Raw genomic sequence first — 71,764 nt, 5'->3', positions numbered from 1 at the left:
AGGGTCCACCCTGGTATGCATTTAAATAGGAGATTCCATGTGAGCCCTGCAATGTATTCTGGACCACTCTGAGAAGAGCACCTGCCTGCTTGCATGCAGAAGATTCCAAGTTCCCTCTCTGGCATCTCCAAATAGGGCTGAGGGAGACTCCTGCTTGCAACCTTGGAGACAGGGGCAGAGCCACCATTGTGTGAACGGGTTCAAAGAACCCGGCTGCACCCCTCAAGGTCCGTGCCTCGTGCCCCTGCCCCACCCCCTGCATTCGACATCAGACACAGGGAGCGGGGCAGGGGGGCCGTGGCGGCGGGCAAACACAAGCCCCCACTGGCCTCCCTATGGGCCTGCTTGAAAAAGCCTCAGCCAGTCCGGGTAGACAATACTGAGCTGGACAGACCAATGGCAGCTTTGTATGTCACCCTAGCCACAAGTTCTTTACATTTTTCACTACTAGATAAATTAAATGATCAGCTGTATTCAATCCTTGCTGCCATCACCACCCTCTCCAACTTAAAAGGAACCTAAAAGCAGAAGCATTTCACCTAGTTTAGAGCAAGTGATGCACACATATTTGGAGAAGAAGTAAATGCCAATACTATCACTCCACACACACCAGCAGCCCCCAACCTTTTTCATTCTCATGATCAGCACAGACAGCAGGAGTCATAATACAAATTGCATGGGCAGGGGGGGTGGGGGCGGAAGAAAAATTAACTGCTCCAAGAGACTCTCCAAAAGTGTCTGGGTCCCACAAGCAGGAGATCTCCCTCTTCATCCTCGATCATGACAAGAGAAGCAGAGATTTGTTATTCTATGCAAGTAAATCATAGATTCAAATCCCCACTTCAAATATCAGCAAACTAGAAGAGATCCACTCTCGGGCCCCTCTTTTAATACCTTTAGTGTATGGCAGAATGATTACAGTCACAGTGTGAACTAATGACTAAGATAAACTCCCACAATGGTGTGGTATAGTAGCTAATGTCCAACACAACATGGTGTCATAGCTCAGACTTCCGACTCAGAAGAGTCAGAGCAGGAACGGGAGGATTTGCCTGCTAGTGAGGGCTCAGAGACACAGCAACAGGAGTTGGCAGGGAGACCAGACTCTGGAGCTGAGGATTCGCAACAGTTGCCAGACATGATTTCTGATGGGGAGGAGCCTGGGATTTCACCTGTCTTGAGAAGACAGCTCAAGAGGGAGGCTCAGTGGAAGTCACGCAGGCGCCGGAGATCACTAGAGAGGAAGCCGAAGTGCTGACTCAGGGAAGCCTGATTGGCTGCTGGTTCTCTTGAGCCATATATATTTGGTAGTCTCTCAATTGCTCAGGTGCTGTTTGCAACTTTCGCTGATCCACAGACAGTGTGCTATTGAATTCCAAAATTTTGTCCGAGTTCCAGTTTGCCTTGTTTATGCTTTCCTGGTTTGTTCTGTTAATTCCTTGCTTCTGTTGTCCTTCGCTATTTTCATTCCTTGCTCTGTGTTTTCTGTTCACTTATTACTCAGTTATTGTTAGAGGAGGGTACCTAGTTCAGTTCAAGGGACTTAATTCATTTACTGTTTTTTCTTTGTGAGCCTTTTATTTTTCACTCGTGCAGTTCCACAGCCGCTTTCTGTTAACTCACCGGGGAGTGCTGAAGGGGGTTGTAAATCCTGTTGGGTTAGCCGAGCTAACAGATTTACGACACATGCATGCGTCTAACATCAGTGCACATGCAGCAGAAACTGCTCACTGGTCCCTGCGCTTCTGAAGCATGGCCACACTTGCACAAGTGTTCAAATACTTTTGGAGCTCCCCCACACTCCTAAAGCACTCTGTTAGAGCAGAAACATGTCAGAGAAGCTCACATAGCCCTCAGGGACATATTTTCAAGATTCACAGGCAGCTTCAGAAGGAAAGGGAGGTCAACAAAAATTATCCCTCCCTAGTGTGTGCTGCACCATATTTGTGTGTGCTGCACCATGTTTGTTGCACCAGTGCTGTGTTAGACTGGACATCAGCAATAGTAAACTCAGATTGATAGGGCTGACAGAAGGCATCCAAATTAGCTAGACTTTCCAAACTGAATCAGCAATGTCCAAATTAATTCGAAGATTTCCCTCCCCATCTCATAAAATTAGAACCCGGGGTCATCCAACGAAGCTAAACGCTGGGAGATTCAGGACAGGCAAGAAGGAAGTACTTCTTTAGACAACATGTAGTCAAACTATAGAATGTGGTGCCGCCGGATGTGGTGATGGCTATCACTCTATACAGTTTTTGAAGGGTATTAGACAAAAGTATTGACGCTTTTGAACTTTGGTGCTGGAGAAGACTTTTGAGGATACCATGGACAGCCAGGAAAACAAACGAATGGATCATAGAACAAATCAATCCAGAATTTTCACTCAAGGCACAAATGACCAGGCTCAAACTATCATACTTCGGACACATTATGCGAAGACCCAGCTCCCTTGAGAAGTCCATAATGCTGGGGAAAGTTGAAGGAAAAGAACATAGGAAGCTGCCATATACTGAGTCAGACCATTGGTCTACCTAGCTCAGTATTGTCTACCCAGACTGGCAGCGGCTTTTCCAAGGTTGCAGGCAGGACTCTCTCTCAGCCATATCTTGGAGATGCTGCCCAGGAGGGAACTTGGAACCTTCTGCTCTTCCCAGTGCTCACACTTCTAGTCTCCCATTATTTTTGCAACCAGGGTAGACCCTGCTTAGCTAAAGGGACAAGTAATGCTTGCTACCACAAGAGCAAAAGAGGACAACCAGCAGCAAGGTGGATGGACTCGATTACGACAGCAGTGAATGTACCACCGAGACCCCTTAAAGGCCAAGTTGGAGACAGATCATCCTGGAGAGAATCTATCTATGTGGTCGCTAAAAGTCAACACCAACTTGATGGCACTTAATCACTCAATCAATCAGACAAATTCATAAAGAATAGCGCTATCAATGGCTACGAGTCTTGGTAGCTATAGACTTCCAACAGGATCAGAGAGGGTGTGCCCCAGAACACCAGGAGCTAGGGAGCATTAAGGAAGGGGGCAGTTGCCCTTTTTGCTCTGTCTGCAGACTTCCTGAGTGTGCCTGGTTGGCTGCTACATGAGGCACAATGCTGGGCAGGATGGACTTTGGCCTGATCCAGCAGGGCTTTGATGTTCTTATGCCATTAGGAAGCTTTTCTCCTTCTGTTTCTCTCCCCCAACCGCCCAACGCCTCCTAATCACCACTGGCTCTATACAGAGGAACAGCAACTCACAGAAGGCACTGTGGCTGAGAATATTCTTTCCACATCCCTCCTCCAAAGCACTGTGATTGGAAGGGAACAGAAAGGCTAAACAAAGTCATTGGCCAGTTTGAGATGTCCATGTCAAAGGACTCTTTCCCCCAACTTCCAACATTTTTTTTTCTACATATAGAAACTAGGGATATGCAGAACATTTCAATGTAGAAACGTTTCTACTTGAACCAGGCCATTTTGAGTGTTTTGAGCTGGAAACAAAACACCCTTTAAATGAAGGGCCTGTTTCAAGCTCAAACCAAAACAACCTCGTTTTGATCAAAACATTCTGAGCGCCATTTTGGAGGCCGGTTTTTCCCTTGCTGATTGGTTTTCTGGCACCGTCTTCCGACTGGCTTGCAATCTCCTTGCTTCTTGGTTGGCCTGTTATCATACAAATGAAGTGTTGTCATGGGCAACTATGACCCCATTGGCTGGAGGGGGGGAGGGAGGTGGCAATTCCACAGAAGGAGGGAATTTCAAAATGCATTCAAAGGGACTGGGAGGCAGAGAGCCCTTATACTGTGCCTCTCTTGAAGAAGAGGTTACATCAGGAAGGAATCAAGGAAGGTTCGATTTTGGGGTTTTCTTTTCTCAGCACTGAGTATAATATGCTATGCTATTGCTGCTAACACAACCTGGTTTTGCTGGATCTCAGATTGACAAAAGCAGAACTTGGGTGCCTGTCTGACTTGAGTTGTGGTTCATTTGTGTTCCGAGTATCTGTGACTGGGAAATTGTGACAGGTCTCACCAACCATGACCCAAGTATCCACAGTTTGGCAAGACTTCTTGGTAATGGCGGTGGGGGTCATGGTATTTGAGGATTCGGGGGTGATTCCTGGAGGTTGGGAGTGATTCCTGGAGGCTCTCCCTCACTCTTGCTAACTATTGCTGATTTAAAGGGATTATGGGTGTTTTTTGGTGATTTATTCGGTCTTTCGCGACTGCGATTCCCCTAACCCCGTTTCCAATGTATTTCAATTGCTCACCAACTGCAAATTCGCCAACCGTGAGGTTTTCCTGGAATGGAACCCGGTTGCGCTTGGCGATGGATGACTGTAGTGTTGTGGTGAGAAATTGACAGTGGTGTGTATTTCTTGGTGATTGCTGCGATGAGCTCCATGTCTGGCCTTGAGACTAACTTGTGCTTCACGCACTGCTCTGGTCCGCTCTGCAATCTGCATTGGCAGAGCGGTACAGGGTCTGCCCTATCGAAGCTCCGCCCCCTTCCTTAAAATATTGTCTCTTTTTCATCATTAAGGAATCCCTGGGAGATTCAATGATAATGCAACTATGTCACATTGATATAGCTGTTCCAAGAGCTCCAGGCACAACTCTGTTCAGACATCTAGCCCGGATATACTGAATGTGAGAGGGAGAGAACAGGATTGCACCCACTGGCCCCACCCCCATGCATTTGTATTGCATTAGAAAGCTGCCCTGTACAGTCAGACGCTGCTAGCCCATCTAGCCAGTAGCTTTTACACTGACCGGTAGGGGTTCTTTAGGATTTTGGACAGGAGTCTTTCCCAGCCCTATCTGAAGATGCCAGGAATTGAAACTGGGACCTTCTGCATGCAAAGCAGATGTTCTACCACTGACCTACAGCCCCACCGTCGTCATTCGAACATTCACGAGAATGTTCTGAGGAGCCAACATACGTGCAGCTTATAAGGCTCTGGGAATGCTTGTAGGCTGAAACCCAGCAAAATGTAGAGACATAGGAACATAGGAAGCTGCCTTATACTGAGTCAGACCATTAGTCCATCTAGTTCAATACTGCCTTCACAGACTGGCAGTGGCTTCTCCGAATTTGCAGGCCGGAATCTCTCTCAACCCTATTTGGAGATGCCAGGGTGGGAACTTGGAACCTTCTGCCTGCAAGCATGCAGATACTCTTCCCAGAGCGGCCCCATCCCCTTAGGGGGAATATCTTACAGTGCTCACTCATGTGGTCTCCCATTCAAATGCAAACCAGGACAGACCCTGCTTAGCAAAGTGGTCAATTCATGCGTGCTGGCCTTGTGGTAGCAAGCATGCCTTGTCTCCTTAGCTAAGCAGGATCTGCCCTGGTTGCATATAAATGGGAGACTAGAAGTGTGGGCACTGTAAGATATTCCCCTTAGGGGATGGAGCCGCTCTGGGAAGAGCAGAAGCTTCCAAGTTCCCTCCCTGGCAGCATCTCCAAGATAGGGCTGAGAGAGATTCCTGCCTGCAACCTTGGAGAAGCTGCTGCCAGTCTGTGAAGACAATACTGAGCTAGATAGACCAATGGTCTGACTCAGTATATGGCAGCTTCCTATGTTCCTAAGACCCACTCTCTTCACAGGAAGAGCCTGCACACAAACAAGTTGTTCACCTCTAGGCTTTGTTCACAAGTTTGGCTCAACATGCGGAGGTTAAGTTGGGGCCAGTGGGAACAAGCAAATCTCCCACCCTTCACATATAATTAACCGTCCACTGAATAGTAACCTGAAGAGGGCTAGAATTGTCAGTGATTCTAACAACAGTCTTGCAAGATGGGCCAGGACTATTATACATGTGGAGACCGAGGCCAAGGTGCTTCTGGAAGGCCACCAAGGGAATCAATGGCTGGCATGGGATTTGAATTGCAAACCTGCCCCACCCTCTATGCCTCAACAGGACTCCTGCCGACTCAACAACGGCAGCAAACCTCTCTGTTCCGAAATGCAGCCGCCTTATTTCTGTGCAGGTAATTAGCATTCCTTCCTGTGATCTGCAGGCAGGTATGTTTTCCTGACGCTGGATGAATAATGAATGGAGCCAGAGAGGTGGAAGCAGAGTACATTTCACAAGCCCTGAAGCGTAAGTAAGAGGAACCTCGTGCACACCCAACTCCTTCACCTTTCCTCAAGGTGCATGTTCAGAATCACTTCATGCCGATCCGCTGTGCTTTAGCTAGCTTGTCATAATCACGGAGCAAGAGCTGGGATTTTCCCACCGTCGGAATTCTAATCCACGTTAATGAAGGCAAATCACAAACCGGGCACAGCTGCTACTCTGGGCATAAAGAAGTGCAGTTTTATGGGAAGTACGTACTACACGTTTCTTTAGCATAGCTCGTTGCGGTCTTTATGATGCCCACCCTCAAGACAATCCTGTGAATATCCCGTCAGTTTTACAGTCAGGGAACTGAGGGGGAGAGACTGTAACTTGCCCAAAATGAGATCGGCTTGTTCACACTACTCAAAGCAGGGTAGGAGAAGCGCCCAGCTTGCAAAAACCTGGCTAAGAGGAGGAGAGCATGACTGTGTACAAGGCAACAGCTGGGTAGGATAAACATGCCCTACCCAAATTCCATCCCCAGCATTTTAACGAGATAGGAAGAAAAGCTGTCCTACCCAGCACGCGGCAACATAAGAGGAACAGATTGCTATGTGCTGCCCTCCCTCCAGGGGCGTAACTATAATAGGGCAAGGGGAGACAGTTGTCTGGGGGCCCACTGCCTTGCCCCCCCCTGAGACAAGTCACATGACTCACTTCCCCAGCTGTGCACCCGCCCGGGCTTCCTTCAGTTGTATTCATCCTCCGAAATTGATCTGAGTGTTAAGACCTGGAGCTACCAGAACAGCATATCTTTCTCTAGTACCAATAAATGACTTGCATTGTCCACAATTTACAAAACCTTTTTAAAAATAATTTAGGATGATGTTCTATTGTGGCACATAGGCATTAATATATATTTTACTATGCTTTTTGTTACCACTATTCAGCCTCATTTAAGATTTCTCTACTTCATGAGCTGAGCTTCGGCGGGGGGGTGGATTTTAAAAACTTGTCTCTGGGCCCACTCCAACCTTGCTACGCCCCTGCCTCCCTTGTCCACACACCCTCAGGGGACAGATATCAAGCAGCCATAATAAAGCACAACACGGTGTAATCATTTTCAGGTAGCACAGAAAAACAACATACGGGGCTTCCGATGGATCATATGCAAGGGAGGTTCAGAAAAGGGCAACCACGTGATTAGGGGGCTTGACCACCTTCCATATGGGAAAGGTTAAAGCAAGGGTTCTTCCCAACCTTAGGTCCCCAGACGCTGCTGGACTACAATTCCCATCACCCCCAGCCTCCGGCCACTATGGCTGGGGGTGTGAATTTGGCTGCAGACCTTGATGACTATGTGGTTGTCATCCCCTCCTTTCTTCCTGTGAGAATGGTTACACAGGAGAGCTGGTCTTGAGGTAGCAAGCATGACTTGTCCCCTTAGCTAAGCAGGGTCCGCCCTGGTTGCATATGAATGGGAGACTTGATGTGTGAGCACTGTCAGAGATTCCCCTCAGGGGATGGAGCCGCTCTGGGAAGAGCATTTAGATTCTGTTCCCTCCCTGGCATCTCCAAGATAGGACAAGATTTATTTATTTATTTTTAATAGGGCAAGATTTTTTTTATTGAACCAACAAACTACCAAAGCATACAGTACGTTGCCAAAGCACAATTATATACAAAGTGGTTGTTTGTACATGCTATATCTACAAAGATTTACACACAAGGATTTGGAAACCCACAAAGTTATGAAGTATATGCAGGTAGTACTGTAACTGCCTGCAACCTTGGAAAAGCCGCTGCCATTCTAAGTAGACAATACTGGGCTAGATGGACCAGTGGTCCAACTCAGTATATGGCAGCTTCCTATGTTCCTATGACACTGTGAGGGACGTACTGCTCTCCTGTAGCCACATTTGGCTACAGTTCTCTCTAGGATAATTTCCGCCTCTAATCTGTTCCAGCACGTTCACTTCTTGAGCAGCTGGTGTCTTACTACCACAAAGAGCAAAGCAAACCCACCTCCAAAGACGACAACCATCATTACCAGTAATCGCCATTTATTTGCCACAGAAAATGGGAGGTTCTTTCCCATGCACTATGTCCTCCACACAGTGTGCACAGAGCATAATGGGAGGTGTAGTCCAGCACCACCTGGGGACCCAAAGTTGGCAACCTCTAGGCTAAGACATGTGAGGCTTTTTATTTTAGAAAACCACTGACTTGGGGAGGAACTGATGTGATGGGGTTTATAAAAATATCCGTGATTTGGAGAAAGTGGATAGAGGCTGGACACAGGGGAGGTTTTCTCCTTCTTTCATCATACTAGAACAGGGCTGCTCAACTTCCGCCCTCCCCCAGATGTTGGCCTACAACTCCCATGATCCCTGACTATTGGCCACCATGGCTGGGGCTTATGGGAGTTGTAGTCTAAAATCAGCTGGGGGGAGCAAAGTTGAGCAGGCCTGTACTAGAAGCTTGTCGTCATCTAATGAAGGCGAGTGACAGGAGATGCAAGGGGAGACAAAGGAAAGGATTTCTTCACACAGAGCATCATTGATCTATTCCCGAAGGGCAGCAGCAAAACTAACAGAGTGTCTCATGGCATCTTAAAGACCAATATATAGAATTCACTGCCACAGAATGTGGCGATGCAAAAGCTGTCCTTCGAAAAGATGTGGCATGGTGCCAGAGAGTCCCGTGGCTTCAAAAGAGGACCAGAGGTCTCAAACCTGGGTCTCCAGATGTGGATGGACAACAACTCCAAAGGCTATGTGGGCATGAAGGGAATCTCGTTCTTCTTAGGACAGCTTTCCCATGTACTTTTAGGGCTACTTCGTGCAAGCATGTTCATCTCTTGCTATGTGTACAGTTATCTCTCGCCAACAGCAGTTTTCCCCATTGTGGTTTTGAGAATCCGTGACTGGGAAATTGAGACCAGACTGACCTGACTATCTGCGGTTTGGCGAGATTTTTTTTAGTGTGTGGGGGGGTCCACAATTTGGGAGGAGTTCAGAGGTTCAATCTACTCATTCCTCTTGCTGACCCTGCCAACTCCTCACAATTTAAAGTTATTTTGAGTAGTTTTGCGGGGTTCAAAAGTGCCTTTGAACGATTGGGGGGGTTTCAAAATTTCCCAGAGGTTCAATTTGCTCACTCCTCTTGCTTATTCTTGGTGATTTTAAGGGATTCTGAGTGATTTTTGGCAAATCTTTTGCATTTTTTCTTTGATGTTTCGGTCATTTTGCAACCGCAGTTCCCCTAACCCCCTGATTCCCATGGATTTCAATTGCTCACCAAACATGAATTTGCCTACGGCGAGGTTTTGTTAGAACAGAACCCTTGTGGTTGGCAAAGGATGACTGCACATCAAGCCATGACCTCCTGGGTCTGTGAATAAGCCATCTCCGACAGCACTTTCGGATCACCCAACCTCCCCTCAAAAGCAATACTTTTCAGTGGAGGCAACTCATGTTATTGGCTAGTTAAGAGAGGCGTTATGAAATCAAACAGCTGGAGATCACGTGACAGATTCGGACCTGCGAAACAGCCCTGTGCTTGGTGCCAAGGCATGAAGTAAGGATCAGAAGTGCCCGCGTGGGGTTGCCCTTTGGAAAGGCAAACTGAAGCAGCAACGGCTGTGGAACACGAAGCCAGTTTTATGCACAGTTACACTGGCAAGTCCCTGTGGCATCCCGTCCCTCCCTCCTTCTCCAAGCAGCTCATGGGTGGCAATAAATCTTACTACTCCCTGCAAGCAGTCAAGGAGGAGTGGGCGGTGGGGGGGAGCTCACAGTGGAGTTATGTCAGCTGTAATGTTTACCACACGCTGCCTTGACGGACTATTTTCCAAACAAACAAGGCAGCCAAAAATTGATACTAGCATACTTAATGCAGTCAGCAGGGCTTCTGCTCAGGGCCGCCTCACTTCCAGCTTCTGTAAGGCACGGAGTACTGGTGTTAAATAGGAATCGTAATTTTAAAAAAGAATAGGAAGTGTAGCAAGTCCTGCTTGCTCTGACTAAGTACCTCTAGGTTGCTAGCTTCTACTGCAGACCAAACGATTACCAGACAATTTTGTATACAAAAGTATCGACACATGGGAATGTTGTGCATGCCAGACAGAAAGCCAAAGGGAGTCATTTTTAAACCAGATTCCGTTCTGCCCAATGTAAGGTTTCCACGTGCACTGAAGATGCAGGAGAGGCAAGGGGTGCTTGTAGCATCATCTGCTGACCCATCCCTTTTGCTAGGAACATAGGAAACTGCCATATACTGAGTCAGACCCTTGGTCTATCTAGCTCAGTATTGTCTTCACAGACTGGCAGCAGCTTCTCCAAGGTTGCAGGCAGGAATCTCTCTCAGCCCTATCTTGGAGAAACATACTTTGGTAGTTTGTTGGTTCAATAAAAAAAATTTTGTCCTATTAAAAAAAAAAAATCTTGTCCTATCTTGGAGAAGCCAGGGAGGGAACTTGAAACCTTCTGCTCTCCCAGAGTGGCTTCATCCCCTGAGGGGAATACCTTACAGTGCTCACATATCAAGTCTCCCATTCATATGTGACCAGGGCAGACCCTGCTTAGCTATGGGGACAAGTCATGCTTGCTACCACAAGACCAGCTCTCCTCTCAGTACATGCCAGAGCAGCCCAAGGTATTGTGACACCTCAGCAAGGTGCTAAATGCTGCCTTGCCTCACAACCCTCGTGGGGGCCAGCCCCCTTTGAAAGCCGACTTTTGCAAGTTTGGAAAGTGGAACCTAGAAAGCTTCCTTCTACCGAGTCAAGGCATCGGTCCATCTAGCTCAGCACTGTCTGCACTGACTGGCAGCAGCTCTCCAAGGTTTCAGGCAGGAGTCTCTCCCAGCCCTACCTGGAGAGGCTGCCAGAGAGTGAATCTGGGACCTGCTGCAGGCAAGCACACAGATGCTCTTTCACCAAGCCATGCTCTCATCATCTAAGCAGAAGATCTCACAGCATTCACATGTAGTGTCCTCCTATCCAAATGCAAACCAAGGAACACCCTGCTTAGCAAGGGGAACAATTCATGCTCGCTACCACAAGACCAGCTCTCCTCCCAAGTGGCACAGGGAGGAGTGAGGAGGAGGGGAGATTGCCAGCAGCCTCCTCTTCTCTCCTCGTGGTGCTAGCAAGCTTCACAAGCAAGCTTGGTGTGTGAGCACTGGAAGATATGCCCTTGTGGCGATGGAGCCACTCTGGGAAGAGCAGAAGGTTCCAAGTTCCCTCCCTGGCAGCATCTCCAAGACAGGGCTGAGAGAGACTCCTGCCTGCAACCTTGGAGAAGCCGCTGCCAGTCTGTGCAGACAATACTGAGCGAGATGGACCAAGGGTCTGACTCAGTATATGGCAGCTTCCTATGTTCCTAAGGAGTGTGAGGAGAGGAGTTCCTGGAAAAGCTTTGGTTCTTGAGAGCTGCTCCAACGGCAGCAGAGGAGAGCATCTTGCTGGCACTCCAATAATCCACCACTTGAGATGATGACCCCCTCAATGGGAGGACTGCCCCTAAGTACACAGCATGCCACACTCTTAAAATAGTCGCTTTGGGAGTTAGATGAAGTGGTTTGCTCTTTTAATCTGAATGTACACATTTCGGCCATCTAAATGTTGTTGCAAACCCACCCAGAGATGGAGGTTTGTGGCTGTCTACAAATATGATAAATAAATACATGCAGAAGTGCCGTTTGTAGGGAATTATATGCTGCAAAAGCAAGAGCTAAAAGAACTGTCTGGACACACAAGCAGATCCAGTCTAAACACTCTGCACCTGTGCGCTTATTCACTATCATGCTCTGAACAACCTTCCCATTAAAAGCATGCCCGTTTTTCTCCCTCAGAATTAAAGAGAGCGTGCATTAGTTGCCAGGTTGAAGCTATGGGGGCGAGGCAGGCAGCAAGTACCACAGCGCAACATTTTACACCACACAATTAATATAGAACAAGGATGGACAAAAGGTAAAGTCCATGGTCTGCCAGAGGACCACTGGCCAATTTCCAGTAGACCACCTGCCTTTCCAGGTGATCAATAAGGTTGCCAAATTCCATGCAAAAAGATGCTGGACTCAGTAGAACTTGTTTTGATCCTGAAATACACTCTGGATATTTTTAAGCACGAGTTCATACTCCAGGGCTGCAATTCTATGCATAATTTACCTGGGAATGAGTCCTGTTAAATCCAGAGACCGACAACCAGATAAATTCACACAACATTCACTACCCAGAAAGTAGTCTACTTAATTTCAATAGGACTCAAGGTAAAGTTGTGACGTGGAGTCACTGTTGACTCCTGGCGACCACAGAGCCATTTAATCTGGGTCTCAGCCAGTGGAACTTAACTTCTGAGTCACCATTCAGGGGATTGCACTGTCAGAGCCTGCAGGTTTGCCTGGAAGGAAAGCTCACTGTGTCCAGTGGGGCTTACTCCCAAGACAGTGTGCACTTGCTTAGGAGTAAGCCCTATTGAGTTCAATGGGACTTACTTTTGAGTAGACATGCCTAGGATTCCATGCACAGTTGCAACCCCGTGCCCACTGGCTTGGGAGCAAGCCCCACTGAACTCGGTGGGCTTTACTTCCGAGTAGAAATGCACAGGATTCCCACTGCAACACTCACTTGGGAGTAAACCCCACTGAATTCAATGGGACTTATTTCCAAGGAAGCATTCATGCCTTGCAAGTCACTGAACAGATTTAGTTGTGCCTTGAGAGAGAGCCTGAAATGAATATATCTTCTTGCTGGGTAAACTGCAAGACTCACAGCGGGACCACAGGGACAGTAGCCATGTAAAACAAAAAAGGGACTGTAAGACTGGAGTCAGACCACCCTTGACACTAGATCATGAGAAGCAAACGGAAAAGGAGCCCTCCCGGGAAGGGGAACCTTCCTAGGTAGAAACTCATTAGGACGGCGGTTCTCAAACTTGGGTCCCGAGATGTTGTTGGACTCCAACTCCCATCACCCCTGGTGGCGCAGTGGTAAAGCCCCTGGTGGCGCAGTGGTAAAAACTGCTGCCCTGTAACCAGAAGGTTACAAGTTCGATCCTGACCAGGGGCTCAAGGTTGACTCAGCCTTCCATCCTTCCGAGGTCGGTAAAATGAGTACCCAGAATATTGGGGGCAATATGCTAAATCATTGTAAACCGCTTAGAGAGCTCCAGCTATAAAGCGGTATATAAATGTAAGTGCTATTGCTATTGCTAAGTAAGTGCTATCAGCCCCTGCCGCCGCCACGGCCTTTGGCTGTCGTGGCAGGAGATGATGGGAGCTGTAGTCCGCCTGGGGACCCGGAGAAAAAGCCCTGCATTAGGGAGCGCAAGTTCTCCCTTCCAGCTCAACCCAGGCACGAAAGCGCTTGAACCGACCTTCCAGCGGAGCGGGCAATCCAGCCCAGGCGGCCGCGAGTCCCAGCGCAAGGAACCGCATGATGCACCACGCTGCCGGGAAAGCCATCGCGAAGAGAGCGCGGCTGGGAAGCGAAGCGGCGGGCAAAGGGCGCTCTCGCTCTCGCTCTCTCCGCACAGAATCACGGCCAGGAGCCGGGCTGGTCCCCTGTCAGCATCAGAAGGCGGCGGCGGCGAAGGCGGCCAAGCTCTCCTCGCGGGCAGAAGCCGGCAGCGGCAATCCCCTCTTGGCCGGGGAGAGAGTCCGTGGATGCTGATGCTGCGGCTGGCAGCAGGGAAGGAAGGGAGGAGCAGGAGGAAACTCCCTTCGGGTCGGCCGGAGGTGACGCCCCGGCCGCCTGCTGGTCTCGGCGGCGCTGCACGGAGCGGAGCCCCGGACGGTCCGGGCGCGTCGTCGTCGGGCAAAGAGCCGCCGTAAACCAGCCGGCGATGGTCACCTTTGCGCCAGGGGACGGAGGAGGGGCGGACGTCGCCGGGCGCCCTCTTAAAGTTGCCCGCCTCTCGGCAAACTTCCCCTCGCCGCGGCTGGAGGAGGGCGCGCAGGAGCTGCTGCTGCCGGATCCCTCCCCGCCCGCCCCCCACGCCTCCTTTTCAAGTCCACTTTGGGAGCCCGCTGACGCGCCCCGCGCTGACGTCGAGAGCCACCCACCAAGGCGCGGGCTGGCAGCGCCGCTCCGGATCTTGCAGGTCCTCCTCCGGCGGGCGCGCCGCATGCGAGGCGAGGGAAGGGGCTTCGCAGCCCGGGATCGGGCACAGCACACACACACACACACACACACACCCTCCTCTCCTATCTCGCCTTGCAAGCAAGCGCCTGCTGCTGCCCCCACCAGCCAGCGGCGGGTTCCACCTTGTCTCCTCTCAAGGAAACTTTGTTAGGCTGCAGCAGGTCCGTTTCCGAAGCAGCCCCACCCCGCGAATGAAAAAGCTTGCCAAGGCAGCAAGGAGGAGGAGGACCGAGCCAGCCGGTAAGCGCCGGGGTCCCTCCTCCCTGCCCGCCGCCACACTCTCCCTGCCTTGCCTTGCGTGTGTGTGTGGTTGTAAATCCTAGCTCGGCTTCATTGGCTCCCTTCTAGCACAGCACGCCGAGCTCCCTCTGCAATCTGTCCTGAGAGCAAAGCGAGAGGCTGATTGCACTCTGCGGGTTACTTGCAAAGAGGCACCACACACACACACACAGAGGGAATCTTCGAGGCGAGCACCGTGTGAAAAGCAGCTCCCTTTCCAAGACGCTTGCAGGAACTCTCGCTCCTTGGCAGCAAGCAAGCCAGCCAGCCAGCCAGCCCCCACCCCTTCGCCCGGTTTGGGGTTTTTAATTGTTATTATTTTAAGGAGAGCCTCCCTCTCCCTTCTTGCCGCCTCAGTATGAAAATAATGGACCCAGGAAGGGGGCGACGGTAGAGCTGGCAAGGATTCCAGAGAGTCACGTGGGAAAGCGAGCGAGCGCAACCTGATCCTCTTATTCATGCTGCAGAAGTTTATGTACCAGACTTGTCTGCTTTTGTCTGAGTCTGAGATCGGGTCAGAATTGGGCGCGGAGGGGAGGAAGGTTGCTCGGCACAGCTGCAAATATGGCACACCCACCCTCTGCCACCCAAGGAGGAGCTGAAGTTAGTATCATGGCAAGATTTCTCCCAGTTTCTCTGCTGCACAGGCACACACAGAGGCTGAAGCCACACCTGCATTTTCCAGCACTACTAGGACAGTCATTCTGGAATCTTCCCCACTTCAGTTGATGCACATTGCCACCTATTCCCAGGTTATGCTTTCTCCATTTTCAGTGTCTCATATGCTTATTTGTTTCTCTCTCTCACACACACGTTTCCCTACTGGCCTTCCCTTTCCTGCCATGTTTGGATGCAATCCCATCATGGCAGGGTTGGTGCCAGCCAGTGAGTGACAGGCTGGCAATACATATTCAGGCTGCATTATTTCACCTGCATAGCCACTCCCACCTACATTTCATTCATTTAACTTGGGTGAAAGGGATGCAGTTGGAGAAAAACCTGGCCAGTGGCATGCAAGGTTCCCCCTCTCTGAACTGGTGCCAATGACAAAGGCTGGAAGGAAACTGCTCGGTTTGGTATTTATTTATTTATTTATTTATTTATTTATTTATTTATTTATTTATTTTGCTACTGTGTTTATATCCCGCTCTTCCTCCAGGGAGCCCAGAGCAGGGTACGTGGCTATGTTTAGCCTCGCAACAGCCCTGCGAGGTAGGTTAGGCTGGGTTTCATTCGAGTCCTGACCGGAGAAGAGGAGATGAACACTTGTGAAATGGCAAGCCATTTTCCAAACCTTTCAGCTTCACTGGAGACTGATGGGGATGGAGTTTGCGGAGTGGGGGGGATGCTGGAGGAAATGCCTATTACTATTAGCCACAAATCCACCCCACCCCTAACTGAAAAGGAGGAAGAATCTGTTCAGGGAGAAGATGTTAAAACACATTTTTAAAAGCCATTCCCAAATGCATACAACTCTATGGGAGGGGGGGGAATGGGAGGAGAGGGCATACAAATGCATTTCCAGACAGAATAGCTTGGTGGTTGCACAGATGCTTTGCCTGCGGACATCTACAGGTAGAGCTGGGGGGAAGCCCTGCCGGAAACCCTGGAGAGCCCCTGCCAGTCAGTGTAGGTAACACTGAGCTAGATAGGCCAACGGTCTGACTCGGTAGAGGCAGCTTCATATGTACGTCTGCGAACAGGTGGCCCCCAAACGCCGGTTGGTTGACATGTGATTGTTAATCTACCTTCCTACATAGCCAATCAATCACTTAAAAACCGGATACAGGTGCATTTAGAACTGAATTCCTGCATTTCATGCATGCAGCCCCCAGCAGGAGAGCAGCACAAAAGTGCTGGAAGTGGCATGCATGCAATCGGTGACACCCTCCCGTGGCTAACTTCAAAGGAGAAGTGTCCGCATGCAAGCCTGCCTATCGAGATGAAGTTCCCAGATTCCCGATGTGAGTGATGGGCTGGGCGATGGTCATTCCACGGTCAAGGGAAGGCTCACTCCCTGCACATGTGCAGATGCGCTCGCCTCAGTTGTGTCACTGTGTCCTAGCTTCACTGCCCCATGCGGCTGCATCACACAGTCCAAGGGACACCCCCAGGGGCGTAGCAAGGTTGGAGTGAGCCCAGAGACAAGATTTTAAAATGGGCCCCACCACTCACTGAAGCTCAGCTCATGAAGTAAAGAAATCTTAAATGAGGCTGAATAGTGGTAACAAAAAGCAGAGAGAGAGAGAGAGGTTTTGTAAATTGTGGACGCTGCAAGTCATGTAATGGTACTAGAGAAAGACATGCTGTTCTGGTAGCTCCAGGTCTTGACGCTCACATCAATTGTGGAGGATGAATACAACTGAAGGAAGCCCGGGCTGTGGGAGTCAGTCATGTGACTTGCCTTGGAGGGGGGGCCCAAGGCAATGGGCCCCCAGACAACTGTCTCCCCTAACCCTATTATAGTTACGCCCCTGGACACACCCAACAAGAAGGTGCTGTTCTAATCTTAGAGGAGGCTGTTGAGGTGATCGGTTTTCTCTCTCTCCCCAGAATCCTCTACAACATTGCACAAGACCAGAGGATGCCATTTGTGGCTCACACTGTGCTTCATTCCTGGTTTTCTAACTTCTTTGCATTCAGACAACCCTTTCCCCATCAAGTTACCTGCTGAAGAATCCACCCTACCTCTGCCATGGAATCCCTGTTGTGGAGGATTCTGGGGGGCGTGAATCCCTTCACATAGGACACAGCCCCCCCCCCACACACACACATTGAAGCTATTCCCACAATCACTGGGAAGCAGGCTAAGGGTGCCCGCCTAAACCACCCTCCCCTTAAATGAGGTTAACGGAGCGAGCGCTCCATTAACCTTATTCCGTTGCTCGTGTGATGCCGTGGTGCGCGGCGACACACGAGTAGACCCCTGGCCAGAAGGCAGCTCAGGGGTCTCTCCAGGATGCCCTGCACACTCATGTGGAGCATCCTGGAACTTCTGGGGGCTGTGCGGCCCCCGCAGCCCCTGCCGGCTTCGTGACTGAACGGGCGGTCATGTGGGCAGCCAATCCAGCCGCCCAGCTACAAGCGGGTGCTTGTCTGCAGGCTAAGCCCGCTCTCCCTGCAGACAAGGAAGAAGCTCTTCTCACGGACTGTGAGAAGAGCTTCACTGTGAGCAGAGCCCTCCCCTTTATGCATCTCCCATTTGACTGTGTATTGGCTCCTATGCAGAAAGATAGCCAACGTGCCAAAGCCTCTGTTTCTGCTCCCACTGGGGACGAGAGAGTTAAAGGGTCCTTTGCCTCTGCCATGCAGGAAAAGGCTACTCAAGTACACCAGAAGGGTCCTTGGGATCAAGGGATGTGCCAGACCGATTCTGTGGGCCACCAGCTGCCTATCCCTGCCATGCAGAGAGCCAGTGTAGTGTAGTGGTTAGAGTGTTGGACTAGGACCAGGGAGACATGAGTTCAAATCCCCATTCAGGCATATAACTAACAGAGGAACTCTGGGCTACTCACATATATTGCAGCCTCACCGGGTTGTTAGGAACATAGGAAGCTGCCTTATACCAAATCAAACCCTTGGTCCATCTAGCTCAGTATTGTCCACTCTACACTGACTGACAGCGGCTTCTCCAAGGTTGCAGGCAGGAGTCTCTCTCAGCCCTATCTTGGAGATGCTGCCAGCGGGGGAACTTGGAACCTTCTGCATACAAGCAGAAGCATGCTCTTCCCAGACCAGCCCCATCCCTTAAAGGGGAATATCTTACAGTGTCCACACAAGTCTACCATTCAAATGCAAACCAGGGTTGACCCTGCTTAGCAAAGAGGACGATTCATGCTTGCTACCACAAGACCAGCTCTCCTGGGAGGGTGAACAATCATGTATGATTATGAACTCCTTGGAGAAAAAGTAGGACATAAATGTAGTAGAGGCATACTTACTTACAGGGATATGTCTTTCTCTGCCTTATCCTTGCTCAAATGGTTAAATCGGGCAGGCCTCAATCTGCCTCTGAACCATCCCTTGTCCAAGAATCTACACCTGCAAACTGCCCATAGATCTATGGAGAAGAAAAGGGAATGTCATGTGGTCCTAGCAATATGTTACTACTATGCATTTGTCCAAGGTCTGGATAGGAACGTAGGAAGCTACCATCTACTGAGTCAGACCATTGGTCTATCTAGCTCAGTATTGTCTTCACAGACTGGCAGCAGCTTCCCCAAAGTTGCAGGCAGGAATCTCTCTCAGCCCTATCTTGGAGAAGCCAGGGAGGGAACTTGGAACCTTCTGCTCTTCCCAGAGCGGCTCCATCCCCTGAAGGGAATATCTTACAGTGCTCACACTTCTAGTCTCCCATTCATATGCAACCAGGGCAGACCCTGCTTAGCTAAGGGGACAAATCATGCTTGCTGCTACCACAAGACCAGCTCTCCTCTCCGTTAGGTGTTGGGGCCTCCAGGTGCTATGGTAACAGCAGTAATAATTAACTATGCACTGCTCAGTCCTTGAGCATTAAAGGCTTCCAAGGTTGCCTTCCAGCTTTGATCTCCCCCTCCTCAATCCTTCAAGTGTTTTGCTGATATAAACCCTGTTCCAGGGAATGGAACACACCACCAGCAGAACAGCTTTCTTGGTGGTGGGGTGTGTGTGTGTTGCATCATATCAATCTCAATAAACAAATTAATTATTTTCCCTCTTGCAACTGCAGGGCTTTAATATAAAGCTGTTCCACTTGCACGAAAGCTTAAATTTTTGATATTAAGAACATGGTCATTAGCTCTCCAGGGAGAGCGGAGAAGTGAATTTTCATTGCTTTCTCAGATGCATCTCAGCGCTAATGTCAGGGAAATAGAATCGCGTTGTCCGGGCATAATGGTCTCCCAGTGGTGAATGCATGCCGCTTAATGGAAAATAAATGTCAGGGCAAATCCAGGGCATCTATTATCAAGGCAGGAGGTGCTGATCTTGTGCCAGGCTTGAATTCCTAAGACTTACTTTCAATTATGCCAAATGAATGATTGGCAAAGGGGTTGCTAGTTTTCGGCTGGACTCCAGCACCAGGACCCAGAATGGTACCTTAATCTTTCCAGCGGTGCCACTGAAATTAAGAGACCTCCCATACATTCCTCTCCCCACCACCCATGCCCGCAATAAATAGGGAGTGCTGACAGTTCAAACTAACTAACAAGGAAAGCGGAAATAAAGGCAAAAAAAAAAAAAAGCACAAGATTCGTTAAGGCAAAGTGTGACCAGCAGAGAAACAAGAACTACATTGAGTTTCCAAGCTGAGCTCTTTAACATAGCCCTGAGTATCTTTAACACAGCCCTGACAGTAGCCATTTGCCAGGTCACCTATGGAAAGCATTAATATCTCTAAGCAAATAAGTAGGGAAGGGTTTGTAAACGGGAAGAGAAATGGATTCTTTCCCCCTCTTTAAGTCTGCTGATGTGCTACAAGTGAGGTCTGTACAGGCAAATGGATTGGTGCAAATGTTGGTGCAGTGTTCATTGTGAATTTGTTTAAGAACATAGGATCTGCCTTGTACCGAGTCAGACCATTGGTCCATCTAGCTCAGTATTGTCTACCCATACTGGCAGCAGCTTCTCCAAGGGAGTCTCTCTCAGCCTTATCTTGGAGATGCTGTCAGGGAGAGAACTTGGAACCTTCTGCATGCAAGCAGGCAGGTGCTCTGCCCAGAGCATCCCCTAAGGCAGGGGTTCTCAACGTTGGGTCCCCAGCTGTTATTGGACTTCAACTCCCATAATCCCCAGCCCCAGTGACCTTTGGTTGGGGATTATGGGAGTTGAAGTCCAACAACATCTGGGGACCCAAGGTTGAGAACCTCTGCCCTAAGGGGAACATCTGACCGTGCTCACACTTCTAGTCTCCCATTCAAATGCAAACCCAGGGCAGACCCTTCTTAGCAAAGGGGACAATTCATGCTTGCTACCACAAGATCAGCTTCCCTATGAGTTTCTTAGAAGGGAAAATTTCAGCAAGTGCAACTTCTCCTCCTGTCACTGCAGCGCTTTGGTGGTGAAAGCCAGACCCATGGACATTCAAGACCATTTGTGCAAAGGCAAATTCCATGCTGAGGATTATTAGGAAAGGGACTGAAGGAAGGGACTGAAAATAAAACTGCCACTATCATAGTAAAGGTAAAGTGTGCCACTGAGTCACTGTCGACTCCTGGCAACCACAGAGCCCTGTGGTGGTCTTTGGTAGAATACAGGAGGGGTTGACCATTGCCATCTCCTGTGCAGCATGAGATGATGCCTTTCAGCATCTTCCTATATCGCTGCTGCCCGATATAGGTGTTTCCCATAGTCTAGGAAACATACCAGCAGCATGGCAGCCTCTGGCTTGCTAGTCAAGTCATTTCCCACTGCACCATTAGTACCTTTATATTAATCTGAGAGGCAGCAGCATTTAGACAACCGAGTACAGTTCTGGTTGCCCCGTCTGAGAAAAAAACTTTGCAGAAGTAATAAAAGTTGCAGAAGATGGCAACCGAAATGATCAGTGGGTTAGATCATCTTTCCTGTGAGTAAAAGCTGAAACCTGGGGGGTTCTTAATTTAGAATAGGGGTTATAACATAAGAACAGCCCTGTTGAATCAGGCCCAAGGCCTATCTAGTCCAGCATCCTGTTTCCACCTGGTAGGTCGCATGAATGGCCCCCAAGTCTTTCAACAGCTATTAGCCATTATAGCAAAACTGAACCTTCACTTTTGGTGGACCACTGAATCCTAGTCACTGGGAGCAACAGCAGGATTATTGTATTCTAAACTGAGCTAGAGCTTCTGCTGAGGTAAGGAGGGATCCAAGAGCTCCAGGGGCCAGGAATCAGGACCTTGGACAGGACCAAGTGGGTTCACAGGAACCGGGTCTGGCGACATGAATGAGATGTTGTTCCAGCTGTTTCTCAGAGCAGACTGACAGCTTTTAAGGTTGCTGCCCAGGCAGAGGGACTCAGCCCCACCCCTTTATAAGAACAGCCCTGCTGGATCAGGCCCAAGGCCCATCTAGTCCAGCATCCTGTTTCGCACAGTGGCCCACCAGATGCCACTGGGAAGCCTACAGGCAGGCGTTGAGGGCATGCCCTCCCTCCTGCTGTTGCTCCCCTGCAACTTCCCTAGAAAAGGAACTGTTTCTTAAAGGGCCCCTGCCTGATTTCGTAAGCACAGGCTCCAGTGGTGCTAATAGAGGCTCTGCTAATATCGATAGGGGACTCGGAGGGCAAAGGCCAGGGCTGTGCTCCTGAGTTGATGTGGTGGAGGTGCTGACTTGGGTTCTCCTGGCGAGAGGGGTCCCAGCAACACAGGATCGCCTGGGGTCTGGGTCATCGGTTCTGGCCATCCTGTATCGTCCCCTAAACTGTCTGGAGAGGAGAGCTAGTCTCAAGGAGAGGAGAGCTGGTCTTGTGGTAGCAAGCATGACTTGTCCCCTTAGCTAAGCAGGGTCTGCCCTGGTTGCATTTGAATGGGAGACTAGAAGTGTGAACACTGTGAGATATTCCCCTCAGGGGATGGAGCCCATTTAGGAAGAGCATCTACAGGTTCCAAGTTCCCTCCTTTGCAGCATCTTCAAGATAGGGCTGAGAAAGATTCCTGCCTGCAACCTTGGAGAAGCCGCTGCCAGTCTGTGAAGACAATACTGAGCTAGATAGAGCGGTGGTCTGACTCAGTATCTGGCAACTTCCTATGTTCCTATGTCTGCCTCATCCTCCTGGTGGCAGGGGGTTCTGGATCCATGATTTCTCATTGGCCACTATGGAAAACAGGATGCTGGACTAGATGGACTTTTTGTCAGGCCCAGCTCAGTTCTCACATTCTTCAGGGGAACCCTGTGCATGCTGTTTAAGTTGAAAAACATCAGGCCCCAATCATGCAATGGGCATATTGTCTACTTTGGCTTGCACCCAGGTAACTGCAACTAGGACTCACCCACTGGAGAAAGAACTCCCAGGGTCAGTAGGTAGCCTTAAGCCGTTGCCTCTGGAAAGTGGGGAAGAGAGAAATCGACTAGACCACACTAGCAAGGACAGAACCTTGCATCTCAATGGCGCATTCAAGGTCCCCAGCTTTCCCTCCCTCCAAGCTAAGATGCCTCCTAGAAAATCTGTCTTGCTCCAAAGTTGTTGGTTTATGTTGGGGGTGGGATGCACTCCTGTTCATTGTACTCCCCAAAGCAGCACTGGAAACCAGACTTGTAAAATGTGGCACGGAGCCCACATTGCAAATGTCATTTGAGTGTGGTCTTTTTGGTTAATCCATTCCTTGATCCAGGCCAGCTTTTGGGTGGGGCTTTAGTTATATGTATTCCAGTCCAGGAGTAGAGGCGGGGCTAACAAACAACCAGCAGCAAGCGGTCTGAAAAGCAGTCTGCACTTGCCTCTCTGTAAATAATATCTGTTTCAGTAAACCATTAATATTCCTGACTCCACTCCACTGCCTTATCCTTGCCTACCACAACTCTTTCCTCTGGATTCTGCAATGAGTTGTGCTGCTTTAAACCGACTATTACTCATTAGCAACCAGCAGGAGGTGTTCATTGCACCAAGACAAGAGCTGAGACAATTAGAACAGTAATAAAGTGCATTGCACATTTTTAAAGCATTAAACACAATATTTCGTGCACTCGTTTAGAAGACAGTAGGAACAATTAAGGTGAAGGAATGTTGGGAATGGATTTCCTCCCATATATGAGAATATCTGCAATACAAAAGCTCGTTGAAGTTTTTGAATAACTGAACAATTAACGCTAGTTCAGCAAATGTAATAGATTTCCTTTTATGCCTCATCCCTCATTCTGTGGGATCAACTGGCACCCTGATCTGAATTTTTTTTTTAAAAGCCAAATGGGAACTCACTCAATTTCCTGTTTGTTTGGCTGATCAAGGCAATCTCCTGTTTGTTTGGCTGAAGGTCAAAGTGAGTCGGAAACCAAGAAAAAAAAGGCCCTGGGTAACCAGGGGCTCTCGCCTTCTCTCTGTATTATAACTTAGTCAATATCTCAGAGTTCAGAACTCACTGACTTGAGGAGGATGAAATACTGAGGAAGGGGATACAGTCTTCTGCTGAAACCAGAATTGCTGGTTCAGATACCAGTCTAGAATCAATAAACTCTGGCATAAATCACTATGTTCCTGATGGCACTCTGTTTACTCTTTAAGACGAGACAACCCACACCCGGCCCGCTCCCTTCCTCCTATTCCAGCCCTTCAAAACCTCTGCTTTCTATTTACATTTCTGTCCTCCCTCCTTCCATTCCTTCTCGCCCAGGACTGGCTCTCCATCTTCCCACCTGTCTTGCTGGCCATTCTCCTTGCTTCATAGCTTTCTCCCAGCGCACATTTTGCAATTGCGGATGCTTTAACGGCTGTAAAGTGACAGGGCCAGGATCCGTGGCTTGCCCAGGAGTGGAAGACCGATGTCGCTGCTGCTGGCGTCTCCTGCCAATCCCATGCTGCTAGGGAGGCACCTCTCTCAGTGTTGCTAACAAAATAGAGAAAGCGGCAAGGCACAGAGAAGGGCCTTGACCCCCATTATACGACGAAAGGAACAACGCAGCATGTGGGGATTCAATGAAAAGAAGCAGGCCTGTTAGCCATGGGGCCAAGCAAAGAGCAGGCAGCCTGACCCAAAGGGAGTTGGAGCCATACAAATGGCGTGCTCTTCCGTGACCCTCATTCACTTCATGGGGCTTCTGCAGGAGAACTTCCCAGTTGATGGATCCAGTTTGAGGTTGAATTGTATGAAATATTTAACTGCCCATGCATGCAGAGCTTTGATCCTAGGAATCAGTCTGGTGCAGGTTATTAAATGCTGGGGCGGAGCTATCATAGGAACATAGGAAGCTGCCATATACTAAGTCAGACCACTGGTCTATCTAGCTCAATATTGTCTTCACAGACTGGCAGCAGTGGCCTCTCCAAGGTTGCAGGCAGGAATCTCTCTCAACCCTATCTTGGAGATGCTGCCAGGGAGGGAACTTGGAACCTTCTGCTCTTCCCAGAGTGGCTCCATCCCCTAAGAGGAATATCTTGCAGTTCTCACACATCAAGTCTCCCATTCATATGCAACCAGGGCAGACCCTGCTTAGCTAAGGGGACAAGTCGTGCTTGCTACCACAAGACCAGCTCTCCTCTCCTGACTGTGTCTTGATAGGGCAGATGGCTTGAAAGAACCTGAGCTGCCTTGTGGTTGGGAGTCGCCAAGCGTCCAGGAGGAGCCACCAAGCCCACCCCTTCCTCCTCCGGCTGTTTGGGGCTCCTGCCACCAGCCGCCTCCTTTGGCCACTTGCCCAGCAATCAGGCCCACCCTCCTTCCATCAGCTGGGCTCCCAGCCGATGGAAGGAGAGCGTGCATGTTCTCCCAATGGGCCGATGGAAGCGGGGTGGTCCTGGGAGCCCAGAGGTGGAGGCGGCCAGCAGCAGCATTGACAGTGGGGGTGCCAGCCGGGTGGGTAGCTGGTTCAACAGGGGAGGCGGACATGGGGGAGGGTGAGTGGGGGGTGCACATGCATGTGAGTGTGTGGACTGCCGTGTTGGGGGGCACTGCTGCAAGTGAATGTGGATATGGGCTCACTCCTCCCTTGCTACCCCACTGTTAGATGCCTAGACTTATTTAAAGACAGTCGAGCCGAGAGACCAGCGTAGAATTTGCCAGGGACAGACTGGACGAAGTGGGGCTTGGAGTTCCGTCTGGCCCCAGACTGCCTTCTCTCTTCCTGTCTCTGGACTGCTTTGCGTGAGATGCAAGAAGGGCACCACTTCAGAAAGGAGGTGAAGAATCACGTGACGGGATCCGGGCAAATCCAAATCTATTCACCAAACATCATGTTGGCAAATCACAGGGTGGTGGAGAAGATCCAGAACGAATCCCAATACCTGCGTGGGAGAGCCTGCAAGCCCTGGCTGGATTTCTTGGGAGTGGATGGCATCTTACTGTTTCTTGATTTTTTTCACAGAAAGCATCAGGCTGGTGGCAGGAGCAGCAGTGCTTCAAGTACTGCTCTTCTTCCCAGAGGCTGGCTCCGGCCAGCCGCTATTTCTTTCTTCCCCCACAATGAACTGGGGAATGACACTCCTAGGTCATGATGTAGCATCATTCCAGGTGCATTCTCTTGGGGGGGGGGGCGGGGACTGGCAGTCCTCTGTGGTCATGCTTTCTGGTGCATTCCAGTAGGGGGCGGGGGCAACAGCTGTTGGGATTTTTCCAGTTGGGGGGCAACTCACCCTAAGAAATCGATCTTGGCGTTTTCACAGGATATAGTATACTTCTATGGGTGTTTGGGTTGGTGGCGGCATCAGCAGCAGCATAGAACTTAGAAAGCTTCCTTATACTGAGTCGGACCATTAGTCTACCTAGCTCAGTCTTGTCTACACTGACTGGAAGAGTCTCTCCCTGCCTATCTGGAGATGCTGAGGAGTGAACCTGGGAGTCTCTGTCTGCAAAACCGATGCCACCAGATGAGCTGATGGTAGATGTAGGTGGAGCTCTCCGACTCTGGATAATCTTCATGAGTGGTGGGGCTCATTAAGAAGACCATGTTCTCTTAAGTAGCTTGGGCCCAAGCTGTTTATGGACATCGATATGTATGTGTATGTATGTGTGTTTAAAAAATTTTAAACAATATTTTAAAACAGCATTAAAACCATTAAAACAATAAATTAAAGGCCTGGATGAACAGATGCGTCTTTAAAGACTTTTTAAAAGCTATGAGAGATGTGGAGGTTCTTATTTCACTAGGGAGTGCATTCCAAAGCCTCGGGGCAGCAGTGGAGAAGGCCCATCACTGAGTGGCCACCAGACGTGCCGATGGTAAATGTAGATGAAATATATAATTTCTATACCACCCAAAACTTGTGTCTCTGGTCAGTTTACAATGAGAATCCTTTAAAATGTTGAATCAATTAACAATTAAAACCATTACAGGCAACCAAATCTGAATTCCGTTACCTGTTGGACCTGGATGGAGGACCAGAGCACTTTGTGGAGTGGCCGTAGCTCTTTGCTCCGTTGTGGCCGTGTCGTCTTCCACCAAAAGGAACTGGCAGGGCTGGAATCGGCGAACAAAAAGTCTTTGCCGCCGATCGTGTGGGAAGAAGAATGGCCCACACTTGTCACTCCACCGGCAAACGTGTCACTTAAAACGCACCTGACAAACCTTTCAGAGGCCAAGAGATTCAGCCTGAGCAGCAACAGGCAGCTAAACCGGAAGGCAAACAGCAGCTCCTTTGGACATTTCGCCAAACCCTCTTTTGTCTGGGTGTTTTCCTTGGCACGGGGCAGCAATTCAAGATAAGCTTTTTGTCTGCCACAAGCAGCAATTGTGCCTGCGCTAATTCATGGGTTTCTGAAGGAGAGGGAAGCAAACCAGACCGGCATAAAAGGGCACCCCTGTCTTTGAAATGGTTCTCCCAATATATGTCCCCAGGACGCTCGCTCTGGCAGCATCTAATCACAGGTTTGACTACGGTTGGTGTCTGCGTGTTTGTTTTATGGTTAAGAGCGTGTTATCAGGAAGCAGGCTAGATTAGCTATGTCTTTATTTTAAAAGAAAGGAGTTTAATAGGGATTAATCTGTACAGGTGATCACAGTTTACAAGTCAGAGGCCTGATCCCAGGGGCAAAGCTAGGAGAGAGGGGGGCCTATGTTCACCCCTCTTCCCAGTGGCCCCTCGGATTGAGGGAGATGATGAAGGAAATAGGGAGGGGAGGAACTGAGGGGCCCTCAGGAGCTGGGGCCCCAGGTTCTTTGAACCCATCCACTCAATTGTAGCTACACCCCTACCTGACCCTGTTGCATTTCAGATTAAGAAATGTATTACCATGACAACTAATATGTATACACTCTCCAACCAAAGTCCTCAAAGCAGTTTACACAGAAAAATAAATAATACATAAATAAATAAGTATTGTTTTTGACTTGCTATTTTCCAGAGCTATGTCATGTTCCAGAGCAGGGGTTATTAATTTATTATTATTACATTTATATCCCGCTCTTCCTCCAAGGAGCCCAGAAGAGCGGTGTACTACATACTTGAAGTTCTCTTTCACAACAACCCTGTGAAGTAGGTTAGGCTGAGAGAGAAGTGACTGGCCCAGAATCACCCAGCTAGTTTCATGGCTGAATGGGGATTTGAACTCGGGTCTCCCCGGTCCTAGTCCAGCATTCTAACCACTACACCACGCTGGGTTCTCAAACCTGAGTCCTCAGAGGTTGTTAGACTACAACTCCCATCATCCCCAGCCACAATGGCCAAATTTCTATGGCTGCACAAGTATTTGTATTTGTATGGATGCAGATAACAAATTTTGTCCCAGTGTGCAAATTCTGCCTCAATAAAAGCCAAAGACCAATTGTAGCTGGAGATAATGGGTCTTGTAGTCCAACAACCTCTGGGGAACCAAGTTTGAGAATTGCTGTTTAGGGCAACCTTGTAGAAAAAGAGGTTTCATCAAAGTTCTCAAAGTGGTTTACATAGGAAGAAAAGAAAAGAAGGTTCTTCATTGTTTAATTGAAGAAAAGAAGGAAAGAAGAAGGTTCTTCATTGTTTAATTTAATTTATTTATTGTTTTATTTCCATAGCACCTTTCACAAGACACCCCAAGGCAGTTTACAAAAATTAAAATCCAACTAGCTGACCGGGCACAGAGCATCTGCACCCCTAGTTCTCTCTTCCCTCCTACCCACCTGCCAGCCACCTCCAGCTGGCCTGCCACCACCTCGTCCCGCCGGCTGCCTCCTCAGGCTGGTGCGGTTTCGCCCACCCGCCACCTCCTCAGGCTGGCATGGCTTCACCCACCAGCCAGCCTCCTCACACCTCCTCTGCGCCTGGGCTCCACCGCCCGCCCAAAGTCAGGAATTCTCACGAGGGTGCCGCCACCACATTAAAACCAGTAAAAACCATAATACCCCCCCCCCAATACCATTAAAAAGACAAACAGAAGCAGGAGAGCTGAGAAACCTGGCAGCCCCTGGGGTAAAAGCCTTAACAAATAAAAAGGTCTTTCATTGTTTGTTTAAAAGCAGCCACAGATGGCAAGGAGCAGACGCTCACTGGGAGAGCATTCCAGAGCCTGGGGGCAACAACGGAGAAGGCCCTGTCCCACGTGCACGACGATTTAGCCTCCCTCAGCATTGGCACATGGAGGAAAGCCCACTCTGAATGGGCATTAGACAACAGGAGGGCCCGACACAATGTGAGAAGGCAGCTGTGTCCACATGCCTCCCCTATGGATGTGGTGAGCATTTACGTAGGGATGCTCGCAAATGCAAATGCCTCTGCTTGGATGCTCACAAACTGGCTCAGAGCAAACACAGCCCTGAATGAGAGCCTGCTGCGAGCAAGGTGAACAAGGGGGCGTATTTTTGGGAGTCATCGTGGGCTTCGGAGGGAAGGGGAGATGGATGAATACTGCCCCTCCCCTAGAGAGCATGCTGCACATTCACTGCACCAGGGTTTTGTTAGTGTGGAAGTCAACCAGTATATTCTTTCTCTCTGATGTCCTAGTTTACTACATGCAAAGGGGTGCTTTGTTTTTTAAGCAGAGAAGCATTTAAAAATACCGCCCCTAGCCACCTGAAGATGATGCATTGCAGAATTCTACCACCTCTGTCCAGATAATGTGTAGAGTATTGCAGAGTTGTGATTTGTAATATCTGCTTATTACACTTCTAGCAGGTGGGAGGCTGGTGGGAACACCAGTTGGCCATGTTCATTCTAAAGCAGCAGCATTAATAAACTTAGAGTGTCCTTAGCCTAACCTTCAGAAATGCAAGTCAAATGCCCTACACACTTACAGGCGACCTTTGTATTGTGATTTCTAAATCTGAAATGAATCAGCTTCCTCATGAGTAATTACTGGCATTCACTTCATTACCAGGTTATTAGTATGGATTTACTGTATCTGCAGATGAAATTTTATGGCAGGGAGACAGAAGGCCTTTAATGGCCATTTTCTCCCTCCATTTCAACATACATTTCATCATATTTGGCTGGTACTGCAAGCTAACAGAAGACCTAAGACTTCTGCTACTACAAAATATGTGACATTTCAGTGGCACACACATGCATACTTGTTAACTTAGGATCTTATGTGAATCTACGCCTCTGTGGTCAAAACTGGGTGGAGTGCAAATCCATATTACTGAGAAACTGGGCCAATCTAGGCCTTCCATGAGCTGCAACTCAGTGGTAAAAACCTCTGATATGTCCAGCATGTCTCCAGTTTATGTTTTGAGTTTCCAGTTTGGAGTGGCAACAGCAAGGGGGGAAAAATGGAAGGGGTGGCATAGAAGGGCCAAAGTGCATTTATGGATGGGCAAGCTGTTCCCCACATATTAGATATCTGAAATAGAAATGGGGGGGGCAGGTGGGTGCAAGCCGCTTGTCTGGGGGGAGCACTTCTCCCCGGGGGGAAAAACCAGTTTTTTCAGGGACTGCAGGGTGGGGACAGTTCTGGGGGCTCCAGGGAAGAGGCTGGAAAGAAAAAAATGGGCACCTGCTGTTCTGGAGGTTACCCATGGACACATTGATTGTAGCATTACAGTGCCCCCATGAATAACCTTCTGCAACAAACGATGTATAAGATCAACACATATAACCCTCCTGTAATTATTATTTTTAAAACCATCAACTAGGTAGGATATAACCTGCAATGAGCCAGAACTTTGAGTCCCACAAAAGGGCTTTGTTCAGCATTTTAAGACAAGCTGGTCAAAGCCAATCATTCCCTTTTGTCTTCAGTACAATTATTTCCTCGCATTACTATCAGCCATTAATTAATCTGTGAAGTTTCCCTTACTCAGTATTTTTAACTTAATTATTTTGGCACAGGAATCTTCAAAGAAAAGCTGCTCGCTACTGAGATCTGCAAGCTGTATATAAACCCAGCAAAAGCCGGGTGCAAGCTGAAAAACCAGAAATACTCCACATGAGCGCAAATGTTCTGAATGTTCTTTATTAAGCTCTCTTGACATCTTCAGTTGAATTATCTGAGCTTTGAGGCCAAAGGAAAGGAAAGTAAAGTAAAGTGTGCCGTAGAGTTGGTGTCGACTCCTGGCGACCCCAGAGCCCTGTGGTGGTCTTTGGTAGAATACAGGAGGGGTTTTCCATTGCCGTCTCCCACGTAGTATGAGATGATGCCTTTCAGCATCTTCCTATATCGCTGCGGTATCTCCCATAGTCTGGGAAACATACCAGCGGGGATTCGAATGGGCAATCTCTGGCTTGCTAGTCAAGTCATTTCGTGCGGCCCCCACTCAGGAGCTAAACCTGCACCCCCCACATCTGACTTTAGGTGCAGTGGGTATGTCAGGGCCGTGAGGCGCGGCCCCTGATTGGGCACGGCCCGGGTTCTTTGAACCCATTGGCCCAATGGTGGCTCTGCCCCTGATTGAGACGGCCCCACTAAGCCCTAGAAGCATAAGCACTAGAAGCTGGGCCCTCTCACCCAACCACCAGCCCACCTGGGGTGGGTGCTGCAGTTCAGTGGTAGAGTCCATGCTTTCCATGCAGAAGTTCCCAGGTACGGCTGGGAAAGACCCCCCTCCCAAATGAGGTAAATGCAGCATGACTCGCCACGAAACATCCTTCACAGCAATAGGCCAGTGCGGGCCACCATGGCTCCCATAAAACCTTTCCGCTCAGGCTTCCTTCCTCGCCTGAGCAATGAGGGACCTCAGCCACATGCCGTTGATGTGCTTCATGCACAGCTCTCTTGTCATTGCTGCAGGTAAGGACACTTGGGAAAGAAACAGCAACATAAATAAAAGGTTTTTTTTAAGAAAAAGGCACCTCTGTTTTACTGCTGTGGTGCTGCTGGAAACATCTCTTTATCACCCAGTCTCTTGTGCATACAAAATCCTGTCTAGATGGGGAGAGACAATGGAACAGAATCTCAGGAGAGTCGGACATATTCTTTGTCATTGCAGTTTGTGACTGAGAGGAGAACGGGTGGGGAAAGGAACGCGTTGTTTAACCATCCCTTCCCAGCCATTCGTGCACTCACACACGTACACACCCAGCTGCGTTTCTACCAAGATTTTTCCTATCTGGGAGAAAAGCCGCTGGGGGAGCTGTGGTTTCGAAGGGACGAATGGCTGGGAAGGAGGGTCAAACAGTGCCTTCCCTCCCTCTTGATCCTCCGCTAATCTGAAGCTGCCCACAGCTGCTTTTCCTGACAAAAGAGAATCTGATGGTAGAGCACATGCCAGGCACCAAGGAGGTCTCTGGTTCAATATCCAGCATCTCCAATCAAACAGTCCCCAGCAATAGGGGCTGAAAAAGACTCCTCTGCCGGGAGACATTTGAGGCCAGCTCTCAGCTGCCTGGAGCAGCCAGTATTGGGCTTGAGGAACAAAGGGCTCTGATCCAGTATAAGGCAGGTTCATCTGTCCATATGGTGGTTAGGTCTGAAAGCAAGAGGGACCGGGGCTGCAAAAGGGACAATTCATGCTTTAAATGGGAGACGACATGTGTGAGCACTCTCGGATATTCCCCTTAGGGGACGGGGCCAATCTGGGGAGAGCATCTGCCTGCTTGCATGCAGAAGGTCCCAGATTCCCTCCCTGGCATTTCCAAGAGAGGACTGAGAGAGACCCCTGGCTGTAACGTTGGAGAAGCCGCTGCCAGGAACCCCACAATGCACCACGCAAGCAGTGTGGTTGCATGGGGGAAATTCCTGCTGCCAGGTTGCTCCTTCCCCTCAGCTCTATGGTCCAGATGGCTGCCAGTGACCCAAAAAGACCTGCCAGCAGCCCGAGCACCCACACGACCTGGGTGTAAGGTTGGCAGAAGGCAGGTGCATGTCCTCTGACCTCACTTTAAGCCTGGGTAGGAACGTGGGAAGATAGGAAGCTGCCATATACTGAGTCAGACCATTGGTCTATCTAGCTCAGTATTGTCTTCACAGACTGGCAGCATCTTCTCCAAGGTTGCAGGCAGGAATCTCTCTCAGCCCTCTCTTGGAGATGCTGCCAGGGAGGGAACTTGGAACCTAAATGCTCTTCCCAGAGCAGCTCCATCCCCTGAGGGGAATATCTCCCAGTGCTCACACTTCTAGTATCCCATTCATATGCAACCCAGGCAGACTCTGCTTAGCTATGGGGACAAGTCATGCTTGCTACCACAAGGCCAGCTCTCTCCTCTACAGGGTACAGAAGCAGGGGTGAAGTGCCAGGATTGGGAATAATCCTGGCACTGCGCGTGAACAGCCCTACCTGGAGTAGCCCTGTTCTACCCCTGTAGGGCTGGTTGGGTGAATGGCCTCAATATTTCATCTGCTCCCGTTTTCAATTTAGAAATAGAAGCTGTAGGAGCTCCCTGGACCTAGTCAGTTCTGAAGCATAAGCGGTGTGGGTGTGGTGCAGTCTTTATCCATTGCCCTGCCGTGGTTCCAGAGCAACTCCTCACTTTTTGGAGAACAGGGAGGAAAGACTCTCTTGCGGAAAGACTCCTTTGTGTGTTTTGGGGGAATTTAGTCAATGAGGGGATCAAATGCCTAGGGGGGGATCTGCACCCGTCAGCTGCTGTTTGCCCCAAAAGGAACATTGGAAGCTGCCTTGTACCGAGTCAGACCCTTGGTCCTTCTAGCTCAGTTTTGTCTACACTGACTGGCAGCAGCTCTTCGAGGTTTCAGGCAGGAATCTTTCCCAGTCCTACTTGGAGAGGCTGCCTTGGATTGAACCTGGGACCTCCTGAAAGCAAGCAGATGCTCTACCCCTGAGTCCCATCAAGGAAAACTCCCACTGACAAAATGGAGCCCATGGGGAAGATATTCTGATTAAGGCATGGGGCTATACGGAAAGGATCGTGCTTAGTTCTCAGTGGCTCCCATTAAGTTCTATAGGACAAGGTGAACAGGCCATAACTTGGGACATAATGGAGTGAGCTTGAGTTTTCTCTCCTAGGAGTTATTCGCACTTGGCTTCAGGGTAAATGTCAAGTAAAGCCACTTCGAAGGACACTTGTGGCACTGAGGAAAGCAGCCCCTCCCCTCTGCTCTCAGGTTTGCTTTTGAAACAAGTCCACATGGCATGCTCCGCATTTTCCTTCTAGCCAATGGGGGCGGGGTGGGGAGGGAGCTCCCCGCAGAGATAGATCTGCATTTCTGAAGAGAGCATGCCCCTCATCATGCTAATGATTCTACATCAGTGCCTCTCCCCTTTGCTCCGGCGTTTTCAGAAAAAGTAGCTTAAAAACCAGCATTTTAAAAACCCGGACATACGTCGAGATGTGCTAGAATTTGCATCAGAAAGCCCCGCTTGTGTGTGGAGTGGGTCCAAAAATCTCGAAGGGACTTCGGGGTAGGTTTAGCTGGTGTGTGAACGCACACTCTCTCTTCTGAAGTAGATTCAGGGCAGAAGCCGTGTGTGTAAAGCCTCCAGCCCCAGGGCAGGTTTATCCGCATCATGTAGGTAGTGTACCTCTTTGCATTCTCCCATAAAAGTGAACGGCTCCTATGGGGACAAGTAAGGCTCTGAACCTGAGGGTGTTAAGAGTGGGAGCAAAATCTGCACAGTCCCCCTGCAGCATGTGAAGGGACACAGAGAGAGAGAGAGAGAGAGAGAGAGCATATTTGCTCTTATTAGAATACCAACAAAAAGAATTATCAAGGCAAAAGAGCGACCAGTTTGTATTATCCTAGGAAGAAAATGAAAGATGGTTATATTTGGGTATAGACAAGGGGTTGCATCCCTGTGAATGGCCCATCTGAATCAATGTTAATGGTTAACCTCGTATACATTACACTTAAAATAGGTAAGCAGCAGCTGTCGAGGCATTAATCCCAATTGTTTGGAAGTAGGAAAATTAAGCCCTCTTTTTATAGAGGGAGAAAGTGAGCATGCTGCCATGGCCCAAGAGTAGATAATGTTTCCTTCATGAATTCGAGGCATGGAATGTATCACACACATATAGAGTTTTCTTCATACTTTCCTTCCCCTGTTTTCAGTGATGGCTTTAGTGGGTTAATCAGACTGGTCAGGATTTGAAGAAGCACCAAGCATTTTATGACTTGATCCTCAGAGCCACAGCCAGACTGTGTGCTATTGGCTAGCGCTTGTGAAGCCGAATGCAGCCTGCCAGGAATCTCAAACCTGTGACTCCGACAGCCCAGGTGGTTTCTTTCTCTGCTCCTGCGTGGGACTTTAACCAGGAGAGGGAGCTGCTGACTTGTCCTCTCTCTTGCTTTGAGACCACCACCGCTGGTGCCGGCCAGATTATCAGGGCAACAAGCTCTGCAGGTCTCAGGTAGCATTGCTTATCAGTGGAAAAGAAGCAAACAGTCTAAGCTATTAGGTTAGTATTCTGGAATTTAGGATCAAAACCTCCACTGGGGTAGCTGTGTTAGTCTGCGGCAGTAAAAGCAACAAATCATCTTGTGGCATCTTAAAGATGAATACATGTATTGTAGCATCAGGTTTCATGAACTAGAGTCCAACTCATCAGACTCATGAAGTGTTATCCTCCTGAAGTGTTATCCTCAGCATGGCCATAAAATGCTCCTCTGTACCATAAGGCTATAACATGTTAGGAACATAGGAAGCTGCTTTATATCGAGTCAGACCATTAGTCCATCTAGCTCAATATTGTCTACACAGGCTGGCAGCAGCTTCTCCAAAGTTACAGGCCGCAGTCTCTCCCAGCCCCATATCCAGATGCCAGGGAGGGAACTTGGAACCTTCTGCAGGCAAGCACACAGATGCTCTTCTCAGTGCGGCCCCATCCCTAAGAGCAATATCTTACACACCATCATCAATTCAATTGTATTACAGCCATTGGCCAGCAAGAATAGAGGTAGCAAATACGTCCAATACAATGATCAATAATCAATGCTAAAACAGAATAAAACAAAATACAATCATTCATAATAAGTTACTTAAAAACAATACGCAGCTCCTGCAATTAATCGCTTAATTGAGACCTTAACCTAATGGCTATATTAAAAAATTTAGCTACAGTTTTTGTAATCTCAGAGTTTAAATCCACGAGGCAATAATATGTATAAAAAGGCTCACACCTTCCAGGAAATTTAAGTAACAGAGGGAAAATAATTTCTTCTCTGGTGTCCCGATACAAAGAACAATATAACAAAACATGGGTGACAGTTTCCAAGAGGCCAGCGCCACAAGGGCAAAAAACCGTTACAGGATGATCTTTAGCAAACCTCTGTTCCAAAAGAGAAGAGATATCTTAAACAAATGTAGTCTCCCATTCAAATGCAAACCAGGGCTGACCCTGCTTAGCAAAGGGGACAATTCATGCTTGCTACCACAAGACCCAGTCACCTTAAGTGGCGCAGCAAGCGGGAAATGCTTGACTAACAAGCAGAAGGTTGCCGGTTTCGAATGCCCGCTGCTACTATATTGGGCAGCAGCGATATAGGAAGATGCTGAAAGGCATCATCTCATACTGTGCTGGAGGAGGCAATGGTCAACCCCTCCTGTATTCCACCAAAGAAAACTACAGGTCTCTGTGGGCGCCAGGAGTCGAAATCGACTTGACGGTACACTTTACCTTTACCACAAGACCAGCTCTCCTCCCTGTCTCTGTACCATAAGGCCATAAAATACAAGAGGTATGACACACCCTGTTGAGAAGCAATCTAGAGTGTACCTGGATATAGGGTCAGTATGAACATGGTGAGCCCCAGCCCCATACTGGCGCACTCCATAGCCACACATCCCACTCTTCCCAAGTACAGCATTTGTCTGCAGCGGCAAAGAGCACTCGAGATCACAGGGAGAAACTCTCCCTGGCTGCAGTGGTCAGGCTATTTGTCCATCTAGCGCAGTATCAACACTGACTGGCAGCAGCTCTTCGGGGTTTCAGGCAGGAGTCTTCCCCAGCCCTAACTGGAGATGCTGCCAGGGACTGGACCTGGGACCTTCTGCATGCAAAGCAGATGCTCTTCTGCTGAGCTATGGTCCTTCCCCCGGTTTGTTGCTGCCGATGAACGCTGTGCTTGGGAAGAGCAGGGGGAGTGGCTGTGAAGCACACCGGTGCAAGCTTAGCCAGTGTGCTCGCTTAGCCAGGTACCTGGTACAGAACTTGTGGCCCAAAATATGGTCAGTGACTGTCCCATGTAAAGCTTAAAGGTATAAACAGAGTGCCCATTCACACGAGTTCAGATTCTAGCTCTGCTGACGCCTTCACGCTGGAATGCAGTCTCGGTCACAGGGAGAACCAACTCCATCCCCACCCTGGGTCAACCACATGCATAGGAAACATAGGAAACTGCCATATACTGAGTCAGACCCTTGGTCTATCTAGGTCAGTATTGTCTTCACAGACTGGCAGCGGCTTCTCCAAGGTTGCAGGCAGGAATCTCTCTCAGCCCTATCTTGGAGATGCTGCCAGGGAGGGAACTTGGAACCTTCTGCTCTTCCCAGAGCAGCTTCATCCCCTAAGGGGAATATCTGTAGAGGCCTGCCACAGCTGGCAATGCTGCGGAGGTGTGACTAGTTGGTTCAGTACATAGGAAGCTGCCATATACTGAGTCAGACCATTGGTCCATCTAGATCAGTATTGACTACACAGACTGGCAGCGGCTTCTCCAAGGTTGTAGGCAGGAGTCTCTCCCAGCCGTCTTGGAGATGCCAGGGATGGAACGTGGAACCTTCTGCACCCAAGCATGCAGGTGCTCTTCCCAGAGTGGCCCCATCCCCTAAGAGGAATATCTTACTCTGCTCACATGTAGCCTCCCATTCAAATGCAAACCAGGGCAGACCCTGCTTAGCAAAGGGGACAAATCATGCTTGCTACCACAAGACCAACTCTCACCCTTTCACGTCACCCACCCCCTCAACCTCGCTGCTCACGGCTATGGTGGCGATTGTTTGCTTGCAGACATGCTATAACCAGGATGGCCAGCACTATTAGGCATGCGTTATTAGGTGCATTTGCTCTACCTGAAGAGCCTAATGGCCCAACAGGGCTGCTTTATTCTTAGCATGCACAATTTCTCCGTGATGTCAAAACTAGCAAGCTATGTGAAAGTGAAGGAAGGGAGGCAAAAAGAAGAAGAAAAAGGTTGATTTACTGCTACTACCACCACCACCACTTTTATACCGCTTTTCGACAAGGTCTCCAAAGCGTCTACATAGAAAAATAAAAATAAATAAATAAGATGGCTCCTTGTCCCCAAAGGGCTCCCACAATATAAAAAAGAAACATCAGGTAAACACCAACAGCAGCCAAGGAGGGATGCTGTGGCCAGGGCCAGTTGCTCTCTCTCTGCTGAATATGAGCCACCACTTTAAAAGATGCCTTTCGGTTTTTGCTCATTTAGCAGCGGTTTGGTGTTCTCAAAAGAGGCTGCACAAGATCCCCACAGAAAAAACACACTGCGGCTGCAATTCTTGAATACAATGGGACTTAATTCTGAGTAAGTACGTCAAGCTGGAGCAGCCCTAAGAACGTAAGACGAGCCTTGCTGGATCAAAGGTCTAACTAGTCCAGCATCCTGTTTCCCAGTGGCCCACCAGACGCTCACAAGCAGGAGCTGGAAGCATGCCCTCCCTCCTGCTGTTGCTCCCCTGCAACTGATATTCAGAGGCTTCCTGCCTCTGAGCCTGGGAGTAGTCTATAAGCATCAAGACTAGTAGCCACTGAAAGACCTGTCCTCCATGGATTTGTCTAAGCCCCTTTTAAAGGCATCCAAGCTGGTGGCCATGACCACATCCTGTGGCAGAGAATTCCATAGATTAATTATGCACTGTGTGGAAAAAATACTTCCTTTTGTTGGACCTAAATTTCCTGGCTATTCATTGCATGGGATGACCCCTGGTTCAAGCATCGTGAGGAGGGAAACTTCACTCTGTCCACATTCTCCACACACCATGGGTAATTTTATAGATGTCTGTGCTGTGCACGGTGAGCACCGAGAATGGACATAACCTGGTGCCCACAGGGTGTCAGGATTATTCATGGTGCTTTGTCCTTCGTATCCCCTAGAGCTGTTCTTTGGCCATTGCTGTGGGACAGCAGCTCCTACTGAGGCAGAACTGGCTAAGCACCTGGAATTCAGTCCGCTGATGACCAAGACTGAGGCACATCTTCTCTTGCTGGAAGTTGGCAGTCACTGGGAAGCAGTTCACATGGAGACGAGGGAGTGGGACTGGGTGGCTGACATACCCTTCTTTATTTACTTATCAGATTTGTAGACTGCCGCAAACTGCTGTCTCTGGGTGGTTACCCAAATAGAAGACAATACTGAATTTAAGACGACTCTCTTAAAAATACAGGTTGTACTGTATTTACCTAAAAGGAAAAGGAATCTGTATTTAAGATGATCCCTGATTTCTAGCATCTAAGACGTTGGAAAAAACCTAGGATTCAGGTAAATACAGTAATTTGTTTATTGATGACAAACGATTTGTTGAACACAAAAAAGGTCTCTGTGTGTTCTGGAATAAGAAACCAATGATATTCTTAATCCATACTCTTTGTTCTAGTGACTTTTAATAGCATAATACATTTTTTTCATGTGTGCACTCGTTTGGTTAGATTAACTAAATCTATATTAAAAATAAATGGTAATAGCTATGGTTAGTCTGACACAGGAAATAAGCTAGGAAGGGTAAGCCTTATTTACATAAATTCCTTGTGCCCCATTAAAAATAAGAGGCATTCTGCATCTGCTATGCAAAATTTCTCACTCTGATGGATAGCTCAGAACAAGTGTGTGCGCTGTGCAGTTTTAGCTTCAAAGAAAATCCATGACCTTCGCCGTTGTAATCTGATTCGGTCTTTTTTAAAAGCAGTATTAATAGATTTGAAGTCCCAAATGTGGTGTAGCTCGGACAGGCATAAATTTAGAGACTGCTAAACATTTGACAAACAGGGAAAAGAATTCCTTTCACAGCTACAGAGCAAACTCTGTATTATGCTCACAACCACAGGCTGAGCTACAGGTCAGCAGGAGGCCAATTCTAACGTGATACCTGGTGCTCGTGCAGTGGTTTTAAGCAGAAAAAGTTATGCCAGAACAAATTAGCCATGAAACTTTTCTGGGGCTCATCTCACAAGGACTTCAGAGAAATCTATGTTCCTGTTCCAGGCCTGTAACTAGAAGTGTTGAGGTAATGGACCCTGAGGGCAGGAACCAAAGTGTTTGATGAATGGGCTTACAGGGGGAAGCAATTCTGGGGAACACGAGAAGACAACTAAAACCTAGAGCAGCAGCCGCCATTTTTAGATTGTGCTGGTTTTTTGTTTCTTCATTGTTTGTGTGCCCTTTTAGCTACTTTGAGTTTTCTAGTAAGAAGAAAAATGGGATACACATTTTTAAACTAATAAAGCAGTAGTTGAACAAGATGCAGTAATGTTTTGGCTCCCCTATTTTAACTTCTCACTGCATTATTTTACAAAGTTTGCAGAAGCCAATACTATTAAGTGTGTATGGTGCAGTGCAGTCCACACATCCAGCTGTTTGTTAATGAGACTGGCTGACATACAAAGCAAGGATGCACTGGTGCAGCGAGACTGCACCCTAACAGAACTGCACTGGACTGGTGCAGCAGGGAAGCAGAATTTTTCAACACACACACACACCCCTTCTCCAGGAAGCCCTCTCTGACACCTGAAAATATTCCCAGAGTGTTGCACAGACATTGGGAACAGAGACACATTTTCAGGCGGCGCTAAGGACTTCCTGGGGAAGGGAATCAAAAATTGCCACTTCCCCATTATGTGTTGAAATTCTCAGGATGTTATATGTTAGAAGGTAAAGGTAAAGTGTGCCATCAAGTCGATTTCGACTCCTGGGACCCACAGAGCCCTGTGGTTTTCTTGGGTAGAATACAGGAGGGGTTTACCATTGCCTCCTCCCATGCAGTATGAGATGATGCCTTTCAGCATCTTCCTATATCGCTGCTGCCTGATACAGTAGCAGTGGGGATTCGAACTGGCAACCTTCTGCTTTTTCCTTAAGCATTTTCCCACTGCACCACACACTATTAAATTCTGTGCTCTGTAATACAAACGATGCATTAGAGTTTTGCTCAAGTACTCAATTGCTGCCCTCTTTGGCAGAAGCACATAAATCTATAGCCACCATATTGGTTATATTTTTATAACGGCTAATAATAATCAGTTTCATAGTCTCAGTGAATCATATTTGCTTTAAAACAGACAGAACTTGATTGAGCTATGTAGGGGATGAGTGCCACCTGGTGGCAACAGTGTTTCGGGCATCTGTTAAATTTCACGCGGCCACTGTAGAATTACTTTCCATCCAAGAAATAGAATTGCAGAGGAGCTTTTCAAACCTCTAGTCAAAGATGACAGAAAGATACCCTGAGCCACCACAGGATTGGGCATCTGACCTGTCAAATAATGGCCAAATATGTTTAAAGGATTATTTGTAGAATAAGAAAGGAACTTCAATCATCAATAGGGTTGAAATATATACCAATTACAAAACCAAATTGGTTAAATGTTATTGTGAAACAATGGAATAAACGTTGAAAAACTGGAATTATAGCTTTCACCCAATGTGAGGCTACATTTCTATGAATGCAAGTGATTCATGGAGGAGTTCTTTTATTTGGCACTTATTCTGGAATATCATAACAACAACTATTAGAAACAAACTAGCCGACCCCGCACAGAGCATCTGTGAGCTCTTTGGGGCTGGCAATACCCTATTCCCCCACACCTACTCGGCCACCCTCTTCCTGGCAGCCAGACCGCCACCACCTTCTCCTCACCGTGGCTGGACCCGCCTCCTCCTCCTCACTGTGGTCGAGCTGGGTCGCCCCCCGCCACCACTACTGTGGCTAGGCCCGTTGCCGCCGCCTCCCCACCACCGCAGCCGCCTCCATTGCCGCCGCTGCCGGGCCCAGCTGTCATCCTCCAGCGTCTTGCCGCCCAATGCCGGGAACTCTCACAGCGTGTTGCAAGAGTTCCACCGCAAAAGCCAGCCACACATCTCCACGCATGGCTGGCCAAGAGAATTAATTATATAGGTAGATGCCATTTTTAAAAAGCAGTTTTGTTCAGCAGGCAACAGGCCACTTCTTCCAAGTATCAACCACACCTTGGCTTTAGAGAACGTTTGCCAGTACTGTATTTGCCAGTCCTAATCCATTAAGTGAACTCTGCAGGATCAGATGGTGGAGTTGTGCATTATGATGCATCTTTGGTTCCCAATAATTCAACCCTGGTGTATGTGTGGTAATGGATAGTGTGCTGAACCTTGGACTGGAAGGGCTAGGTTCAAATTCCCACTCAGCCATCTAATTCACGGGATTATCTCAGGCCAGTCCCCATCAGCTTAACCTACTTGAAGAAGTAGTGTGAGAACATTGAACTCCTTGGAGAAAGGGCAGGATACAACTATGATAAACCTGCCGTATCCAATGTACATTCTCCATCCAAGACCACTAGGCGTCTGCAGTCCAGTGAAGCTGGAGTTGAATCAGGGTCAGTTGGTATCCTGATTTATTCCGCCTAAACAAACCAGAAGGGGCCTGCATTTGGTGCCAAGTTATGCCAACAAGAGCTAAGTTAAATGCCTAAAAGGACATTGCTTTAAGTGAAGGACTGTAATCCTTAGACACAGTGGCTGACATCCACATCAGTGTTCCAGGGATGCAGCAAGAGGCTACATACTCACTGCTAGAGGCTTCCCAAGCAGCAGAGAGTGGGGTGTGTGTGATCTCCCATAAGTGCTCTTTGCAATCCAGAAATATGTCCCCGAGCTGCTAAATCCCTTTCCCCCAAGCTGAATTACCCCTTCAACTGCTTTCTGACCAAAAAAGGGGTTAAAAGGGTTCCTGGGGAATGCATGCTCCCAGTGGGTGTTCAAACTCACTCAAGTCCAGTTACCAAACTTTTCACCCAACATTCCCCACCCAACTTCAAATGTAGATTATAAGGAGAATGTCTGGCAAATGTTGGACAGAAGACTCAGGAACTGGACTTTGGTGGGTTCAAACAACACATCCGCCACCAGCCCACACTTCCTGGGAACCAACCTCCTGCTGATAGTCCAAGCTTGCCCATAGTCTCATGATGCTAATCTCCACAGGTTCTGTCTCAGGTCAGGATCTTTCCCAGCATCTGCTGGCAAAGATCCTTTTAACTGGAGGTGGTAGGGGTTGAACCTGGGACTTTCTCCATGCAAAGAACATAAGAGCCTTGCAGGATCAGATCTACCACTTATCTAGTCCAGCTTCCTATTTCCCACAGTGGCTCACCAGACACCTCCAGGAAGGCCATGAACAGGAGATAAAGGCATACTCCCTCCTGCCTCTGAACCTAAAGGTAGCCTGTAACCATCAAGACGAGTAGCTGTTGGTAGATCTGCCTTTCATGAGTTTGCCCGATCCTCCAATCCCTGTTTAAAGTCATTCAAGATTAGTCAACAGCACCACCTCCTGTAGCAATAGATTCCATAACTAAATATATGCACTGTGTGATCAAGATTTCCTTTCGTCTGTCCTAAACTTCCTGCCAGTCAAATTCATGGGATTCTAATGTTGGCTCCTATTACCCCAGGTTCTAATGTTGAGAGCAAGGGAGAAAAACTTCTCTACATCCATTCTCTCCACACAATGCATACTTCTTTTAAAAATTCATCGTGACTCCCCTTTGTCACCTTTTCTCTATGCTAAAAAGCTCCAAATACTAGCTTTTATCATAATCACTTGGATGGAAAGAACTTGTCCCCTTTGAGCAAGGTCCAACTCAAAATTGGGTCTGTATCCTGCCCACACAGGTCCTTCCGCAGGCATCCTCTCCACCCTAAAGCAAAAATCCCTTACCTTGGAAAAGTGGGGGAGTGACAGGTGGGGATGGCTCCCTCATGTGGGACTAGATCACCCTTGCTGCCTGTTACTTTGGGGGGAAAGGAGGAGACAGCAAGCTCTGTGTGTGTGGGGGGGGGGGTGACCAGAGAAACTAGAGAAGGTGGGGTGTTTTTCCATCCATTGGGGATTTTCAAGCATTCCCAAGCACCTGCAGAACTCTAAAAGGTCTTTCATGTATCCAACAATGTTAGAAAACTCCAAATGGGTGAGGACTTGCACATCACTGTATGAAAGCAAAAAAACAAACACACACAAAAAAACCCCACCCTGCAGAGAAAGAGAGGTTAGGTACCCCTAGTGCAGTGGGGAAGTAACTTGCCTAGGGAGCAAGAGGTTCCTGGTTCGAATCCCTGCTGGTATGTTTCCAGACTATGAGAAACACCTCTATCAGGCAGCAGCGATATAGGAAGATGCTGAAAGGCATCATCTCATACTGTGTGGGCGATGGCCATGGTAAACCCCTCCTGTATTCTACCAAGGACAACCACAGCGCTCTGTGGTTGCCAGGAGCCGACACCGACTCGACAGCAAACCTTTACCTTTTTACCCCTAGCACAGGCAAACTCAAGGAATGATTTCCATTTACATTCTGCCTCCTGACCCTCCTAGTCAAACAGCAGATGAGGCTGTAGCTCAGTGGCAGAACATCCGCTTGCATGCGGAAGGTCCCCGGTTCACTCCCTGGCATCCACAGATAGGGCTGGGAAAGAACTCCTGCCTGAAACCTTGGACAGTCACTGCCAGTCCATGCAGACACTACTGAGCTAGATGGACCAGTGGCCTGACTCAGTATACAGAAGTTTCCTATGTTCTTGTACCTCACAACTGCCCATACACCTCTATGGTACTCACTTCCATCTTTTAAGGACTATTGCAGAAGAGGAGATGGAGTGGGTTTCCATCACAGCCTGCCTGAGGCCACCGCATCACCCAACACTTCAGCCACCGGCACAGCTGTTTACTAGGGAAAATTCTGCCAAGTTACAACTCATGTTGCCCGGCTCAAAAGAGCTGAAGCTGTTTTAATGGTGAGAGCCAGTCGATGAAACCCGTCTGCATGCAAAAACCACAGACAATCTACCATTACAAAAGTAATGACGACAGCGATAGTTTTTCATGTCTGAAATTGTTGTCAACGTAGGGATCTGGGGGCATCTGCGCAATCGCTCTTCCTTTAATAGGATGTCATGTTAACATTTAAAATAAAAAGATTGCTCCAATTTATACCTCTGATTTAGCACAGCAGAAAGAACGACTAGGCAAAAGGCAGCGTTTCATCATGGCTGTTTCCAGCTGCTGCAATCTACTCGTCCATCACAGCCAGGAGGTTTTGCAGAACGAGCATAGTTCATCCTGTTCTGGACACTAAGAAGCATCACCGGCAACCTTTCGGGGAGAAAAACTTTGCTGCTCAAAGCAAAAGCTGGAATTTCACCATCACCTTGCCTGAAATCCTTGACAAAGAAATTATCTGTTGTGCAGCATTTCAACACTCAAAGGGCATAACCCAGCAGGTACATCTGCAAGAGTGCATCTGTTCATTTCAACAGGCACTGTGAGAGTCCCCCAAGAGCCCCATTCAAAAGAATGGAGGATGCAGAGCAGTGACAGGCACCACAGGCTTTAACTGAAGACCTCTATAAGCCAAATGCTGATTGGAGTAAGGAACTGCATGCGCATTTCAGACCATGCAGCAATGTGGCCAGAATCTGCAAAGGCAGGATGCCTCTGAGTACCAGTTGCAGGGGAGTCACAGCAGGAGAGAGGGCATGCCCTCAACTGCTGCCTGTAGGCTTCCAGCGGCATCTGGTGGGCCACTGTGCAAAACAAGATGCTGGACTAGATGGGCCTTGGGCCTGATCCAGCAGGGCTGTTCTTCTATTCCTGCACTTGATAAGGATGTGCACGGAACCGGTGTTTCTGCCAGTTCAACGGTGGGGGGTGTCTAACTTTAAGAGCAGGGGAAGGTGCACTTACCCCTCCCGCTGCTTTCCCCCCACCAGCGTCCGTTTTTTTAAAAGCCCATGGAGGCGGCAGCATACCTCCCTGACGCCCCGTTGCATGGATATGACTGGAAGTCTCTGGTTGCTGCCTCGATGGGCTTTTTTGAAAAACGGATGCCAGCGGGGGGGAAGCAGCAGGAGGGATAAGTGCACCCTCCCCCACTCTCAAAGTAGCACCTTCGGGCCTCCCCCGCGGTTCCGTGCACATCCCCTAGTGCTTGGAAGTCAGGTGATCCAGAAGAGCCAATCCCACTCCACTTCTTACTATAAAGTGCCAATGTCTACCACACTCCCTCAATATAGGAGAAATTTTGAGTTGCCCAGAGGTGGTCTCTCTTGCCTCTTATTTTGGAATGACTCCGGTGGCCGTCTCCTGTCCCTTGATTGGTAGCTCTGGTTTGTTTGGGTTTCTTTTTTTTGCTTCTCTTGAGTATTATTTTAATAATAATAAATTATTATTATTATTATTATTGAGGCAACTCATTGCTCAGTGTAGCCACAAGATTGTTCTTCTGCCTGCTTCCCAACTGGGGGCTCGCAGATGAGGACTTATGAACAGGCCCCATTACCTAGCAAGGAGCCGAACACGCACCCGAGCCGATGGGGCAGGGATCGGTTCCTTTTAAAAGGAGTGACGCAGGTCCTGACCTGCTGCTTTGCCGCCCCACCACTCATCCGGTGGCCATGTGCATGCCAACGCCACACACAGGCTTTGAGGAACAAGGAAGCAGCCACGCGCAGCCTTTTGCACGCCAGCACCGATCCCGGAGGAGCAGCAGCAGGTCAGGACCTGCTGCACTCCTCCTCGTTAAAAGGAACCAATCCCCGCCCCGCCCCGAGCTTGTGTACATCCCTAGCCAACAGAGCAGAGATAACTCAAACAAGCAAGTCAAGCTCCGCAAGAAACACTTTTTCAAACACGTGCACCTTCCAAGTCCCCACAGTCTAATCAGTGGACAGCTTCCACCGACTCCATGCCTGCCAAGTGCCGCCCAGGGATAATCAAGTTGCCACCACTGCTCTCCAGTTTCATGGGCTGTCTACCCAAGATCAGTTTTTTATATGCTGCAGAGTTTTATACTCCAAGGCAGATTAGAATTTTACCCACTGAAATATATCAGAAGTGGTATTGGGGGCGGGGTGGGAGATCATGGTTTTGTATCTGCAACCACGAGGATGAGATGTTTACCAGCAAGCCAAGTTTAGATGCACAGGAATGCAAAGACCATGTTTTCCCCTAGAGCCTTATAAACTGCAGGACTCCCCCGACCCTGCTGGAGTTTATAACTTCCCCAGCTCACAACTGTCTGCTTCTCACACCTGCTTTCTAATCGGTTCTCCAGCCTAGCTGCAATCTGCTGCCCCTCGGCTCTAGGAGCTGCGACTGACTCTGGCTTCCTCTCTGGGCTACAAACTCTGCTTCATCCACCTGGAGGGCCAAAGCTCAGCGATGGGGCACCTGCTTTGCCGGCAGAAGCTATCAGGTTCAGTCCCCGGCAGCATCTCCAGGTAGAGCTGGGAGAGATTCCTGCCTGAAACCTTGGAGAGCTGCTGCCAGTCAGCGTAGACGATCCTGAGCTGGAGGGACCAATGGCCTGACTCAGTATCAGGCAGCCTCTGTTCCTATGACGAGACAACATTGGAATACAATTAAGTATGTCAAGTGTTAGCTGACTACCCTGTGAAGTGGGGCTCTAGCTCAGTGATAGAGCATCTGCCTTACATGCAGAAGGTCCCTGGTTCACTCCCTGGTAGGATCTCCTGGTAGGGCTGGGAATGACGGAACCTTGGAGAACCCTGGAACCTTGGAGAAGGGGCTGCCAGTCAATAGAGGCAACACTGGATGGACCATTGGTGTGACTCAATGGAAGGCAGCTTCATATTTTCAGGTTATCAGCAGACTTTCCATTCACTGGGACTGGCCCTGGCAAGGACTTGGGTACTGAGCACCCTACAGACAACACTACTCTCCACCTCAAACTCATTCATCTGACTCTATATTTCAATTTTACCCCACACAAGGATCCACAACTGAGAAACAGCAGCTTGTCCAAAGCCATCCAATTTATGGAAGAAGGGTGGGATCGAAGCCCAGGTCATCCAGGGCTAAGATCAGCAGCCCCAAGATTATAATGCCTGTCAGAGAACAGCAGCATCCCAGCAAGCACATCTGTGCTTAAACCACAGGGACTGGAGTCAGCAAGCATAATCCATAAAACTGCAAACTAACAATTTGCTTAATTTCAGAGAGAGAGAGAGAGAGAGGAAGAGGAAGGGAGGGGCAGACCAATGAACCACTGCAGAAGCAGCAGAAGTTGTTTTACCCAACGGTGTGCTTTTCCTCTTAAAACCATGTTTTGGAATGATCAAACCAACCCTTGTGTTGATTGAACAAATACATGGAGACATTAGCGCAAAAACTAAACAAAAGCAGCTACTGTAACTAGGACTTTTGCATTCCCTTGCCACAGGAACCTGGAATCATTCCAAGGCACGGGATGTGGACTGTTCATTTAGAGAAAGAGCTGCATATAATCGAGGGCTGTGCAAGTCCTGTTCTATGAACAGAGAGGTTTTGCATCGCAAGCCATGTTCATAATCAATCGGTGCCTCAAATACTTGGGTGGTTCAGATATTAATGTAATACCTTCTATACATTTTTATAAATTGCTCAGCCTGATTTATAAAACTCTGCCTAGGGGGAGCCTTTGTACGTCCCCCAAATCCTAAGTTTGTTCACAGACCACCTAAGTTGTTAACAGAACTGCTCCTTTAAGCTTTTTGTACAGTGAGAATGATAAAGATATTTACACAACACTAGACTATTTGGACTCTTGCATCGCTCCTTCTTCATCACTATCATCTTCTTTTTCTTCCAACTTCTCTTCCGCTTTTTCTTTCACAGATCCTTTGGGGAGAAAGCGCTCAAACTTTAAATCTAATCCTTCACTGCTTGAACTCTGAATAGTCAAATATGTCACAAATGGGCCTAAAAACAAACAAAAATGAAAAGATGGAGATGAAAATTGTAAGTTACTACTTTGGTGCTCATGGTAATTGCCATGACCAACACTGCAGCACCTAATGCAGGAATACTGGTGCTTACCTTTACTGTGCCACCTCCAGCCTCAGAGGCATGATGCCTCTCAATATCAGCTGCAGGGGAGCAACCGCAGGAAAGAGGGCCTGCCCTCACCCCTTGCCTGTGGACTCCCCAGAGGCATCTGGTGGGCCATTGTGTGAAACAGGATGCTGGACTAGATGGGCCTTGTGCCTGCTCAGCAGGGCTGTTCTTATGTTCTTATAACACAGAAAACCAAAGTAGCCAGCAAAACAAAACAATGTTGTATGGAAGAAAATTCTATGAGAATAAAAGTTAGAACACTGAGAAAAAGAACTGGAAGCAGACTGTTCAGAGCCAAAATCAATATAGAGGTGAAACTCGGAAAATTAGAATATCGTGCAAAAGTCCATTAATTTCAGTAATGCAAATTAAAAGGTGAAACTGATATATGAGACAGACGCATTACATGCAAAGCGAGATAAGTCAAGCCTTAATTTGTTATAATTGTGATGATCATGGGCGTACAGCTCATGAAAACCCCAAATCCACAATCCCAGAAAATTAGAATATTACATGGAACCAAGACGACAAGGATTGAAGAATAGAACAATATCGGACCTCTGAAAAGTATACAGTGTACTGTGCTTGATTGGCCAGCAAACCCGCCTGACCTGACCCCAAAGAGAATCTATGGGGCATTGCCGAGAGAAGGATGAGAGACATGAGACCAAACAATGCAGAAGAGCTGAAGGCCGCTAATGAAGCATCCTGGTCTTCCATAATACCTCATCAGTGCCACAGGCTGATAGCATCCATGCCACGCCGCATTGAGGCAGTAATTGCTGCAAAAGGGGCCCAAACCAAGTACTAAATACATATGCATGCTTATACTTTTCAGAGGTCCGATATTGTTCTATTCTTCAATCCTTGTCTTCTTGGTTCCATGTAATATTCTAATTTTCTGAGATTGTGGATTTGGGGTTTTCATGAGCTGTACGCCATGATCATCACAATTATAACAAATTAAGGCTTGACTTATCTCGCTTTGCATGTAATGCGTCTGTCTCATATATCAGTTTCACCTTTTAATTTGCATTACTGAAATTAATGGACTTTTGCACGGTATTCTAATTTTCCAAGTTTCACCTGTAAAGGTGTGCAATTTCTCCCACATGTATTCAATTTCTATCTTTCTTTAAAACAAAACAAAACAAAAACCCAAACCCAAACCCAAACCTCTTATAAGTACTTACCGAAGGATTGCCTGTCTTCACATGAACCTGCCTGGAGACTAAAGTCACTTGTGGAGTCCCTTCTTCTTTTGAAATTTTTTATTCCTAATTTCTCCCAGTAGTCAGATTTTAGCTATGGGTGTATTGGGTCCTGGCCAGCTGTTTGCCCACGGCCCAGAAAGTGAAACACACACACCAGAAACCAAACGAACATTTTATTTGAGTTACATTAGAAATAGGTTAAAGGAGCTAATCTTAAGAGGTTTAATTAAACACATTAAGGAATTCAGTAGGCATCTCACCCCTCATGCTGAATCAGTCTGTAAATCAGCAAAGCAGGAGAGATGCCTACTGAATTCCTCAATATGTTTAAACTTCTTAAGATTGGAGAGGAGAGCTGGCCTAGTGGTAGCAAGCATGCCTTATCCCCTTAGCTAAGCAGGATCTACCCTGGTTGCATTTGAATGGGAGACTTGATGTGTGAGTATTGTAAGAGATTCCCCTTAGGGGATGAAGCCACTGCTCTGGGAAGAGCAGAAGGTTCCAAGGTTCCCTTGCTGGCAGCATCTCCAAGATAGGGCTGGGAGAGATTCCTGCCTGCAACTTTGGAGAAGCTGCTGCCAGTCTGTGTAGACAATACTGAGCTAGATAGACCAAGGGTCTGACTCAGTATATGGCAGCTTCCTATGTTTCTATGATTGGCTCCTTTAACCTATTTCTAATGTAACTCAAATAAAATGTTAGTTTGATTTCTGGTGCACATGTGTGTGTTTGCACACTGCCCAGAAAGTGAAACAGCTGGCCAGGACCCAATAAACCCATAACTAAAATCTGGCTACTGGGGGAAATCAAGAATAAAACATCCCAACACTTCAGGTGCTGCCACCACCCAAGATCAGTAGTCCATGAGCCAGCCCCACGTATTTTGGCCATGGGTGCCATCTCTGGAGAAGAAAGCTCACAGCGATTTCTGGCAACGTCTACCCCCGCAGAGATGGAGACTAGGTCACGGCCTTGCTGCACCTAACGGCTTCCTCCATGTGATCACCTCTTCTTTACCCTGAACCCCAAACAGTTACGATGAAAACGTTACTGCCGTTTTACAGAGAGGAAGGGGTCAGGGTAACAATGAGCCAGTTGCTGTATTCCCCATTTTCATTTTCATTTCCATTCCTCTGACAACAGGATGACATTTTATAGTAGTTTAGTTTGTGTGTTTCTGAAACATTTTAAAGCTTTTAAAACGCCATTGCCAATTGGGCCGCTGCAGGCCTGATGGTCAGGACAAGAAAAGTCTGGGAACACACTGAGAGTTGGAAGTGTTGCAAGGATGCCACCTGCTTCCCATCTCTAGGGGTATAGATTTTGTCAGAAATCACAATGAGCCTTTGTCCCCCAGCTGGCCCATGTACTAAAGGTGGATGAAGACCAGGTCTTCTTGGTCAAGGCCCCCAACTATGGAATTCCTCTCCAGGAAGGCTCACCTGGAGCCTACTCTGATGTATTTCCAACACCAAGCCTCCTCGCCCCCTCCCCTGGCTTTTTAACTCTTGGAGTTGTTGACTTTATGCAGCTGGGATTTCTGCTGAAACTTTTGCCTGCTGCTACTTTTAATTGTGTAGAGTCTGATGTGGGGCTTTCTATTTCTTTTTGATGATTTTACATTTTCAGTACTGTTAGCTGCTCTGGGAATGCTTTGTACTGAAGAAGAGTATAAGCACATAAGAACAGTCCTGCTGGATCAGGCCCAAGGCCCCTCTAGTCCAGCATCCTGTTTCGCACAGTGGCCCACCAGATGCCTCTGGGGAGCCCACAGGCAAGAGGGATGTGCAGGCCCTCTCTCCTCCTGCTGCTGCTCCCCTATAACTGGTATTGAGAGGCATCGTGCCTCTGAAGCTGGAGATGGCCCACAGCCACCAGACTAGTAGCCATTGATAGACCTGTCCTCCATGAATTTGTCTAAGCCCCTTTTAAAGCCATCACCACAAACAAAAACAAAATAATGCAGCATTGTAACCAAGTGATTGAAAGCAATGTAGAAAATACATCACTTTGAGAACATGAACCAGCCACAGTGAAGCACTTTGAAATCCCTTGCATTTTAATGCGAGAGATTTAAGCATGTACTAAACTCTCCCACAGAAAGTCAATATGATTTAAATGTCCTTAACTTTGGCTGGGTTCTACCCTAAAATTGTAATGACACATAAACAATGGCTCACTCAGTCGTTAAAAGGCAGAAACTGTGATCCAAATCCCTAAATGTGCATGCACAGAGGCCCCATTCACATTTCAATTCACATTTGAAAGAACCCTACAAGCAATGTTGTGTAGAAAGTGACTACCGAAGTTCTTCTTCCTCCCTTGTATACAGGAACTTGGGGTCACCCAGTAAAACTGACAGGCTGTAGATCCAGGAGACAAAGTGTGATTAATTTATGGGACTCATTGCCACAAGATGTAGTGATGGCCACTGGTTTATATGTCTTCAAAAGGAAATTAGATCTTGTAGCTCGATACAAATTTGTCAGAGCGTATCCAAATAACCAGGATTCAACTTTATCAAGGGACCCAAGTTTGAGAACTCTGGCCCTAACCACTCCCTCATACCATCTCGATTGAACAGTATTTTCTAGGGCAAGACACAGACACTTCTATGGCTGACATCTGATAAAACTAAACTGATTTTTTAATTCTAGGGAGTGTGCATATACAGGCATAAAGGGGAAACAGCCCATCCACATTTTGCCTTATGGAAGTTCTCAGATGTTCACCCAACTTCACAGGGATTTGGGGAATGATTATTTTTAATTTTACAAACACTAGATATTCCCCACTATGAACATTTGGGGAAATTGGTATTTTCCGGTTAAACCGAGCCTCACTTTCCAAAAGCTGGCAGCCATGGGTTGGAGGATTGCTGGTCTTGCAGTACTGAGCAAGAATTGTCCCCTTTACTAAACTGGGTCCGCATTAGTTTGTATTTGGATGGGTGATTACTGTACATGTAAGCACTGTCTGAAGAAAGGTATTTCCCTTAGAAGATGGAGCTGTACCTCAGTGGTAGAGCATCTGCATGCTTGCAAGCAGAAGGTCCCAGGTTCACTCCCTGGCAGCATCTCCAGGTAGGGCTGGGAGAGACTACTGCCTAAGGCCTTGGAGAGTTGCTGCCAGTTTGTGCAGACAATACTGAGCTAGATGGACCAACCATCTGACTCAGTAAAAAGCATCCTCTGATGTTCCTAGTAATGTAGGAAGCTGCCCTATACTAAGTCAGACCATTGGTCTATCTAGATCAGTATTGTCTTCACAGACTGGCAGCGGCTTCTTCAAGGTTGCAGGCAGGAATCTCTCTCAGCCCTATCTTGCAGATGCTGCCAGGGAGGGAACTTGGGACCTTCTGCAAGCAAGCAGGCAGATGTCTTCCCAGGGTGGCCCCATCCCTTGAGGGGAATATCTTACAGTGCTCACATGTGTCCCATTCAAAGGCAAACGAGGGCAGACCCTGCTTAGCAAAGCGGACAATTCATGCTTAACTAGTTGGGCTGGGCACAGAGCATCTGTCTCCAGCCAGCCCACCCACCGCTGCTCCCCCCGACCCTGGCAAGCCAGCTTCCTCTCCTCCCACCCCAGGCTTTCTGGCTGGCAGGCTGGCCAGAAAGCCGGTAGGCCACCTCCTCTCGCCCACTCCCGGCAGTGGCCACCTCCTCCGGCCAGGCCAGCCTACTGTCTCCTGCGCCCGCTAACCGGACCGGCCTACCACCACAGTCATTGTGTCCCCGTACCTATCCCCCAGGCAGCTGCTTTCAAACTCTCGCGAGAGCTGCCACACATGGGATTAGCGACGGGTACATTTAGGAGAATTAGATAGATAGATAGATAGATAGATAGATAGATAGATAGATAGATAGATAGATAGATAGATAGATAGATAGATATTGCAAGACCAGCTCTCCTCCCTGTGGAGCTTCATTTGCAAACCTCCCAAACATCCTTCCACAAGATGACAGAAATGTCCCCTCCAAAGGAATGAAGACAGATTAATAGCAAGTTGGCTAATACTAACGATACCCTGTAAATACACCTTGCCTGACATACTACTGTTGCTGTTTCTTTTAGCTGGGAAAGGCAACTTGTGTGGTTCCTATCCAACTTTTTCTTTTTTTAATTTTACTGCTTCACTGTGGAAAGGAGCTCCCTTTATTCATCCGAGTAATATAATTAGCTTTTAGTGTCAATTAAGAGACCGAAAGAAGAGCAGCTTACCATAGCTCAAAGGTTTGTATTTACAAACGTCCTTAATAACCGCATCCAGATTGGCAACTATCTGATCATTAGGCATATCCAGCTGAAAGAAGTTAATGCAAAATTAATGAAGCAGAAAACATTAAACGCTGCCGGATTAATAAAAATGGCAGCGGCTGGGGCAAATATTTAATCAGTGTTCTGGGCTTTTGTTTTGGTTTTGTTTTTTTAATAAAAGGAGAAACATTTTCCTCTCTATTACAGATGCAAAGTGCTATAAGTGCTACTAACATCATTAGTTCAGATACCCTGCTGTGAAAAGAGCAACAAACACAACGGCTGACAGCGGCATGAGCACCACGCAGGCGCAACAGACTAATACTGTGCCATTTCTGAAGGGCGATTTTCACTGATCTCCCCTTGCCTCTGCAAATATGTCCCTGAGGGTTTCGCAGCCCTCAGGGATATAATTTCAGGAGCCACCGAGGGCTTCAGAGGGAAGCGGATATTGGCAAAAATAATCCCTCCCACCTTTGCATGTGGGCACAGCATTCGTCTAGATCAGGGGTGGGCCAAGTTGGCCCTCCAGCTGTTGTTGGACTTCCATCATCCCTAGTCACAATTTATTGTGGGAAATTTCCCCCATTTTCTTCTAGGCCTTCATGTCTTTATGTCAGCTGCTGACTGGTTCAGTATACAATTTGTTACTTATCTTGAACCATTAGAACAGAGCAGGTTACAAAGTAGTTCATTAACGCGTTGTTCCTTGCCAGTATTCTGAACCCCTTGCTTTCTGCTTCATTCGGAAAGGAAACCTCACACGTTTGCAAAGGGTAATCATTTGCCAGACTTCTCCTAACTGACTGTACTACTCTGTCCTGCTGAATGACCCATTTCAAAGTGTTCCTGAAAAGCTACACAGCCAGGAGAGTACTACAGCTGTGTATCTGCACACATTTTCAGTAAATTATTAACAAAAAATTTCACCTAGGCTAGTTGCCAGAATTCCTTATGAAACTTACCGTTGCGATCGGAGTGTGGATCAAGTTCTCATTTTCCACCATATATTCATGGCACAGTTTAAAGAAGCTAAGCATTTGGGGAATGTCGTAACTAAGAGAACCTGGTTCAAAAGAAAACAAAAGGGAAATATTTAACGAATACTGTGGGATCCAGCAAAGCCCTCCAGTGTTTCCAATGCATCAATGGAGCTATGTGTGAATAGAGCTCCCTGGGAAACACAACATGCACTGCAGTAAGGAATAGGGATGTGCAAGAACCGTGGTTCGTGTACTGGTTTGGTGAATCGGTTTGGCCAACCCACGAACCAGTTTGGCAGTTCGAGTGAGACACGATGGGGGTGGGTGGGCAGCGAGTGGCACCTTCAAAAGCAAGTAGTGCAGGTCCTTACCTGTGTGTCCATCGCTCCACGCAGCTTCCTGCTCCCCCCAGCAAGCCACACGTGGCACCAGCACACACATGGCTTCCACACATGCGCAGAAGCCATTCACATGGTCAGCACTGGTGTCGCCTACCATCATCCATCATGATGGTGGAGGCCATTGTGTGGAGGCCATGTGTGTGCTGGGGGAGCGTTGCCACAACAGGAAGCTGCGTGGAGGGGTGGACATGCAGGTGAGGACCTGCGCGACTTGCTTTTAAAGGCGCCACTCACCGCACTTCCCCCTGGTGCCGCACTCAAACTGCTGAACTGGAACGAAACGGTTTGCCGAACCACAAGCCGGTTCATATTTGAACCAGGGCATGAACCACAGTTTGTGCCCATCCCTGGTGAGGAAGATTCCTTGATACGAAAAGAATGGAAGAGTTCTGCATGCACATCAAAGCCTAACAGACAACATTTGCGAGTTTAAGATGACTCTGATCTAGATGACTGCTATTCACATTTACACTCTGTAAAATAATCCAGAGCCTTGTGACAGATCTCAAAGGTGACTCCCACTCCCTTCCGTTCACGCCACACACCTGGAGGACTGAAGAGCAAGGGCTTCAATGGGCCAGTTAAATATAATGCATCCTCTTGCTTCACCTTACAGCAGGGTTTCTTAACCTTGGGCCCCCAGATGTTGTTGGACTACAACTCCCATCATCCTTGGCCACAAAGGCCATGTATGGTGATGATGGAAGTTGTAATCCAACATCATCTGGGGGCCCAAAGTTAAGAAACCCTGCCTTACAGGATTCCCTCTGCTTGTTTTTGCATTCCCCAGTCTCTAGCACCTTCCACCATTCCTGGGTTCAGACTTCTTTCCAGACATGCCCTACTGAGGGCATCTCACTTCCTCTCCCTGGTTACCATCTCTAGGGTTTGGGTGTCATCTGGTGCCTCCAGTCTCCTAGAACCTGCCAGATCTTGCTCAGGCTTTCTCCAGAACAACAGCCTGACCCATAACCCTCACTGCATGTCAATTCCTTGTACTTCGTCTCAATGTCAATTCAACAGTTACACAAATCAAGTACCTTTGGGTTCACTCACTCCCACTTTAACATGCACATTTATTTTAGCAGAGTAACTGTGTTAGTATTTTGTAGCCAACAAAAACATTATTAATATTTTAAAATGAAGACTCCTGTGGGGCTCTGAAGACTAACCCATCTTGGCTTGGATCCAAGAAACGGCATAACTAGTTCTGTGCAATCGAGGGAGGTTTGGACATCAGTTTCTTGAGCAGCCGCTGCCCCATGCCACATGGCAAATCAAACTGAGGGGAATTTTACTAGCAATTTGTGTGACATCATGGAGAAGACACCACACACCTGACATTCAAGGGGAAAAGGTCAAACATAATACTGGATGTGCCCAAGACACTAAGAGAGGAATTACACTCTTCAATGACAGTATTACCAGAGCAGTAATCCATCCACAAAATGGATGATTTCACACCACCTGAGCACTTATGGCCAGCATATGGAAACGGCTAGCCTGGGAGTAGGCAACCTTGACACTCCAGCTGTAGTTGAACTACAACTCCCATCATCCCCAGCCAGAATAAGCTGAGAGCCAAGGTTGCCTACCCCTCTACTAGGTGATGCTAAATGCTTTAGAAATCAGACTCTGGCCATCCAGGAGGTGTTTGGATTGACTGGGCCCCTAGGCTGGCTTCTGGAGAATTCAGAAAATTAGGAGTAGGCTATTGCCTATCTGGAGGAGAGAATACAGCCCCCAGAACATGCCCCCCAGAGCAGGGGATTGCACTAAGAAGTAGGTCTGCTTCCCTACTCTGCAGAGCTGCTGTAATGGGACTCAGCTGCCCTCCTTCCGCTATTATTATTTTTTTCTTGTTTACACAGTCAGACAGGTGTTATTGACTGGTTTGTTTTATCCAGACATCGAGTCCTTCCCAAGGACCTGGGATGCCAGAATTTTATTGTCAATGTTGTTGCTGTTATAGATATCGTCGCAGGATATTGGCTGTTCCCAGTAAAGCTGCTTTTTGTAATTGGCTGATGATTTCTGTGGCCCCTATGGTGTTGAGGTGCTCTCCAAGGTCTTTTGGAACTGCACCCAGGGTGCCAATTACCACTGGGATTATTTGGGTCTTTTTCTGCCACAGCCTTTCAATTTCAATTTGTAGACCTTTGTATTTTATTATTTTTTCTATTTCTTTTTCTTCTGCTATCCCCTAGTATTGCTATGTCGATTATTTTAACTTGTTTTTCTTTCTTCTCAACTACAGTTATATCTGGTGTATTGTGTGGCAGATGTTTGTCTGTTTGTAGTCGGAAGTCCCATAATATTTTTACATCCTCATTTTCTTCTTAACTTTTTCAATTTTATGGTCCCAACAATTTTTGGCTACAGGTAGCTTGTATTTCTTGCAGATGTTCCAGTGTATCATCCCTGCTACCTTGTCATGCCTTTGTTTGTAGTCAGTCTGTGCGATCTTTTTATAACAGCTGATTAGGTGGTCCACTGTTTCATCTGCTTCTTTACAAAGGCAGCACTTGCTGTTTGTTGTGGATTTTTCAACTTTGGCTCTTATTGCATTTGTTCTTAGTGCCTGTTCTTGTGCAGCCAGTATTAAACCCTCTGTTTCTTTCTTCAAGTTGCCATTCTTAAGCCATTGCCAGGTCTAGGTGATGACTGATGTTCCACTTATAATGTGCAAATATTGACCATGCAGGGGCTTCTCTTTCCATTGTTTTGCTCGGTTCTTGACTTGTTCTTTCTTGTAGGCCTGCGTTGTTTCATTGGTGTTGAACAGTTTCGCGTTATTGACCATTTGAAGTGCATCTTCTTCACTGTCCTTGATATATTCTTCAAGGCCTCTTTTCTCCTCTGTTTGATGGGCTTGCAGCATTCCTCTTCCACCTGAGCTGCGAGGGAGGTATAGCCTATCAACATCACTGCAGGGGTGCAGAGCATGATTGATGGTCATTATTTTCCTGGTCTTACAATCTAGCGTCTCTATCTCTGCCTGGGTCCAGTCTATTATTCCTGCATTGTATCTGATAACAGGCATAGCCCAGGTGTTTATGGCTTGTATGGTGTTCCCGCCATTGAGTTTGTTTATTATTATTATTATGAGTTGTTTATTTATTTATTTGTTTGTTTATTTGATTGATTGATTGATTGATTGATTATTGCAGAACCAGCCCCCTGATTACAGAACAAAGTAGATCAGTAGGGAAGCAAGATCTGCAGTAGGAACCTGAACAAAATGGATTTCTTGGTTGTCCATTTTACACCACCTCATGATGTGGATTAACATCTAACAATGTATAACTAAAATGAGGCGCGTTACAATTTTGTGGGGCGTACATAGGAAGCTGCCTTGTCCCAATACAGACCACAGATGCATCTAGCTCAGTACAGTCTACCGACATGAGCTCTTCAGGTTTTCAGACAGGGAACCTTCCCAACCCTAACCAGAGATGCCAGGGACCTTCTTCATGCAAAGCAAATAATCTACCACTGGTCCCTTCCATGGGCAACTTCACTCTTCTGATTTTCCATCATGCAAATGAAATGTGGAAAACACACCTTGAAACGCAATCCCTACATATGTTTACAGGGAAGTGAGTCCCACTGAGTTCAGTGAAGATTTATCTTAAGTATGCCCAGGACTGCAGCCTTCGGTGCTTAAAAAAAAACACACAAAAAAAACAAAAAACTTGGCCCTTACCATTTTTGACATTTGGAAACTTTTTCTTCAGTATGCCCCTTAAAGAACTGATTCTGGGTGCTATCCTGGGCACAGCTACATAAAAGTCTGCTTGGATTTCACCATCCAGAATCTGAAAAGTCCATACAAAAAGGGGACAGATCATGATATATTTATATATTACTTTGCACACATAGGAAACAAATCAAACCAGCCCCATTTCTCCCCTTATTCCCTTCACCTCCAAAGATAAGAAGATAAGGACAAGCAACGACACTAAGACAATATGGCTGAAAATGCATAAATATATATGCATTTATAAATGCATAAATATAGCTTTATTTTATAGCTAGTATATATAGTATATTTTATAGCTATATTTTAGATTGTGAGCCCTTTGGGGACAGAGGTCAATCTTATTTATGTATTTTTTTTCTATGTAAACAGGAAATCTGTGATTTCACAGATGGATTCACACTTCCTCTTCCATATAACCCATCGTGCTTATATAACTGTCTTTCCTGGAGGAGAGGGGAAAAGTGGATTCCCCATCAAATGGCAACCATATTCTGCTCAAAGTTTATTTCAACTGTGGGTCATAAAAAGCAGAAGGGACAAAATCTGCAATAGGTATGAACCCTAGCAACATATTATTTGAGAGTGTCAACAGGTATGTGGATCAAAGTGATCCAGTTGACTTTGTATACTAGGACTTCCAAAAAGCTTTTGGCAGTGTTCCTCATCAAAGACTCTTGAGGAAACTTAGCAATCTTGGGATAAGGGGACAGGTTCATGTGTGGATTGGTAACTGGTTGAAAGACAGGAAACAGAGGGTAGGAATGAATGGACAGTTTTCACAATGGAGAGATCCCCCAGGGATCTGTACTGGGACCAGTGCTTTTTAACTTATTCAAAAATGATCTAGAAGTTAAGGTAAGCAGCGAGGTGGCCAACTTTGCAGATGACAAACTATGTAGGGTAGTGAAATCCAAAACAGATCGTGAGGAGCTCCAAAAGGATCTCTCCATACTGGGGGAGTGGGCAACAAAATGGCAGATGCAGTTAAATGTTAGCAAGTATAAAGTGATGCATATTGGGGCAAAAAACCAACAACACCCAACTTCACATTTACACTGATGGGGCCTGAGCTGTCAGTGACTGACCAAGAGAGAGATCTTCCAGCTCGCTGAAAGTGTCTACTCAGTGTATGGCAGCTGTGAAGGCCATTCCATGCTTGGAATCATTAGGAAGGGGACTGAAAAATAAAACTGCTGATATCATAATGCCCTATGGTTTGGTGCTCACTTAAGCAGCACATATACTAAAATCTATGGTGTGGCCACATTTGGAATATTGTGTACCGTTGTGGTCACCATACATCAAGATGACATTACAGAGAAGGTGCAGAAGAGGGCAACCAAGATGATCAGGAGCCTAGAGCACCTTCCTTACGAGCTAAGGCTACAACATCTGGGACCTTTTAATTTAGAAAAAAGATGGGGAAATATGACAGGTGGTCTATAAAATTAAACATGGTGTGGAGAGAGAGAAAAATTTCTCCCTCTCGCACAACATAACGAGGAGTCATCCTATGAATCTGACTGCCAAGAAATTTAGAACCAACAAAGAGAAGGACTTTTTCACACAACTCATAATTAACCTATGGAATTCTCTGCCACAAGATGTGGTGATAGCCACCAGCCTGGATGGCTTTAAGAAGGGCTTAGATACATTCATGGAGAACAGGTCTATCAAGGGCTATAGACCACCTCCAGACTCAGAGGCAGGATGCCTCTCAATACCAGTTGCAGGGGAGCAACAGCAAGAGCGAGGGCATGCCCTCAGCTCTTGCCTATGGGCTTCCCAGAGGTATCCGGTGGGCCACTGTGTGAAAGAGGATGCTGGACTAGATAGGACTTGGGCCTGATCAGCTTGGCTGTTCTTATTCCATACACATATCATAAGAATTTTGTTAAGTTAATCAGATACTAAACACATAGTTGTCAGCGACCAACAGTTAACACAAAAAAAACCTCACAACCATTTGTTAAGATGGCATACTAACACATAAATGTCAAAACATTCTGACACAGTTTGGCCAATGCCGGTGCAAAAGAAGCTAATCTGCTAGTGTTTGAAAGCAAGAAGTATGTCCCCCCCCCTCCCTTTACAGAGCCAACTGGAGTTCACGTCCTTTCAGCAAATTAGCTAAATATTTACTTTATATGCTCTCAGTTACAGGGAGGGAAAGTAGCATGGAACGTCCTCTATCTCCTTGTCCCCACAGACACAATGACCACATTCAGATGTCTCAACAAAGTGTGAAGTGAATGTGGAAGCACAAGCCCCAATTTCACACATTCCCCTCTGTGTACGCAGGGAGAACAAAAGCTTCCTTATGAAGTTATGAAGAAACTGCAGCTGCCTGTTATGTCTGAATACACAAAATCAAATCTGATATCCTGATATGTGAACTAACTGTGGATTGAACAAACCACACTTCCCTAGATGTGATGGGAAACCACAGTTTGTTCAAATCTGTGAGTGACAGTGTCCAATCTCCTCCTTTTACACTCTGGAAAGGGGAGTCTGTAATCCTGAGGCTTGTGTTAGTGCATCTCTGAAAGCAGCCCCATATAAAGATTGTATGGGAATACTACAGTACTTTCCTTCTACAGCTACAGAAAACATCTGCTGAAATCTTAAAGAGGCAAGAGATCCCTCAGCACAACCTTGTGCACATTCATTAAACGAATTTCAAAAGTATGTCAATATTTAAACTAGGCAAATCAATGTGTTATTCTGGTAGGAGCCAAAAGGACAAAGCCATTCTGAATATAAATGTCTTCAATTCTTCTTTCAGATTCCATTTTAGCAGCAGACATACTCACTCCAGAAAAAGAGTCAGCCAAGGAATGAAAATGCTAACCCATTTGTGTTATCATCTGAAATCAAGTGATGCGATAATCCCATTTAGCATTTGCTCCCTTAATCACATTTTAGGGCATATGTCCTCAATCACATACATAGATATTTTTGAATAAATGAAAAGGTTTAGAGACACCCTCACTTCAATTTACACTCTTATTAAAAACAAAAAAAACCTTAAGTAAATATTTTTAGAGGGTACTTAGAACAGTCTTCAAACTTCTGTTCCAGAACACCTTAAGTTTAGGAGACCCCTGGTAGGAATGTGCACGAACCTGTTCAGAGGCCCTTTTACGGGTCTCTGAACAGGTTCGAACACCAGGGCAGGTTCAAAGTTCGAAGCGGGGTGGGTGGGTGTTGCAACTTTAAGGGTGGGGGAAGGTGCACTTACCCCTCTCCCATGCTGGCGCTCGTTTTCCGTAAAAGCCTTTGAGGTAGCAATGTACCTCCCTGCTGCCCTTCCCCTTCTTCGGCCAGAAGTACCGGGTGCGCATGTGCATGTCGCATGCACATGTCTGACGCATGCACGCACACCTGGTACTTCCAGCCACTTCTGGCCCAAGAGGGGGAAGGGGCAGCAGGGAGGTACACTGCCGCCCTAAAGGCTTTTACAGAAAACAAGCACCAGTGAGGGGAAAGTAGGGGGCGGGGTAAGTGTACCCTCCCCCGCCCTTAAAGTGACACCCCCTCGAGCCATCCCCGCCCGGTTCTGTGCACATCTCTAACCCCTGGTGCCTGCATAGTTTTGCCCTAAAGAGAATTTTCCCAATAGAGTTTATATTCTATAATCTGGGAAAGAGGGGTTGTTGTGTTCTTACACTTCTAACGCCTCCAGTACTTCAGTAATTCTGAAACAATGACAAGAGTTCCATTTGCAAAGCAAGGAAGGGATATTTTAAAAGAAAAAGTCCAAACATATTGCAGTAGAAACTTGTGCTGCAACAAATTCAGCAATCTAGAGGATGGGGCCGTAGCTCAGTGGTAGAGCATCCATCTGCTTCGCCTAAAGAAGGTCCACGTTCAATCCTTGGCATCCCCAGATATGGCTGGAAAAGATTCATAAGAACGTAACAGCAGCCCTGCTGGATCAGGCCAAAGACCTATCTAGTCTAGCATCCTGTTTCCCATGGTGGCCCACCAGATGCCTCTGAGAAGCCCACAGGCAAGAGCTGAGGCATGCCCTCTCTCTTGCTGTTACTCCCTTGCAACTGGTATTTAGAGGCATCTTGCCTCTGAGGCTGGAGGCGGCCTATAGTCACCAGAGTAGTAGCCATTGATATAGAGCTGTCCTCCATGAAAGGATTCAGAATTCTGCCTGAAACCGCGGAGAAGCAACTGCCAATCAGTGTAGACAGTACTAAGCTAGATGGACCAATGGTTTGACTCAGTATAAAGCAGCTTCCTATGTTGTTCCCATAGGAGGAAAACTAGGAGGCGCTGCACTACTACAGAATTAAAGGGCAGGGCTGTGCAGTTGCTGTGGAAGCTTTAAAAAGCAAGCGTGACATCGACTACAGAGTTCAGTTTGCTCAGATTCTCGGCTTCCATCTTTTCTTTTCTTTTTTAGAACCACTTTCTAGTTATTAGGGTTGCAGCAAAATATTGAAAAGAGTGTGAGCAATGCCTGGTGAAGTCTCAGAAGCCAGAAATGTAGCTGAATAAGATTTTCCATCGACCGAGGGCAGGACTGCTGTGCCCTGCATAATTCTGGAATAGAGAGCAAAACAGTAGAACTTGCAGAAGTTTGCAGAGTAAGAAAAATCATGCAAATTTACTTCAACTGCATAATTTATACGTCGCAGAACCCAGGCTTTGTTATGTCAGAATACATCGCCCTGTACAAGGGGAACGTTTCTTGTTGCAGCACTGAGGCTAGGCCAGTATTAAGAAGATTCCCAAAAATAAGCTGTCAAGGCCAATCAGATTTAGACTTTTTAGAAGTATTGTACAGTGGTTGATTTAGATCAGGGATTCTCAACGTTGGGTCCCCAGATGTTATTGGACTTCAACTCCCATAATCCCCAGTGGCCTTTGGCTGGGGATTATGGGAGTTGAAGTCCAATAACATCTGGGGACCCAACGTTGAGAATCCCTGATTTAGATAAGCATTAATTACCGGTTTGATTAATTCAGTCCCTCCTGCTAATGCAGCTCCGTTTTCTCTTGCTAGGGCAGCTTCTTCCTCACTCTGTAAGAAAACGAATCATTCTGCCTGATTACACTGAAAATATCAGACATTTCGACAGTTACATTCCTCTTGTCCTTTTTACGTTTAGATAGTAAACTCCTTGGGACAGGGACCTGCCTCTTGCTTATGTAAAGCGCTACGTACACCAGTGGCAATGCAGAAATAATAAAATCGCAACACTGGAAAGACATTTGTTATACCCGCTCAGAGTATGTTTGCTAAGCAAAACACATCCACTCTTTGTTGTGCTTCATGGGATAGTTGAATACCCTTTTATAGTCCTAAGACAGGCCAATGGTACCATCTTAGGGGATGAATGCTTATAGTAATTTTTGGCAACCTCTACTCCCCTGGAGGCGGAAAACAAGTAAAAACACTGTTGCACTTACAGCTTTCTGTGTACGATCACCCCTTCTTTTATCCTTACTTCCAAACAGTTGGGGTAAAATTGCAGTCATTTTTGCACAGAGGAAAGGGTTAAGGTAGGATTAGGGCCACAACTAACAAATTATTGTCCTCTCTCCATGGAGTACTCTTTGGAGGACATTCCTGCCCATTTTCATTCCCATTCCTTTGACAACATCGATGAAATGTTAAAGTGGTTTTTGTCTTCTTTAAAGTTTTTAAAACACCACTGCAAATGTGGGTGCTGCAGGCCTGCAAGTCAGGCCAATTAAAGCCTGATGATGATGATGATCATCATCATCATCCAATTTCTATACCGCCCTTCCAAAAATGGCTCAGGGCAGTTTACACAGAGAAATAACAAACAAATACACTGGAAGCTGAAAGGACTGCAATGCTATCACCCATTTTCCAACTCAAGGGGTCTGGACCTTGTCAAACGTCACAATGAGCATTCATCCTCCCAGATGGAACCCCCCACCCCGTGTACTATAAGAAAGACAAAGAGCCCAAGCCAATCAATACCCCAGTCGTCTCACTACTGTACAGTGGATCAAGGAGTTTTTGGAATCCCCGCTGGTACTACATCAGGCAGCAGCGATATAGGAAGATGCTGAAAGGCATCATCTCATACTGTATGGGAGGAGGCAATGGTCAACCCCTCCTGTATTCTACCAAAAGAAAACCACAGGGCTCTGTGGGTGCCAGGAGTCGAAATAGACTCGACAGCACACTTTACCTTTAACTCACCTCTGTAAGTACTAAAACCTTGTGGGTGTCATTTGTGAAACGATAAGGCAGAAGAACTGTGCCAACAAATTGCTCCACTGTTTTCTGAAAGATGTAAATGCAAACAAACATTATTTGGTTTCCCCACTGCAAAAAAATACCCCACACTCGCTTATTATAGGACAGGAGAAACACAACTAGAAGTTAGATGTAAATGTAAAATAAATATTCCCTGTATAGGTGAACCTCGGTATCCATGGGGTTTCGGTTTCCTGGTTCTAGAGTCAGAATGGCACAAATCAGGATATCAACAAGGCAGCCAACAATCAATTTTTTTAAAAAATACCACCTCACACATAATAAAAAGAAACATGAAAAGTACTAACAACAGTTAGGTATTTTTAATCAAAGAAAAATAGAGGCTTCCATTGCACCTCTGTTTCCTCCTGTGGTATCAATTGTGTATTTGTGTAATTGTGTAAGCATCAAGATAGCTGTTATCTTGACAAAGGTCTCTGCAGTGGCATAATGACCCATGACAGAGATGAGCAGGGTACACAATTCACTGCAAGTACCTGAGACAGAATAAGGGGAATTCAACCACTTTGTGAATCCCACTCAAATATCAACCTGAATTAACAGCCTCTGAACACACCATAAGGGCCCTTAGGGCCCAACATTTTAGAAACTGTTTCCATTATACAGTTGGATTGTTCTTTTTTTTTTAAAAAAAGGGCTAACATGACATGCAAACTAGAAGCCTTTTCTAGTGTACCTTCTTCTCCTTTGCCATATCAAGGGTAATATCAACAAAAATATCCTGGTTGGGGGGAGTAAAGTCCAACACTTGAAATTTCTTGAGCATATCTACAGCCACCTCTGCCTCATAAACCGGCCTTTGATAGCACCATGTTAAATAGACGTCATCAGTTGGTTCACTGGGTAAGGGAGGTTTGTAACTCTGCTTCTTTTGCTTGGGCTCTGCTTCTGGGGTTTTCTTTCGGGATTCACTTTTGGATTTTCTTCTCGCCCTTTAAGGAAACAAAAGTGATAACTGAGGCGGCTCTGCTAGGAACAGGAAGCTGCCTTATACCGAGTCAGCCCATTAGTCTATCTAGCTCTAGGGTTGTGCATGAGCCAGTTCGGCACCTCCTCTGCGAAGCGCCAAACCAGCTCAGCTGCCAGTGCTCGAACCAGCTCAATGGGGCAGGGAGTGGTTTCCTTTAAAAGTAGGTAAGGAGCTCCTTACCTGCTCATCCCTGCCCCATCATTTTCCCGCTGGTGGCACCTGCTCTCCAAATGGCCACACGGGGGTGCAGCACTGTTCCCTGCATGGCGTCGCCGGGCACATGGCCGTTACACATGCATGCAGGCCATGTGTGCGCCGGAACAGAGCCGCAGCCCCACATGGCTGTTTGGAGAGCAGGCGCAGCCGACAGAAAAGTGACGGGGCAACAATGCTTTTTAAGGAAACTGCTCCCTGCCCCGCCGGCAGGTGCACAAATGGCTGGTGCACATCCCTATCTAGCACAGTACTGTACCTACACTGACTGGCAGTGGCTCTTCAAGATTTCAAGCAGGAGTCTTTCCCAGGCCTACCTGAAGATGCCAGAGATTGAACCTGGGACCTTCTGCATGCAAAGCCGATGCTCTACCACTGCGCTATGGGCCCCATCATATCTAATAGCAGTCACTCATCCAAATGCAAACCAGGGCAAACCCTGCTTAGCAAGGGGACAATTCATGCTCAGTAGCACAAGACCAGATCTCTTCCCCAGTGAGTGAATATTCACAAATGATCATGCTTCCTAAGGCTAAAGTAATTTCCAGACCAATTCTAGACCAATCCATGGAGAAAACTTCCAGAGATGATAAAGAAGGCTGTTTTATTTCTAAACATTTCCAACATGTTTAAACCCCACTGCTTTCCCCCCGGGATATTTTCCTTCTGCAACTCTTTTTCACACATAACATGTCTTTCTTCATTCACATCCAGAAATAAAACCAGTCTTCCATCATTGGTCTTCAATAAGTGGGTCAGGAATTGATCCATAAATGAGAGCCAGCGTAGCAGTTAGTGTTGGACTAGGACCAGGGGGACCCAAGTTCAAATCCCCGTTCAGCCATGAAACTCACTGGGTGACTCTGGGCCAGTCATTTCTCTCTCAGCCTAACCTAGTTGACCGGGTTGTTGTGATGATAAAGATAACCATTAACACTGCTCTGGGCTCCGTGGAAGAAGAGCAGGATAGAAATATTAAAATAAAATAAATAAATAAGGTGCGTGCTTATCCAAGCTCTGCTCAAAATTACTATTTATGCTTCAATTTTTTAAAGTTATTTACTTACAAGCCAAAGGAATCAAAAATATTTACTTACTTTGCAGCATAGTGCCTAGTAGAGATGACTGAGTTGACAACACAGGGAACAATTGCAGAATGACAACCAATTCTGGAGAAAATACGCCTAGGACACTGAGCCAGAACTGTTTAAGATAGAAAGAAAGAAAGGAAGCTAATATCTGTCAGGAATAAGCTAAGCTGCAGTTCAAGCTACTTAAGCATTAGCTTTAATGGGGCTTCATATTCCTTTGTAGTTTGTACCTTTGTAGTCTGCAATTTATCCTTGTAACTGGGATAAATGTGCAAAAGAGCTTATTTGAATTGAGTCAGCATGCTTACTCAGAAGCAAGATCTTTTAAAATCGATGAGACTTACTTCTTAATAAAGAGAGTCACGGCCCGGTTTTCCCTGAGATTTCACAGACCAGTGTCTGGTCTGTACCATTTCAGTTTAGAATTAGGCTAAAATCCTTCTCTCTGACAGCTATTTTTTTATGAGGATGGAACTAATAAGTAATAATAATAATAATAATAAACAAACAACTTATTAGCCACCTCATAAAAAATTGTTCTCTGTTCACTTTTTGTATGCATGGCCATTCTGTCATACGACTCTTCATTTGTAGTCTGAAGCCATCCAGTTCAAACACACGTTCACCAACCCCAGTGAGAACTGGGCCAGAATTCCGAGGTCACTGTCAGTGTTCACTGGCCAGAATGATCAAACTCCACTTAGCTACCTATAAATATGGGAGGCTGAAACAAGACAAACTGTTTGGTCCATGGGCCTCTGGTTATGCAGGACCATTTCTAAGGCTAAGGAAATAACTCTAGGCTTACAGAGTCAACACGGTATTTCACTGAGCACTAGAACATCCATTCTTGTATTTCATTATTTTCTTTGATGTTACATGCTTTTCTTACTCATGTGTGAGCAAGAAACAATTTTAAGTTCTCAGTTGATAGATCTTGAGTGGTGACAGTTACACAGCAGCATCCTGTCTTAGTGAGATGGGAGATATGGGCCATCCAGAATAAAAGTCACAATCTATTTACCAGCTGTGGTCTTTTCAGGGAGCAGATTGGGTACCAGGCAAACAGCAGTGGCATGAGTCCCTTAGCTAAGACACTCATCCTGCTTCTTTCTTCTCCTGCTCTTCCCATCCACAAGTGGGCTTCTTTCCAAAGGCAAGGGCCTCTGGGAGGAAGCCCATCTACCAATGGGAAGGATGGGGAAAGCTACTGCCACGATCAAAAGATTCAATGGCAGAAGCTCCTACTCTTCCCATCTTCCCCATCGGCAAAATGGGGATGGTATTTACATAGTATTGTCCATTTTTGGCAGCAAGCTCCAGTCAGACTGGAATTTTGCTTAAGAATCCTGTGCATACTTACAGGTGAAACTTGGAAAATTAGAATATCGTGCAAAAGTCCATTAATTTCAGTAATGCAAATTAAAAGGTGAAACTGATATATGAGACAGGTGCATTACATGCAAAGCGAGATAAGTCAAGCCTTAATTTGTTATAATTGTGATGATCATGGCGTACAGCTCATGAAAACCCCAAATCCACAATCTCAGAAAATTAGAATATTACATGGAACCAATAAGACAAGGATTGAAGAACAGAACAATATCAGACCTCTGAAAAGTATACAGTGTACTGTGCTTGATTGGCCAGCAAACTCGCCTGACTGATTGGCCAGCAAACTCGCCCCATAGAGAATCTATGGGGCATTGCCAAGAGAAGGATGAGAGACATGAGACCAAACAATGCAGAATTGCTGAAGGCCGCTAATGAAGCATCCTGGTCTTCCATAATACCTCATCAGTGCCACAGGCTGATAGCATCCATGCCACGCCGCATTGAGGCAGTAATTGCTGCAAAAGGGGCCCAAACCAAGTACTGAATACATATGCATGCTTATACTTTTCAGAGGTCCAATATTGTTCTATTCTTCAATCCTTGTCTTCTTGGTTCCATGTAATATTCTAATTTTCTGAGATTGTGGATTTGGGGTTTTCATGAGCTGTACTCCATGATCATCACAATTATAACAAATTAAGGCTTGACTTATCTCGCTTTGCATGTAATGCGTCTGTCTCATATATCAGTTTCATCTTTTAATTTGCATTACTGAAATTAATGGACTTTTGCACGATATTCTAATTTTCCGAGTTTCACCTGTACAGCAAGCCAGCGGTTCCCCTAACTCACTCTAATTATCCAACATGTTTATGAAGTCCTCTGGCCTTCTGAAGCACTGAGGCTGCATCTTATTTGGACATAATCTATAAATGCATATTCCTTCTCAGTGAATAAATCTTTATAAATTGTTTCCTTCAACTTAATTGCTTGTGTAGCACAGTTTTTTAAAGCTACCAAATGCACTGGAAGGAAAATTCTTAGTCTGGGTTTATATGAACTGTATTTTTCTATCATTCAGACATGCAGGGGGAAATGTGACATAAAAAGTTCCAACACATATTTAAAAAGAAAACCTATTATATATATTTAAAACACTTATGAAAGTGATTTATTTTGACTATTTCTACACAACACATTACCACACACTCACCCAACCCCATCAAACAGGAGTTGACACTCTGATAACCACTTATTAACCAGTATATTTTGCTGAGGTTTGCCAGCTTTTTACTTGGGCTATTAGTGGGCCTTTTGACAGCAGCCCAACATACATATACACAAGATAAAAGCTTCAGTTGATAAACAACAACAAATATTGATATTCCACTGTTCAACAAATGTTTCCAAAGCAGTTTACATAATAGATTAGATAAAAGCCTGGAAGCGGTCTACAAGCCCTTGTGTAAAATATTTAGGTGGAAATTGTTTCCTTTTGTGCTCTAGGAACATTTAGAGAACAACTTAATAATCGTTAAAGACAAACATGAGGAGCCTGTTTCAAAGAGAATTAAGCAAGAATGAAGCAGGAACAAGATTAACAATCAATTCTAATTTTTTGCGAGGAAAGGGAAAGAGAGTTCCAAAGGCAAAAAAAGGGTGGTGCACCCCTTAATATCAGTTTTGCACACACTCCCTTCCTTCCTCCACGATGCAGCCCCCAATTCCCCCTCTCAATTCCCAGGAATAAACACCTCAATCCCAACCCTGACTCTTAATGGAGCTTACTCTCAAGGAAAGCGCGCGTGCTTCAGATTTGCAGCCCTACATATTTTGAGAAGGAACTAGACGGGGATACGACGGAGGGAACAGAAAAGCCCCGTGCTGAGTATACATTGAACACCATCCCCCAAAGCAGTTCTCTGTAACCTCACCTTTCCCCAAGCAGCATCTCATCACGGGCGCCGCCATTTTACCAGCGAGGAAAGCCCAGCAGTACGCTCGCAAATGGTCCCCGGCTGCCGCACGGAGCCAAAGAAGAAAGGTTCCGCCTCTAAGCAAAAAAAAAAAAAAAAAGCAAGCAGACCACGAGGAATAACCCTGGGTCGGGGTGGTGAACCTGAGACTGTTGGACTACAGCTCCGTTATCTCCAGTAACAATTTATTATGAAGACATTCCCCTTTAGGGGATGGGGCAGCTCTGGGAAGAGCATCTTGCGTGCAAAAGGTCCCAGATTCCCTCCCTGGCATCTCCAGATAATCCTGAGTCAAGGGAGGACATGTGTTTAGGGAGGAGAGCTGGTCTTGTGGTACTAGCAAACATGAATGGTCCACTTTGCAAAGTGGGGTATGCCCTGGTTTGCATTTGAATGTGGGCACTGTAAGATATTCCTCTTAGGGGATGGGGCTACTCTGGGAAGAGCGCCTGCCTGCTTTCATGCAGAAGGTTCCCAGTTCCCTCCCTGGCAGCATCTCCAAAATAGGACTGAGAGAGACTCCTGCCTGCAGCCTTGGAGAAGCTGCTGCCAGTCTGTGTAGACAAGACTGAAATAGATGGACGAGTGGTCTGACATATGGCAGCTTCCTATGTTCTGTAAGCTTCAACTGTCCCTATTTACCAGGGACGGTCCCTCTTTCCTGGAATCTGTCCCTGGTAAATCACTGTCCCTGTATTGTCCCTGTTTGTGCATCTTGGTTGAGGATGCCTTGTGTGGTGTTTTTGGTTAATCCATTCTTTGATCCAGGCCAGCTTTTGAATGGGGCTTTAGTTACTCGTATTCCAGTTCTGGAGCAGAGGCGGGGTTAACAAACATCCAGCAGCAAGA

The 71,764-nt window shown here is 47.0% G+C and overlaps 2 protein-coding genes across 3 annotated transcripts in view; both read right to left on the bottom strand.

Moving 5' to 3' along the window:
* Nucleotides 1–13,653, bottom strand: part of FRAS1 (Fraser extracellular matrix complex subunit 1) — a 383,137-nt gene extending 369,484 nt beyond the window's left edge. For both annotated transcript variants that reach the window (XM_053252057.1, XM_053252060.1), the window contains exon 1: nt 13,439–13,653. In XM_053252057.1, coding sequence (XP_053108032.1) covers nt 13,439–13,526 — 88 coding nt within the window. In that variant the 5' untranslated portion in view covers nt 13,527–13,653. The remainder of the gene's footprint in view (nt 1–13,438) is intronic.
* A 21,595-nt stretch (nt 13,654–35,248) lies between these two features.
* On the bottom strand, nt 35,249–71,010 carry MRPL1 (mitochondrial ribosomal protein L1). The gene is made up of 9 exons (XM_053252062.1): nt 70,874–71,010; nt 67,611–67,716; nt 66,007–66,262; nt 65,253–65,336; nt 64,026–64,097; nt 59,003–59,114; nt 54,878–54,978; nt 53,877–53,958; nt 35,249–48,303 (listed from the first exon to the last, which is right to left on the bottom strand). Exons 1-9 carry the CDS (start codon nt 70,908–70,910, stop codon nt 48,137–48,139), a joined length of 1,017 nt encoding a protein of 338 aa, XP_053108037.1. The 5' UTR covers nt 70,911–71,010; the 3' UTR covers nt 35,249–48,136.
* Between the last annotated feature and the right edge of the window lie 754 nt (nt 71,011–71,764).

Source organism: Hemicordylus capensis, chromosome 5 (assembly GCF_027244095.1).
Source record: "Hemicordylus capensis ecotype Gifberg chromosome 5, rHemCap1.1.pri, whole genome shotgun sequence".
NCBI lineage: Eukaryota > Metazoa > Chordata > Lepidosauria > Squamata > Cordylidae > Hemicordylus > Hemicordylus capensis.
This window is presented reverse-complemented; position numbering and strand designations above follow the sequence as displayed.

Bases quoted from the DNA above. Each gene is read 5' to 3' on its own strand.
- MRPL1 (XM_053252062.1), bottom strand. From the start codon at position 70,910: ATGGCGGCGCCCGTGATGAGATGCTGCTTGGGGAAAG. The intron at 65,337-66,006 runs GTACACTAGAAA...TACATCTTTCAG, and splicing joins ATATGGCAAAGGAGAAGAAG to AAAACAGTGGAGCAATTTGT. The intron at 54,979-59,002 runs GTAAGGGCCAAG...CTTTTGAACCAG, and splicing joins GTTTCCAAATGTCAAAAATG to GTTCTCTTAGTTACGACATT.